This window comes from Nelumbo lutea, chromosome 3 (genome assembly GCF_056320005.1).
Source record: "Nelumbo lutea isolate HS-2025 chromosome 3, American lotus-T2T, whole genome shotgun sequence".
NCBI classification, from domain to species: domain Eukaryota; kingdom Viridiplantae; phylum Streptophyta; class Magnoliopsida; order Proteales; family Nelumbonaceae; genus Nelumbo; species Nelumbo lutea.
The window spans coordinates 13,359,077-13,431,165 of NC_142686.1; the positions used below are offsets into that span (position 1 = coordinate 13,359,077).

General features: G+C 35.8%; 4 protein-coding genes across 6 annotated transcripts; 3 read left to right on the top strand and 1 right to left on the bottom strand.

The window, feature by feature from the left end:
* Positions 1 to 12,364: 12,364 nt before the first annotated feature.
* LOC148863042 (uncharacterized) lies at positions 12,365 to 14,775 on the top strand. Its single transcript, XM_088980553.1, has one exon. The coding sequence runs from the start codon at positions 13,605 to 13,607 to the stop codon at positions 14,574 to 14,576; it is 972 nt and encodes a 323-aa protein (XP_088836679.1). The 5' UTR covers positions 12,365 to 13,604; the 3' UTR covers positions 14,577 to 14,775.
* Positions 14,776 to 30,307: 15,532 nt separating this feature from the next.
* LOC148863043 (protein NRT1/ PTR FAMILY 2.13-like) lies at positions 30,308 to 36,356 on the bottom strand. The gene is made up of 4 exons (XM_088977089.1): positions 35,763 to 36,356; positions 35,474 to 35,691; positions 34,410 to 34,981; positions 30,308 to 31,351 (listed from the first exon to the last, which is right to left on the bottom strand). The coding sequence occupies exons 1-4, from the start codon at positions 35,947 to 35,949 to the stop codon at positions 30,448 to 30,450; spliced, it is 1,881 nt and encodes a 626-aa protein (XP_088833215.1). The 5' UTR covers positions 35,950 to 36,356; the 3' UTR covers positions 30,308 to 30,447.
* A 20,875-nt stretch (positions 36,357 to 57,231) lies between these two features.
* LOC148863044 (protein PTST homolog 2, chloroplastic-like) lies at positions 57,232 to 62,074 on the top strand. Of its 2 annotated transcripts, none has more exons than XM_088975057.1 (8): positions 57,232 to 58,061; positions 58,156 to 58,322; positions 59,183 to 59,377; positions 59,474 to 59,658; positions 60,243 to 60,388; positions 60,488 to 60,635; positions 61,597 to 61,665; positions 61,763 to 62,074. In XM_088975057.1, exons 1-8 carry the CDS (start codon positions 57,403 to 57,405, stop codon positions 61,856 to 61,858), a joined length of 1,665 nt encoding a protein of 554 aa, XP_088831183.1. In that variant the 5' UTR covers positions 57,232 to 57,402; the 3' UTR covers positions 61,859 to 62,074. The 2 variants fall into 2 exon arrangements, with proteins under 2 accessions (XP_088831183.1, XP_088831184.1); XM_088975058.1 differs by having other exon boundaries at positions 57,249 to 58,005.
* A 4,264-nt stretch (positions 62,075 to 66,338) lies between these two features.
* LOC148863045 (LRR receptor-like serine/threonine-protein kinase FEI 1) lies at positions 66,339 to 71,337 on the top strand. Of its 2 annotated transcripts, none has more exons than XM_088981478.1 (13): positions 66,339 to 66,741; positions 66,860 to 66,995; positions 67,109 to 67,180; positions 67,302 to 67,373; positions 67,504 to 67,575; positions 67,749 to 67,820; positions 67,953 to 68,024; positions 69,073 to 69,179; positions 69,293 to 69,472; positions 69,552 to 69,884; positions 70,018 to 70,272; positions 70,529 to 70,662; positions 70,950 to 71,337. In XM_088981478.1, exons 1-13 carry the CDS (start codon positions 66,660 to 66,662, stop codon positions 71,172 to 71,174), a joined length of 1,812 nt encoding a protein of 603 aa, XP_088837604.1. In that variant the 5' UTR covers positions 66,339 to 66,659; the 3' UTR covers positions 71,175 to 71,337. The 2 variants fall into 2 exon arrangements, with proteins under 2 accessions (XP_088837604.1, XP_088837605.1); XM_088981479.1 differs by having other exon boundaries at positions 66,368 to 66,741; positions 69,299 to 69,472.
* The last annotated feature ends 752 nt before the right edge of the window (positions 71,338 to 72,089 follow it).

The window sequence follows — 72,089 nt, forward strand, 5'->3', positions numbered from 1 at the left end:
CCCTTGTCAGGTCGGGTATGATTACCCTTGCATTTGTCAATTCAGCCGTTGTCCTTTCTGTTGGGACAGAACCGTCACTGCCTAACCATCTCTCTAACTGGAGATGGCGGTGTCAGTGGCGGTGGCAGGTGGCCGTTTAGAGTGCGGCCGCCAAGCGTCAGACCCCAAGTCAGTCAGGTGCGGCGCCCTCGGGCACGGACTTCCTCAGTGTCAGGCATGGTACGAGTTGTTTGGTTTTGGCGCCCAAAAGGTGATGCGGAGTGGTGAACGAGGCGAAGTCTTGAGTTCGGAGGTATCTATAGGGCAAGTCAGTTCGGCGAGGTGTATCCCAAACTGTTACAAGGCAGGACAGTTCGGCGAGGTGTATCCCGAACTGTTACAAGGCAGGACAGTTTGGCGAGGTGTACCCTGAATTGTTACAAGGCAGGCCAGTTCGGTGAGGTATATCCCGAGCTGTTACAAGGTTGGCCAGTTCGGCGAGGTATATCCCGAACTGTTACAAGGTTGGCCAGTTCGGTGAGGTATATCCCGAGCTGTTACAAGGTTGGCCAGTTCAGCGAGGTATATCCCGAACTGAAGGTTGGCCATTTCGGATTACTAGGATTTTTGAATTTTTCTTTTACTAAAATACCTCCCCTTTTAAATATGGTCCCTTTATTGTGAGCGTAAAAAATGTAAATTGTATACTATTATTCAATGCATTCAATTCCCTTATTAATCTCACATTTAAGGTATTAACTCCCACTCACCTTCATTGAATTATATATTTAAAGCATTTTTATTTATTCTCATCACTAAATTCCACTAATTAAATCTATACATAATAAATTAATAATTCCAATAAAACAAAAACTTATACTTTTAAAATCTACATGAAAAAAAATAATGTTTTCATCTAGGTGGTGGTAAGAAATTAAACCATTTTGGGTCAAATGGACCAACTCATGTTGCCACAATTAAATAATAAAAAATTCAAAAAATATAGAAATTAAAGAAAAAATTAGGTACATTTTTAATGTCATATATTTGACATATTAAAGTATTAAACAATAATAATTATGATAAATAAGAAATATTTTTATTATTTATGGAAATGGAATATAAAATTTAAAACCAATTACAAATAAAACTATTTTCCTATTCTCTTCTCTCTCATTAAATCTCATATCTAAGTTATATTCTCTCATAAAATCCTATTAAAATTTCTAGAATTTTTCTTGACTAAAATACCCTTTTTTAAAATATGGTATTAACTCACATTTAAAGTATTAACTCCCATTCATCCTCATTGAATCATATATTTAAAGCATTTTTATTTATACTTATCACTAAATTCCACTAATTATATAAAAATAATTGTTAAAATAAAATTTATTTTTATTTATGATGGAAATAGAATACAGAATTTAATAATAATAATAGTAATAATAATTTTTATTATAATTTAAAATTTTCACGTGAAGTCAGAATTTTTTGTGTATATTTACTTTTATTTTATACATACATACAAATGTACATATAGTATATTTATTTATACTATTAAAAATACCAATGAGAGCGTAGAACTTTATTAAACTACCCCTATTTTTGAATTAAGTCCCTTTTTAATTCTAAGAGCTAATAATGTAATATCATTTATAATTTTCACCTTATTTAATTCACTCTCATTATGTCTTGTATTTAAGGTATTAACTCACATTCTCTCACACTAAATCTTGTATTTGAAGTATTTTTTATTTAATAATTCTAATAGTTCAACTTTATCAAATACAAGAATAATTTTTAACAATATGAAACCCATGTTTTTAATGGGTAAAATACTAAAATGTCCCTTGAAGTTTCTAACCATTGCTGAAAACCTCTCCTGAAGTTTGATAATTGCAATCACCTCTCTTGAACTTTAACATAGTTGCAAGTATAACCTTCTCTTATAATCCTCTAACAGGAGGCATGAAAATGTCCAAAATAACCATGTAGTTACTTTAACTAAAATGTTTATTTTCCAAGCTTCCCCTTCATATCAATCAATACCCCAAACCCTTCCAATCTTTTCTGAAATTGATTTTTTTTTAAATTTTCCTTTCATATGAATCCCTCAAAGGTAAAGTTGCAATTTTAAACTTTTTTTTTGTTGTTGTTTAAAGTTTGTATTATTTGTTATGCAAAAACTAGTCTCAAGTATAACTACATGGGTATTTTGGACATTTGTGTGCCTCTTGTTAGAGGATTCTAAAGAGAGGGGGGGGGTCTACTTGCAACTGTATTAGAAAATTCAAGGGAGGCGATTGAAGTCACCAAAACTTCAAGGGAGACTTCCGCAACGGTTAGAAACTTCAAGGGAGGTTTTAGTAATTTACCTTTTCTTCAAATTAACAAAAAAAATGAAATCATTCTTCCATCCGAATGGTGGGTAAGACAATTAAACAAAAACAAGTGTCATACATAATAATTATTTTTATACACATGGAAATATAAAAATGTAATGTGAATTTAGTCCATTTTTAATTGCAAGGGTAAAAAGTGTAATTTGAACTATTATTTTTCACCTCATTCAAATCCCTCTCATTAAGTCATATATTTGAGGTACTAATTAACTTCCATTCTCTCTCACTAAATGATATATTTAAGATATTTTTCACCAATAAATTATGTTATTAGATCTATATCCAATACTTTTAACAATACAAATCACTTTTTTTTTTCAAAATTGAACAAAAAAATGAAATTGTCCTTTTATTTAGGTGGTGGTTAAGGTTAGCCATCTGGGTCAAATAGGTCAATCCATGATGTCATAATTAAATAATAAAAATTAAAGAAATATAAGAACACAAAAAATACAAAATATTTGTAGAAAATAGTTAAAACATCTATAATATAGAATTATTTTTTACACATAAAAATATATACAAAATTTAAAATAATTTGGATGTATATTACTATCTTCGTCATCTAAAATTGCAACGTACAAATATACTAGTATATGAAAAATTGAAAATTGGTTGGTTGGCTGGGGGTTTCATGTGTGCTTTTTCAAAATTTCCTGCTATAAGATCCAAGGTTTCCGGCTAGTTCGTATTTTGCAATTACAAATGGTTTGTATCAATACTTTTATCTTTTCTCACTCAATCACTCACTAATTGATACTTTTATAATGATTTTTCATTATCTTGTAACTTGCTCCTGAACTTTACTTTAAGGCTCAGTTTAGAAGGAATACAAATGTAAATTTGTAGAGTACAAATACATATAAAATAATACAAAATATAAGGTTTTACACTCTACAAATATAAAGATACAAATATGCACGGTACGTGCAAAACCTTGTGTATAAATGCAATGGTTTTCATAGTCTAAAATCCACACAAATATAAAGATACAAATATGCACCGTACGTGCAAAACCTTGTATACAATGTTTTAAACTTAGTATTTGCACTCTTCCCAAAGTGAGTTAAACGTTGATTCAGTGTAATTTCCTTTCTTTTCCTTTTTTTTTCATATTTGTTAGGACACATAGTTTGTGAATGCTCTTACAACGCTCAATTAAGATGTAATTTCATCTGGCATATGAAAGAAAGGTCAAGTCATTTTAACATGTATTGTTTCATGGGAAGGGCTGTCAAATTGGATTACATTTTGATTTTTTCCTTTTTTTTGTTGACCTTTATTTTTATTTTTTATCTTGTTTCCACTTTTCATGGATAGCCGTGAAACTCATAAAAAATTTAAGTATTAACCGTGAAGTAGTAAAAGAGTAGGGTTTTGCCATATACCGAGTGCTTGTTTACTATGTTAATCGAATGTCCTTGTCCCTTAAAGGTTGTGTTTGATTGTAGTGCAATTTTATTTGTACTCATACAAATGCATAGGAGTACAAATATTGTAAAAAAGAAAAATGCAAATCTTTGCTTAATTTGGTTTTGGATTTTACTTTATTCTATTTCATTTCATGTTTTAATTTACTTCATTTGTAATGTAATCAAATAGAATAAAATAAAATTTACATTCAAATCATTTGCAGTGTTATAGTTTTGCATCAATACAAATTTATTTGCATTGCAACTAAACACAACATAAACATGAGATCAACTGATTTTTTTTTTATTATTATTTCAAACCTAATGTATTGACATTTCATTGGAATTGCAGGCAACTATGGTTGCAGATATGCTCTTTGGAGCAGAATGCTTCTTAAAGTGGTAGATAAAAAAAAAAAAAAGCCTACGGTTGCCTATGTCCGGAGAAACCGAGAACATGTCCAAAAAGAGTAGGGAAAATGTAGGGAAACCTATATAAGATTTATAAAGGTTTCTTTCCTTTCCCTACTTTTTTCTTCAAACCAAACATAACCTTAAAGTTTTAATCTGGAAAATAATTATGGGAAGGGGACACCATTACCATAAAAATTGTTACTAACCCAAATCTTATTTAGCATAAAGCGAGAACGATCATGGATTTGTGTTAGAGTTCAAAACGTCTATAGTTCAATATCTATTGGCTAAAATTTTGTCTGAGAAAAAATGTATCAGTAGGTGCTAGGTGGGGTCTACCTGCAAGACAGTGGATGTTCTTGGGAGGGAGGAGGAAAGAAAGAAAAAGGTGAACTTAAGGAGGGCTTTAATGGATGCTGAATTCTGTTAGACAGTCTTGTATGCCCTTAGCTTCAATCGGATTTGATGTACTTTTGTTATTTAGTGGAAATAAATTAAAGTGCATGTTTGATTCATGTTGTTTGGTATAATTTTGTGTAAGACCCTAAAACCGGACACTTATAGAAACTTGTGTTAGTTTTAAATGTTTACAGCCATTGGATAAGTTTGGGGAGATTTATCCTGCCAATGCTGATACTGATATGCCACCAAGTGTTGGGATGACTTGTTTCGGCCATCAGGGTAAGACCCAAGGCACATGCAATATGGGATTGCTTGAACCCTTGAACCGGACCAGATTTTTAGTATTGCCCTAGACCTTGGAGACAGATGGGCAAAACTGGAAAGTTACACCTGACCCCTAGACTCGATTATGACACATTACTAGGTGTCAGATCGGGCTGTCTTTGATGTGTCAATCAGTGAGATCCTTAGTGGGGGTCGAAACCTTGACATGTTGGGGCAATCTGAGAATTCATCTGAGTGAGTGGTCATAGTGACAGGACCATCCCCTTTGTCGGACAATGGTAATGATCGGGAATGCACTCTCTTTGATGGAAACCAAACTGCCGGCAATTGATTTCAATCGTTGGAATTAAAACCTTTTGCAAATCTTTTGAAACCGTACATATACATACATACATACATACATATATATATATATATATATATGTATGTATGTATGTATATGTACGGTTTCAAAAGATTTGCAAAAGGTTTTAATTCCCGGAATCCATGTGAGTAGAGAGTGCGGCACTGTTCCTTGCAGCCGAGGGAGAGGTCTTCTCTTGTCGGGCAGTGCTTGATCATTAAGGGCTGAGAGGTTAAGTGTAAGACCATTTAGGATAATACCTGATGGGCTAATCTTGCACCTGCCCACAGTCCCTGGGTTTTTATAAGATGGCTTGGCCCAGGGACCACTTAATGCAAGTGTTGGGCCCATAGGGTCCATGTGATGGGCTCAAGGGGGTCACTGAGTCTTTTAGTGAATTCGGCTGGGCCTTGTAATAAAGGCTGGGCCGAACCCATGTGGCTGGTGTGTAGATCAATGCTTGGGTCCCACGCCATACAAAGAAGTCCAACTAGGCAGCAGGTTGGAAACTAGTTAAACACTGAACACTTAATGGGCCAAAAGCCCATTTCGAATTGGGCTGATATGATCACCAGTTCATAGGGCGAATATGAGATTAGTATTAGTAAAAGGATTGGGTCTTTGACCTTATTCACTCTAAGAGCAAATTCAAATTAGATTTGAATCAGATAACCTCCTGATAAGATCAGGAGTTAACTAACTTAATCTACAGATAGGATTAAGTTAACCCCTCTATCCAAATACTGATTTGGATTGGGATAACTCCCAAAATATTGGGAGGTTTTCTTAATCAAGAAGAAAGAGGAGAAAACCCTAGCAGAAATATCAGATTTCGAACTAGGGGTTTTGAGTAAGCAAGAAACACATCCTGCAATTTGAGATTTGATCCCTCACAGACTCCAAAGAGAAGAGACAATTCTGCCCTCTTTGTCCCTGGACTTCTCCTCCTTCAGCCGCCGCCATTCCCTGTTGGAAGATTGGATCTTTGCAGCAACAGGAAGTCAAGAAATCAGTTCTTGACAATAGTCTTACAAGAAAGACAAAAGGATTCGGTGTTCAAAGTTTCTAGAGGATTCTTGTGAAGAATCCAGTGTGTAGGACGCACCCTGCTGGTTCCGTTCCATCCACAACTGTGTCATCTTCAGCAGGAGCGGATCTTGGTTACTTCTTTGGGCGTGAACACCAACTTTAGGAGATATTATTTCTCCGGATCAAGTATAATCCTTCCTGTTTTCTTTTGGTTTAGATCTGGTTTGTTTATGGTTCAAGTATGATCATTGAATAATGTAATTCTAAATTTAGGGAATATGATTCCTAATTGGAAGAAGGTAGGAAATTTTTTTGAAATCCGCCCTCTATTTCGCACCCTTCTTGGCGTCCATCAGATGGATCCTACCATTCTTTCAAATTCTTCAACATGAACTTAAAGAGGGCTTTAAGGTTGGAGTGGAGGTGCGCCGTGGGGATTTTGAAAATTAGATATGCTAATCGTGGTGAGAATTCTTCAACGTGTTTCTTTTGCTTTTCTAACATGCAAGTTTGGGCTTGCATTCATGATGGAATTGGAAGTGTGCTGCGTCACTTCAAAGCATTCTTCATAGGACCTAAATCTATGTATTTATACTATTTATCCATCAATTCAAAACTTATTATATATAAGAGCATAAACTTTAAAATCTCTAGAGACTTTGTTTAAAACGAGCTTTTAAAAACCGATTCAGAACCATAACCGTTATGGCCACCAGTTTTTGGGTCAGTGGTTTGATCATCCGGTTTGAATGTGATGAACCATGAAGATGCGGAGATGGATGGCTGATACTTAGGCGTTCCAAACCTGCATACAAAGAGAAAAGTGTAGATGCCACACAATATGGGATCTGAGGCACTTATCTCTCAAACAAAGTGTAAGAGAGAACTGCTTAATCTGATTAAAGCTGGAGCAGCTGAGAGGATCTTCTCCTGTCTCAATCTCAGTAATGAGCTTATATCATGTATATGAAGCAATTGCGAGTGACCCCTTATATAGCTTGCTTCTCCGACGTTAAGTTCCCTGTTATTAGGAACAAACAATAATCAATTGAGATAAGTGCTCTTCAACAATAAAATTCATGCTCCATCAGATTTGAAACAAGTGTCTCATGTTGACCGAGGATCTAACCACTTGGTCATTCAGTCTAGAATAGGTCAAACGGATATCCATTGACCTGGTAAGTGTTGAAACTAGGATCTATAATAATCCAATAACATTGGTATCCCTATGCATAAAACATTTTCAAGTAAACAATCAAATAAATTTCTTTTTATAAAAAAAATAAATAGATAATAATTTGAGAAAAAAGAAGTGAATGATTGTGTGTGAAAGTGTTGCATAGAGATAACCATAAAATAATCATCTTCCATCAACATGTGGCTTGTCACATGGCCATTGGATATTCCAACATGTTAAGGATCAAACGAGGGCCTATGGCAATTCTTCCAATAGAATGAATGGCCCATTCTAACTTAAAAAATAATTAAAATAAAAATGACCAAAAACCATTGTTCGGGTCAAATAGATTAACAATTTAATTGCTCGGGTCAATGGATCATTGACGAAGTCAACAATTTTTTGGCCAAAGACTGAATTAAGGGTGAAACAGAACCGGTTGCATGAACAATTCCCATGCCAAATGGTCCAATCATCCGGGTCAAAGATGGTTCAAAAATACTGGTTTAAACCGCCCCAAATTGAAATCGAATCATCTATGTTAAGAACCCAGATTACCAAGCAGTAGCAAGTTAAAAACCAGAACATAAGCAATCCTATATCAAGGGGATTCTGAATGGAGACAAAGCCCCTATCCCTCTTTCTGTTCTTTCAAATTCCAAACTTTGTGGCATGAATTAGGGCGGTCTAATCCCTCTTTAGAGGGTACTAAGAGCAGCCCTTCGGAGATTTGACCACTTTTCCATCTCCCCAACCAGTTGTGACTGTTATGCCTCACTATTACTCAGAGATCCGACAATTGCCACCGAGCCTACCGCCTTATTACTGTGTCAAAGACAATTACATACCATTGGGTTTACTCTTTCTCCACGATATCCACTTGAATCTAGGGGTGCCGATTGGACTGGGTTTGGTTCAATCCAATCCGGTTTAATATGAGTCCATTCCAATTCAATGAATAATTTGGATTATTTGGATTAGTCCAATTCAATGTTCAGACCATTCAATTTGTTTAAATTCATTTTAATTTATATTGGTTTCAATTCAAATTCGGTTCATTGACACTTATATTCTTATCTTATATCAATGGATTAGATATTGACTTAATCCAGCCAAATCTAATATAAATTTATTATGAACGGATTAGGTCCAGTCTAATCTAATAAATATTTTGGACCGAAATAGTTCAATCCATTATATCTTTTTGGTCCATTCAATCCTTTCAATCCAAAACCAGCCCATTGACACCCTTGAATCAATGCGGCATTATGTACACATGGTGGAACACGTGACAAGTTCCCATAAGCTGGGAGTTTGATTCGTCAACGGTAATGATATAGCTGAATATGAATGTGATCGCCTTTGTTGAGTTTTGGACAGGTACGTAGGCAGTGATTCCTTCTTCAGGAATAGATGAATTGGAGAGGTGGACAAAGGACTCCAAACTTATGCATGAATCTGGGCGGTTTTATGATACCAAAATCGATTCATTAGTTTCCGGTTCAATCGGTTAATCTACTAATTTTGATCGAGTTTTGAGCAAATCCGGTTATTGAGGTATGACTGAACAGATTAGAGTCCCGAATTACGGTTCAACTGGTCAGTCTGTTCCTCTTCCCCCTACCACTTATATACAGCGAAAAAGCTTTGGAATTTTTTTGGAAGGCCGAAAAGATGGTAATGATACTTGATACAAATACAATAATAACCGAGCTCCTTATTTTCTCTCCAATTACTTTTTGTAATGTAATAGAGTAGAGATCGGGAATTTAAAATTATGTTTGGTTTGAAGGAAAAGGTAGGAAAAGAAAGGAAAAGGTAAGAAATTCCCTTTCTTTCCCTACCTTTTCCTTCAAACCAAACATAGCCTAAAGGAAAAGCAATAATACAAGTTGATTTTGCTTTCCTTTTCCGTTGATTTGCTGTTAAGAGATGCCCGTGACCGTGACCTACCTTTTGTTTTGAAGCTTGCATTATTGTTCTGGAGATGCGGATGCCCCCAAATAAGAATAAGGCGAGTGCACATGAAGATAATGGACACATTGCTTTATTTTGCATGGCTAGTTGATTTTGTTTTATAAAGGGCCACTCTGTGAACCAGGAAAAAACAAGACTTCCATTTTCTCTCAAGTGGGTGGTTTTAGGGATATCAATGGTTGGGATTTAAACAGTAAAATTGGCCTGACCCTAGTACCCTACCCTATATAGTCGGATTAGGGTAAGGTTTATTCGGAGTATAGGGTCCAGTTATGGTTTTGATTTTTAACCCAAATTGTGTGAGTTTTCCCCATGGTTTCAAAACCAGATTGGGCTGGATGGTCGGACCGGAAAAATCAGAAACCGGTCAGGTGATCAGTTTCATTTTTCTCAAAAACCACTGATTTTGGTCAGCAAACCTCTGATCAGGGCAGTTAACTGTCCCAATAATTTTGACTGTTTTTTTATTTTTTGTCAGAATGAGTTGATCATTTGGTTCGAATGATCGGACCATTCGACCTGGGAACCAAAGCCCTAACCGGTTCATTCTCTGGATCAGTTTTAAAAACCTTGAGTTTTTCTGACCTACTTTGCTGGGTCATGATACCCGTACATATATATATATATATATAGGGTATTTTTGCAATTTTGTATAATTCCTGATTTCACACCCTTAAAGCTTAGGATTTATTTTCATATTTGTTTTGATTTTTTTTTTTCTAATAGAGAAAGTAATATCTTTAAATCCATCACCCAAATTCCAACTTAAACTGGTTTTCAAAATGTATAATATAAGATACACTAGAAAGATTGCGGATCAGGTAAAATTCGGGTAAAACACATTGGAAGATCGGATTAGGGTGAAGGTAAACCAGTATTGAACCTTTGAGTCAGGTTTTATATAGGCAGTGGTGGTTATAATTGTCCCCATTGATATTTAAAATAATAGGGAGTCAAATGAAATTTAACTTCTTAAATAAGTTCTTTTCTTCATGAACGCATAAGAGGTGAAACAAGAAGTATGCCTCCACTGATTAAAGGTCCTACATCCGCCACTGGTCACAGGCACCATTTTAGTCACATTATCCATTGCCTAAAGTCTTTAGCACCGAAAGAACTTCTCAATATAAGATATGGACCAAGAGGACCACAGCTCCAATTATAATAAAGGCAACCCTGGACCAAGAGCTGTCCCACTCCCTCACCCCAGGCTGGTTATATTAGCAAATTTTGCCGATCAGTGAAGCAAAATCATGTGAAAGGGCCTCCACTCTCAGTCTAGGAGAACCACCCTATTTCTCACAACTGAGAACCGTGCTGAGTATGTGAGTTGTAAGTACCATTTTCTGAATTGGTGCTTATTTTTTAATATTGATATATATTATTTAATGCTCAAGATGATGTTACATCATCACACGGTTGGCAGCAATGCACTGTTTTCTCATAAAATATTGAATTTAGTGTTGCTACAGACCACACTTTCTTGATTTTCAAGAGGTGATTTAAAGTAACATTTTTTTCCCTAAAAGAATGATATCAAATAAAAAGACATTATTTGAAGCACCATTTTCATTCAAAGTTAGCAATGCACCATTTGAAGGCTATGTTTGATTTGAAGGAAAAGGTAGGAAAAGAAAAGGAAAGGAAAGGAAAAGTATAAAAACCTATACAAAATTTGTGAAGGTTTCATTATCTTTCCCTTTCCCTTTCCCTACTTTTTCCTTCAAACCAAACATAGTTTCAATGACTCATTTTCTCAGAAAAATGGCGTCCATGCCAAACACCCACATATTAATTCAGCGCTACATGTGTTCCCAGTTGATTCTTCCTTCAGGGTCAATTGGAGTTTTGGAAATGGTGTTGTGGGAATGAAATAATTAGGATAATTCTACGTTGACACTTGACAGTCAATGGGAAAATTCCGAACGATTCTGGCTGTCTCACCGAACAAAAAAAAGAGAGTTGATTCCAAAGGAAGTGTACTTCGGATCTGACGGCTTTCCTGACTTGCCAGTTGCCAAGTTTCGTTTTGTGTATCAAATAAAAATAGAGTTTTTCAGCACCGTCCAAATGTTTGACCACGTTAATCCAATTTCCCACGATGGGACCCATTGAGTGGCGCTCCAGAGAGGACGGTTGATACAACAAATATGATGGTCGTGTAAAACCAACTTCCCATGTGGTGGTCCACCTACTCAATGGTACTGATGGCCGTGGGTCATGTTTCCATGATACCGGGGTTCAATTGTTCGGTAAGACAAATATAGCACATCATGAGCAGATGAGCTCACACACCAGCTCACACAGAGAAAGACAAGAGGTCATGGTCTAGGCGATCGAGATCTAGCTTGCGCGTTGTGCGTATTCTAGCAAATCCAGTCTGTACTCGGCATATGTGAATTGTGATTGGGACCTCGATAGTCGATACCCCGTCTCCCATCTTTTCCTTGTTACGTAGCCGTCGGATGAATTGGGGTGGAACCCAATTCGGTCGTCTGGCCCTCCAAAAGGAATCTTAAACGGTTGGACAGTTCACGTCGTGAAACTGGAAAGATGATGAGGTTGGATGGGGTGCATCAGGCTTATTTTTAGCACAGGACCCAGTTTTCTCAGTTGGTGGAATTACAGAACAATGAGCTGTCATGTGTTTTACTGAATTAAATAAAGGAGAATGAAATGTAAATTTCTTTCCGTTTTTGGAATGTCAGCTCAGCATAGTGCCCTTGATCCACCACTCTTTTTCGGAAATTCCATTGGTATCCCCTTTCACACTTCGATCTGCTTCACTGAACCAGTCAACCAGCTGACCAAGCCCCAAGGCGAGACTGCGAGAGTTGGATCAATGGATACATCTATTATATTAATCAAAAGAAGAGGGCATTTTTGTCAACGTAGAAAAAACTGTGGGGTTTATCTTTTCTTTGCCTTGACTCAGAGGGGTTTTCAGCTGATCAGTGTTTAGTAGTGAATATTTCTTTCCTCGTTTTCTTTCCCTTTTTCTTTTTCTTTTTTTCTTTTTCTTTATTTTCTTTGTTCCTTGGATTTATGGCTTCTGAGTCTCACTCAGTCCCTCACTGTATCATCTTTGATATCTCCTTCTGTAGTTTCAGCCTGAGATGATTCGATCTCTTCATTGTTTCATCGGCGAGATTTTCGGCAGAAGGGATTAACAGAAGGCATTCGGTTTTGAATTATTTGATCTCTTCATTTACTTCATTATTATTGTCCTTCCGGTCGGAATTGATGAAAATGCAGAGAAATTGGCGTTTTGAGCGTTTTGGATGGAAAGATTTCAGTTCTAAGAAGCGGTAGAATGGTGTTAAACGCCTGGCAAATGAACATATACCGGGGAATGGTCATCTTTTGGAAACTGTTAGGGTTTTCTGCACGTTCCGGTGTGTTATTTGGCGGATTTTGTTCGAGAAATCTTATCATGCAAGGTTGAATTTCTGGTGGAATATCAAATATCAGGGGACGTAGGAGTTCGCCTTCTTCTCAGCTGAGTTCTTCGGAATTTGGATCACTCCATCTTGAGCAAAGCTGAATAATGTCGCCATTGCTAGAGATTTAAGACTTACTTAGACCCTTTTACCTGCTTTCCACTGAAATCTGTTTATTGCATCACGAAGATCAGGTATTTTATGTGTCTGCGTTTCTTCTCTGCTGCGGAAGATCTGCCACTGAAACTGGGAGAAACTTCAGAAAATAAGTTTGGCGTTTCGACCGTTTGAAGAATCTTGCATTGGTTGGATATCCTTTAAGAATCTTTGCATTATTCGAGCTGGAGAGAAATGCTGAATAGTCACGATTCTGGTTTCCTTTGAATGATGATGGTTGTGTGATCCGCTTCTGTTTTATCTGTAAGTCTCTTTTACAAGATTCTCAAGGAAAGAAGTTCTAAGGCGCAAGATTGTAACGGCTTCGAAGCTTCAAAGCTGCTTTATATTATACCTTGTCAGAACCCTTTGCTTTACTTAGTACCCGTTGGTGTCATTTAACTGAGTTTCTTTAACATAATCCAATATCCTTTGTTTCGTTTGAAGTACAAGAAGTGTGATTTACAAGCTTCTTAAGATCTACTGCTCGTCTGGAAAATCTTTGCTTCATTCGGTAACCGTTGGGGATCTGTTTTAAGAAGTTTGGTAGTTTTAGCTAGGTTAGCTCAGTATTAGGAAGCATTGATGGGGCTTCTTCGAAGTCTCTCAATGCTTCTCCCCTTATTGCTTTGGATCATGTGGATGTCGGTTGTTAGAGCTCAGTTGCCTGTGGATAAGGAAAGGGCTGCACGTTCATTGGATGCACTTCTGCAAGACTACGCTTACCGTGCTTTCCCCTCGGTTCATCTACGAACAGGCAAACTATATGATGGGGAGCTCCCCTCGAATTTAACCGGGATTAAGATTTCAGCAATGCGGCTCAGGAGTGGTAGCTTAAGAACTAGAGGTGTTAGCCGCTTCAAAGAATTTGAGATCCCAACCGAAGTTGCTGTGCAACCTTACGTGGAAAGGCTTGTTCTGGTTTACCACAACCTGGGCAATTGGTCTTTGGTCTACTATCCACTACCTGGCTACACTTATCTAGCTCCAGTGGTGGGTCTCCTTGCTTACGATGCATTGAATTTATCAGCAACAAATTTACCCACATTGGATATAACAGCATTAGATGATCCCATCTCAATTAATTTTTCGGAAGTGAAATCAGCACCAAGTGGATACACTGCAAAATGTATTTGGTTCAACTTGCAAGGTTTGACAGAGTTCAGCAATGTTACATCAAATAACATCTGCTCTACGAAGAAACAGGGCCATTTCTCCATTGTGGTTGAATATACTGCTCCACCTTCTCCAGCACCAGAGTCTCCTCCAACTGGTGGAGGGCCAAATGAGGGGCCAGGAAAGAGAGGTAATGGGAAGGACAAGTCAAAGGTGTGGAAGATAGTAGGATCTGCTCTTGGTGGATTTGCATTGTTGGTATTGTTGGCTTTATTGGTGTTGTGGGTTCGGAGGTACAAGCACCGGAAGAGGATGGATCGGATGGAGAAGGCTGCTGAAGCAGGTGAAGCCTTGCAAATGGCCTCAATTGGGAACACAAGAGCACCAGTAGCCATGGGGACAAGGACACAACCAGTCCTGGAGAACGAATATGTGCCTTAAATTTTGTCCATTTGTACAAGCAATATCTATTATTCATGTTCAGTTCAATTCATGTGTTTAGATATTTTTATCACCCATTCTTTCTGTTATTTCTTCCCTGTTCTCTCCCTTTTCTTTAATTTTTTTTTTTTTTTATTTCAATGTATGCCTCCTACTTGTTGCATAGAGTAATACCTAATTCTTGTTATGAGTTATCTAATATGTTGATGTTGATTTGCTTAAAATTGAATGCATGAACATCAAAGTGATGGATAAACTGTTTGATCATAGCTGGCCAATCTTACTTATAGTTGATTATTGATGTTATATTCTTCTAGATGGATACCATTCTGTAAGTTCAATATTGTAGGGAATCCTACATAGTCTACTACTACAGACTGTGTATAAATGAGCTGGGCTAGGGCTCAACTCAAACTTTCATTCATCGCCCAATGATGAGAACAAGGTACAGAGTGCAATAGGTAATGAATATCAATTTGAATCAGCAATTGGCTTGGCTTAATGTCAGCATCAAATTTTGTTGATCAGTCAAAGTTTGTTGTTCGAATGCTTGCTACTTGACCAATTTATCTTATTATAACATAAGATAATGGATAATACTTTAGTTCCACTTAAATATTCTGCTTTAGGGGGTAGCTCATAAGATAATGACTTTTCTTATATGAGGTTTCTGTCTCCTGCTTTCCTTTTTCTTTGCTGACTTTATTTGAAAGCTTTAAATGCCTGATTGAATGCATTATTGTCCTGTTGATCTGATCCAATCATTTTTTTTTTGAAAAAGATGGTAACTTTATTAATGAAATAGAGGGTACATAAGATGATGTACACAGAAATTACAACTCATATGTTAAGTAGGGAGAAAGCTATCACTAAACAGGAAATCCCTGTGAACACCAGCTTTTGCTAGACCATCTGCATCAGAGTTTAGCTCCCTAGGGGTCCAACCCAACTGTGCATTTAAGTTTAATATGATCTGATCCAATCATATTATGGTACTTGTGTCTACATGCCTGGTGGGGCTGTAGTGGATATATTTCTTGTGCTTCAACAAGGTTGGTTGGTTTTGAAAACCTACCTCCGTCCAAGACTTGCCTGAAAACTTGTTTCGACTTTTATGGTCTTTGAAAAAAAGAAGAGGACTAATAGGGCCTTTCATGTGCTGTGGGGAAGAGTGTTGTCTCTCTGAATCTTTGGGTTTTAGCCCCATAAGAGTTCAAATGAATCTCCCTGAACCTGAATGGCATTGGAAGAAACCTCAATACATTTTTAAATTCTTGCATGGCAGATGGAAGACCAATTCATAACCGCACTCCTCCCCATCTTCTAATGCTGGATTTTTTGTCAAGCTTTTTTTTTTTTTGTGGAAGCTAGTAAAGCAATTATCTTTCTACTCCTAAAGCTGTGAGTATCCTGTGAAATCATTTGGCTTAGAGAAGAATCTCTCTACAATAGCAAATCATAATCTATAAAGTGACTCAGTAAGCACCATAAGATGGAGCCAAATTTCAGTAAGTAGCTCTTGGAGACTGGTTAGTTTTTTGAGTGTGATTATAGAAACTATTGTCTTCCTATAAGCTAGTACTAAGGAGATTTCCAGGACTTTGAATGTAACTGCTGATGGACTTGCTGGAGCTGAATTATAGCCGTCTTTTTTTGGGTCTAGCATTGTATATCTTCTTCTGCGTGCCTTTTGCAACACTCTTCATGGTTACCTTTTCTCGAAAAAAATCAAAGTACATGGTTGGAGGATTTCAATCTCCTCCAACATTCATATGGCAATTGACAAGATGGCCAGTTTTCTTAGGCTTTGTCATTATTAGAAAAGTGATATAAGCTTAACAAACTGGCACTGATATGAAATTTAGTCCAATACAGGTAGAGAAGGTTGTGACATCAAATGTATTGGTGCTTGTGGCATAGAGAACCATTGAGCATTTAAATGATTTAATTCTTTATCATAAATTCTGCTATGAATGATCAATTTGAGCCCCAATTTCACTGTGTGGCAGGTGTCCAAGACTCAAAGTAAAACTCAGTTACTCTCTCATGTATGTATATTGTATCATTCCTCATGTTTAATGGAACACCTATCACACAGTAGATGGTTAGTGAAAGAAGTGCATGAAATCTGGACTCTATCAATTATTTACAAATCTCCAATCTTTTGTCTTCTATGTATATATTCTTTGTCAGTACCCAAAATTAGGTCTATATCTATATTCATTCGAGCTCAGCTCAGCAGAAAAATATCAGGCTTGAGTTTGGACTTGAGCTTGATTCGAGCTAGAGACATGAGCTCAAATTCGGCCCAACTCAAAAGCTCATATGTTTGAGCTTGATAGTGAGCCAAGCTTCATATTAAAAAATAAAAATAAATTATACATGTAAAAAATTCTTTATTATTATGTTATGTATAAAATTAGGAATACTATATTGAATATAAGCTCGATTAGGCTGGCGAGCCTCATGAGCTGAGCTTCATTAGGCTCTAGCTTGGCTTGAAGCCCGGTTTAACCCATGCCAAATAGAGCTTTTCGCAAATTGAGTTTGAATAGCTTGTGAAAAGCTTAGTTTTTGTCCACCCCTACCATTTTTTGATCAGCAAATATCTATATTTATACATTTATGAAAATGTATAAACTCTCTTAATACATTCTTCATCTTTTTCCATGCTTATGATTTCTCATACATAAATTGCCCTTTCTTTCTTCCCCTCAGCCCCCTCACACATATACTACCCTAATTCTCTCTCTCTCTCTCAATGTATTCTACTATTCTATGATTCTTGCGTATTATTCTCTAGTTAATCTTAGTTTTATTCTCCACCTTTATTCTCCACCTTTAAAATCGCTGATTTTAAAATCTTAGTTTCACTAGTTAATCTTATTTTTATTCTTCACCCTTATTTATTTATTTTGCTCCTTATTTTTTGTATGTTGCCTAATGCTTTGCTTTTTATTCATCTCCAAAAATATTCTTGAACTACATCACCAGAAGAGAGCCAAAATTGGACCTTGCTCACTTACCTTCATTCAAAGCTAGCAATGCACGGATTCTAAGTAGACCCTAAATGTGGTTACTATTTAAATCTAAATGGAAGGCCCTTTAGAATAAACTTACTGTCATAGCTAACGTCTTTGTCTGGGTAAATATTCATAAGCATTTCAAATTGGTTTCTTCAGTATCTGCATTGAGACATACATGTCACACACAACATAGCCAAACTTTGCATTCTGGTATTCCTATTGTCTTCCTATTATCATTTTTATGATGGAAGTTTCTGAACTCAATAAGTGGAAGAGTTTGAATAAGTGTCTGCTCAAAAAAGGTGGACAAGTTGCAACAGAAACCACCATATATTACTAAATGTCATCAGGCCAGAGCAAAATGAGATGTGTGGAGCTGCGCTGATGAAGATTATGGTGGATATGCATGCAAATGAGGTTATCCTCAGAAACCAAATATCTTGGAATATGTTTTACTTGGAATTGGTTGGAAAATGTTTAAATGTTGTTTTGGTTTTCATTATTGTATCCATATTTTCGAATTTAGCTGAAAATGATCATTATCTTGTAGAGCTGATGGCGTAAGAGTCATAGTGCTGCCATGTTCATTTTTAAGCTGGATAAGTGTCGAGATGACATATGATGCAATCACTGTTATACTTTGAACTTTGGATATGATGGAACAGTTGATAATGCTGTAAATCTCACATCTGAAACTTCTATTGATATAAATTTAAGTTGACATGTACATAGTTAATTTCTATAGTTACTAATTAGAAAATATATTTCCATTGATATATTTGATAATATGCTTGTATACTTAGGCATATAACACATTTAATAATGAGAAAGGGGCATAATCATGCTTATAACTACTCTGCAAGCCTGACAAATATCATCATCCTTATCTTGTTGAGCTTTAGAGCAATTTTCTCTGTTTGGAAAATATTATGTTTCATATTCCAAAGAAAAGGGGAAGAATAATGTGGCGTTGTGTGAGAGCTGCTGTTGTTTGGACTATCTGGAAGAAAGGAATTCTAGAATATTTTCAGGGAAGGAGAGGAACAAGGAAACCATTCAGGAGGTGATTTGCTCCAGGGTATTCCATTGGCTTAAATCAGTGGATCTCTTCAACAATGTCTCAGTAGATGATTTGTCAAGAAAATGGAAAGAAATTGCCTTTTCAGCCCCAGTGCAAGAGGTATCAGTTCCAGCTTGGTCTCCTCCTCCAAGTGGATTTTACAAAATGGACTTTGATGGAAGCAGCATTCGCAACCCAGGGCCTTTGGGTATTGGGGATGCGTTAAGGGATGGGAAAGGGAAAATAAATGCTTTGTTCTCAGGCCCAATTGAAGAGGGTGACTCTCTCAGAGCTGAGATTTTGGCAGCTTTAGAAGGTGTTCAAAGAGCTAAGGACTTAAACTTGAGGAAGCTGATCATGGAAGAAGATTCTAAGCTGGTGGTAGATTGGCTGAAGGGAGACAAAACCGACCTGTGGATGTACAGCAATGAGAAGAAAAAAAATTCAAATGACTGACAAAAGACATGGAAGTTAAAGTAGCTTGGGTTAAGAGATGTGCAAACTCATTTGCTGATGGGTTAGCAAAGCAAGGGGTACATAGGGAGAACTTGTTTTGGGCTCAACTGTAATTTTTCTGCAATGTTTCTTGTTTGGGGGAGATAAGAGAGGTTCTCTCCCACCTTTTTTTCTAATTAATGAAATCCTTTGTTATTGATAAAAAAAAGGATATTATGTTTCACTGAGATGCATGACTTAAAATGGTAGGTTCAAATTTTGGATTTCAAATAGGCTAAGTACTATCTGTCAATTTTAACTCATTCCTGTTAAAGCTTACTCGTTTTTCTTGTATTTTCTCCACGTACAATTACTATTTATTTTGTATTATTTTTTCTCGTCCATGTTGTTCAGTGTCCCTTTCTGAATTATGTCCTGTCCCATCTAATGTACTTGGTTTAATGATTTGCTATATAGTTGCATAATGGGAATTCAATGTTCTTGGTTGGAATAGATAAGGTCCTACTAGCCTTATGTTGGCACTGCAAATTAATTGATCAGCTATTACAATGGCAATAACAATTTATTTTTTTATTCCAGAATTTTACTGTTAAATCTAAACAATCTGCATTTACTTAGATGGAAATGCAGAGATGGATGGATTGAAACAATATAGATGTTGTAGATAATGATTGATCAAAACCCATAAATGTTCTATTAAATTTGAAGAGTTCTTTATATCAAATATGTATTAAATATTTCAAGTGTTAATTGACATATACTAATTTTCTATTTACGTTTGCAAAACAAAGAAGCATATGCAAAATGTTTGATTTACTTCAGATTTTTTGCTTTTCATGTTGAAAAGGCCAACTATCTTCTCCCATTCAATTTATTTCTCATTTTAAATAGTGGATAAATTTGTGCAGAAGCCGATATTCCTCTCTGCAGTCAAATTCACCATTTCAAAGGTTAGGCCAATTTTGTTATTTTTCTTGTATCTACTTATCTTATCCTTTGTTGGTGAAGTTAATCTTTATGTGGCAATTGCTTTTGATATAATTGACAAAAGGTTGGCAGGGTGGAAGAGTAGATATTTATCTCTTGGTGATTTGATTACTTTGATTAAGATGTTTTAGCTACTTTACCAATCTACTATCTTAAAAGCCCATTAGTCAATGTTGGTCCCAGCTATCCATGGTCTTGGGAGGAGTAGACTGGATACGGTCATAACCTTTGCCATCTTTTTTGCACGGAGTGGCAGTTCTCAGGGTCAAACCTGCATTCTCACACTTGCTAGCTCGAGATTTTACTATTACACCAAGTAAAGGCCCCTACCAATCTACTATCTATTTTTATTAAAATTTCCAGCAAAAGTGGGTAGATTCTATTGGAATGATTCAAAGCAGTGTTTTTAACAGGCGTGGGAGGCGTGCGCTTGGAGGTGTATGCCAGAGGCGCTGACACCTGTGAGGCGTATGCCTCAGGTGCAAGAGGCATACGCCTCATGCGCTTTTTTCACGAGGCATGCTAGAGGCGTATGCCTCATGCACATCTTATATAAAAAGACAAAAAAGAAAAAAGAAAAAAAAAGGAAAGGAAAGGAAAAGAAAGGGAAGGGAAAGAAAAAGAAAGAGAAGAAAAAAAGAGAAAAAGAAAGAAAAGGAAAGGAAAGGGAAGGGAAGAAAAGATAAGGGGAAAGACCCCCCCTTTCAACTAATGTTATGCATCTTTATTCTTCTTAATATAAAAGATTCTTATTAAAAATAAAGAAAAGGTGAGATCCCCCCTTCTTCTTCATCCTCCTCCTTTTAAGGAGGTTTACGCCAATTGCATTCTGAACTACGCCTCAAGCCTCTAGGTAGTGGAACGCCTCGCATCATGCCTCCGTGTTTTAAAACATTGATCCAAAGTGATTCTTTTGTAGAATGACAGTTGGGAGAGGAGGAAGTTTAATTTAGTTTAATGGGATAAGTTGTGCAGGACAAAAAGGTATAGAGGGTTGGGTTTTAGAAGAATTAGAATATTGAATAAAGCATCACTTGGAAAATGGATGTGGAGGTTTGGGGTAGAAACAGAAACTCTTCAGAGGATTATTGCTTGTTTAGTATAGGGTTGTTAATTTAAATTGGGATTCTAGAGAGATTTGATCCTCATGGAGTGAGTTTTTAGAAGGATATTATGCTCTTTCATCATGTATTTTTGGACTTCACAAAGTTATAAGGTGGGGGAGGGTTTGAAAATCCATATATGGAAATGAGTTGAATAATAATGATATCACTATTAATTAATATTTCGAGTTTAGAAATGGAAAGATGACTTGGTTCCAAAGAGGATCATTGTTGAAAAGACAGATTGATAGTGCATTTTTCTGTTTAGAAAAAGTTGAAGACAAGAACATTTCTCCAGGAACTTCGGATAAAAGACAGTATAAGGAATGGAAAAAATGGACATTTTACTGTAAAATCCTTTTATAAATTGATACACAATCAGGTGGAAGATTCTAACCTTAGAGGTATTTGGAGTAATCCAGTTCCTCCTAGGCTGCATTCTTACCATGAACCCTCCAAAGAGGAGAGTCATTTATTTGACAAGTTTATGCTACACGTGTAATTGTAATGAAAAAGATGCTAGACACTTGCTTCTCTTGTGCAGGATCCAATTTTCTATGGGCTGTTTTTTTTTTTTTTTTCTCTTAAGTCATTAATGTTGGCAGCTGGAGCATCCTCAAGATATTTTCTTCCTGGTCTTTTCTTCAAGGAAGCAAGTAGGCAAAGATATTATGGAGTTGTGCCTTTTGCAATTTGTTGGGGTACAGGGGAAGGAAGAATAGAAGAATATTTGATGTAAAACAGAAAAATAGAAGAATATTCTGGAGTTGTGCCTTTTATATGGACATAGGGAACATGATTTGGATTGGATTTTAGTTCATTGAGAATTTATGAACGTGCTGAGATCTTATTTAGGCTCGATCTTTTGGTCTACTATGGAATTATCGGAACTCATAAGTTTTTATTTAGTGTTTGAATTGTTTCATTTTATCTGTTTTCTGTTGTTTCATTGATGCATGTTGTTCTGTGGAGCAGCATCTCATCACCTTTTATTACATTGTACTATTTTTTTTTAATAACGTTTTATCCTACAGTTAATCTCAACCAGGTTTGTTGCTTGTGAATTATGGATATTTTGTTTTCCTTTTTTGCTTCATGTAGGAGTTAATTGGTGCTTGGGCTAGAATCAGAGGATTTGAATTGTTCTGAAATCTATTAGCGAGAGAGTTTAATCTCTTCAAGTTTATTTGTTTCAGTATTCTATAGTTAATTTTGAGAACATGGTCCAATGAGTTGTCTCATAGGAGGTTTCTTGCATAATTTGGCCATTTAAGATAAATATTCTAATATTACATGAGAGGTTTATGAAATATCGATATTATTTTTTTCTTTGTTTTGTTCTGTTTTTATTTATTTTATTTTATTTATTTATTTATTTTTTTTGGGGTGAAGGCAATGGTTCGACTATTTATTAAGTTTACACATGTTTTTTCACTGAAATGGTTTGTTAGTAGATATATGTAGAAAGAAATTCTTCATTTGAACCGATATATCTAATATATGTAAAGGTTAAAATCATTGTTTAGACTTAAGGCTATGAATTATGATGTCAGTTCCCATAATCAAGGGTTGCTAAAGAAAGCAGCTGTCAAGAATTAATCTGCCATCCATCTTGCTTTGGGAAATTTGGGTTGTAGTTGTGTAAGTCGGGTTGGCACAAGTTAACAGTTTACATTAGATTTGGGCTCTTGGCTTCCACACGAATTAGGATCTGCTCCTCACACAGGGCGCTTCACACCGACCTTACATGCACATCTCACCATATATGCACTGGGAATATCTCCTGTGAGTAATGATGTATAAGTAGGAGAAATATTCCCAATGCATGGTGGGATGTGCATGTGAGGTGCCCTGTGTGAGGAGCAGATCCTGTCTCCTTCCACAGCCCCACTAAAATAAATACATACTGATTGAAGCTTAATCAGCATAACGTCATGGTGGAGTGTGATAACAGAACACACACCACAGCATCATTTCCTTTTTATCGGAGACTAAAGAATTCCTTTTTTTTTTTTTCCCTCCATTTGTATTGGTTTCTTTAATGAGAAAATTAGATGTTTTTTTTAACTAATTAATTTGGTGCTTTTGTTAACTAAAGATTGTTAAAAACTTAACTTGAATTTGAAACTTAAAAGTTATTTAAAACAATGATAATATCTCTCAAAGTATTCATTTCCTAGACCTAGAATTAATGCTATCCTCTCGAATAGAGATGGTTGGTTTATTTATTTTTGGACAAAATAATATCAAGCTTATGAAGACATTCAAAAAGATTGGGTGCAATAATTTCAAAAGGAAATGATTTGAGAACACCCCACTTTTTTACAAAGGGAGTAGACACCTGATCATTAGTCATAGAGTATATGTTTTGAAAGGTCAAATTCTTACAAAAAGGCAAATGATTCCTATAACATTGCTGTTCATCATTATAAATACGACCCCTTTTACTTATTAAAAACAACATGTGCATAAGCCATATACTATGCATGCATTTGTGCTATACATACAATTTCCAAACTCAGTAGACGGGCTTACGTAATTAATACTTAATAGTGGGAATGCTATAAAATTTTAAACAAATTATATATATTTTTTATTTGACTTTTCTTTTATTATTTTACTGGAAGGAGTACAAATACGAACATGTAGATTGCAAAGCCTTGTATTTTGTATTATTTTGAATGTATTTACACTTTACATAATTATATATATTTGTATTTGTACTCCTTCCAAACACCAAACTGAACAAGATTAGTAGAAACATAGATCCATCAACTGCCAACTCCAACCATCAAAGTATTAATATAACAAGTTACCATTCATTTATTGAGTTTCATGCGGGTCATAAAAGTTAAAATCCAAATACCGTATATCATATTTAATTATTTATAATTATGATTAATTTGTGTACATGTACATAAAATGTACTCTTGTATAAATTAAAACAAAGGAATAGAATAATATCCATATATAGCATATTTATTTTAGGAAAAAAACTATACTTTTATGATATAAGCTTTTCTGGTATCATAGTCCGACTCTTTGTTTTATCCTAAGCAATACATTCTAGAATTGATATATACAGATCTAAACTGTTAATCCGGCATCAAATGAAAATGAATAAAAAGGAACAAAAAAAAAAAAAAGAACAAAAGCAATAAAATGAAAATGAAAATGAATAAAAAGGTTTGTTGGAAAAAGAAGTAATATTATTATTATTATGTGAACGTGAAAGGTGTTAAATGTGCAAGGACTACGGGTGATGATTTGCTGCTAAAATACTCTTAGCAGGCGCAACTTGGCGGCCTGGCCCAGGCGCCGATCTGGCGACCTACGAGACGTGTTCACCAACAAATTCGACATGCATATCCTAACACTCCCACGATCCTTGGAAGTTGGCCCACGTGCTGAACGATCTAGAGGGTGGTCAACGTGCATGGCGGTTACCTCTAGGAATTTTGAACCACTTAGACGACCTCGCAGAAATCTCGGATATGGTGCATGAAGACCATGCCAAACAATGCCTATATAATGGCACAAACCCCAAGGGCAAGGGGAGAGAGCAAGCAAATTAGCAAGCATATTCTAGCTCTCATATTTTATGATTTTTAGCTCGTAGTCTACTATGAGAGTACTGACTTAAGCATTGGAGTGACCTCGTCCGGGTTAAACACCCTGGGTCCTCTGACATTTGGTTCCTTGCAGGACTCTAAAGAGCAAGGAAGCTCGTCACCTAACCTACCCAGCTCGCCACCAGGCAGCTCGGTGCCAGGTAGTCCGCCACCAGGTAGCTCACCACTAAGTAGCTCATCAAGGTAGCTCACCGCAAGACAGTTTGCCACCAGGTAGCTCACCACCAAGTAGCTCATCAATGTAGCTTACCACAAGGCAGTTCGCCACCAGGTAGCTCACCACTAAGCAGTTCGCTAGGTAGTTTGCCACCAAGCAGTTCGCCACTAGGTAGTTCGCCACCAGACAGCTCGCCACTAGGGAGTTCCACTTCAGCCTCTAAGTCACAGGCCACTTGGAATGAGACGAACAGATGAGATACTTAACCAAAAAAATAATACGTGACCAGAAGCGATTACATCAGGTATAAATACAAATAATGTATAATACGAATGCATTCAGAATATAAAAGCAAGTCTCCATAGCATTTAATTAACAACATGGCATCGACAAGACTAATAAGTAATTCCATCCTTATCCTTGTTACTTTGCAAAAAGACTAGAAACGAAATTTGCACTAGCGGAGGGAAAAACAAAATAAATGCGCAAAATGTATTCTTCCCAACCTGACAAAGTGAACATGTGATATTAATTATTTGATATTCAGCCTTCAAATTTATAAAACCCCTTTACATGCAGCCTCCACAACAATAATCTAAACCTACTTGGTCTTAATGTCTTCCTTAATTATGTATATAAAACAAAATAATTTAAACCTCGAGGTAATATTTTAATTTCTAAATTAGGTTAAATCTCAAGGTTGGGAAGAAGGTTTCTTTTTCTCCATTATGTAATATAATTTTGTACGTTTAATGAACACGTAAAAAAAATGGACACCTGTCACTTAAAATATCCTCAGCCTATCGTTGAACAAGGGCAGCCTTCAAGTGCTCATTCAACATAATTAAGATTTCCTACGTAGAGAGCTCCTATCACCGAACCCTACCCATACACCAAACCCTTCCTCCATCAGCGGCGATAGAGCTCCGACAATTCATTAACGGTGACAAAAAAGACCTCTGGCGGCGACGTATTCTTCTTCTTCGACTAGTAACTCCGGTGGTAGGGTCGGCGATCATTCTTCTTCTTCTCCTCTTCTTCTTGCTTGAGTCCGACCATTGTGTTTGCAAGATCTGCAATCAGGGATTTAGAGAGACCAGAACCTTTAGATGCACTTGGACCTGCAAAAGGTGCCGTGGAAGCTACTCAAGAGGCAGACACCAGAGGTTCGAAAGAGAGTGTTTGTTTGCCCATAACCCAGCTGTTTGCACCATGATCCTTGCCACATTAACGCTCAAATAGACGTTAACATTGACCTGGTCGACGTGCCATTTTCTCATTCGCAGGTTCATGCATCCAGTGCACCCACGGGTTTATAGAACGTGGACTCCACTCTACCCGCCTTGAATTGCAGTCACACATCACCATATTGTATTGTAAGATGTGCAGCTGCAATTAGGTGTAAACAAGAAAAATCGAAAAGCCGAACCAAATCGAAAATTCTACTTAATTGAATCAATTGGTTCGGTATTTTAGAAAAATCGAAGGTACTGGTTCAGTTTCAGTTAGCCAATATAAGAAAATGGATAGTTAAGTGAAGCGACCGGTATACATATACTTATATATATTGTATATATTTTATAATATCTTTAATATATATTTATAATATACAATATATTGTTTATTATTTATAATATAATATTTTATATGTATTATATATAATAGTATGATAATCGAAAAACCGATGAACCAAATCGATCAACTAATTAATCAATTGGATTCAGTTTGGTTTCAATTACCATTTTTCTAAAAACTAATACCATCAATTTAGTTAGAAAAAATATCCACAATTCAATTAACCAAACTGTGAATGCATGGTTTTTAAAAACGAACCGATCAGGGGAATGATTGAACTGTTCTAACAAAAAAAAGTTAAAAATTTGAAAAATGATCAAAACCGTTCGAATGGTTCGAATAATTAACCGGCCAATTCAGCAGTTTACTGACCAAAATCAATGGTTTTGAGGGAAAAAAACAGTTTTGGAGGAAAACGAAACTGGTCAGATTCAGCTGACCGGTTCTCGATTTTTTCAGTCCAGTTTTGAAAACAGTGTGCGAATGTACTTTGAGTAGGGTGTGAGTAGAGAAAGTGAATAGGATCGCATTTGTGTGGATGCACCGTGGAGTGTTATGGTTTAACAACGCCAGAGGTAAAAGCTACGTAGTTTTTTCTTTTTCTACCAAAAGGGAATGGTTATATCAAATATTTCCTTTATTAAAAGTGCTTCAGTGATCTTATCAAGCCAAACCCATCATACACAAAATCAAAATCAAAGCAGACAAGTTACCACCCGATCGTAGTTGGTTTTATATTGTTGTTGTAACTATCATAGCGTCATCACTGTATTATTTCAGATTTTTTTTCCCAGATATATAACTATATTTTTTCTTATCCGATCTACACATTAACTCATTTATTGAAATGGAAGCAGCTACTTAATAAGTTTTTTCATGATTCAAATTAGTTTTGATAAACAGATATCCAACCTAACCACATATGTCAGATATGTTGATGTAAACCTAACTACATAAATAGATATCCAACAATTTAACTCGGTTTTAGTAAGGGGCAGGGGAGTCGATTTAACTCGGTTCAATTCACCAAGAAAGCAACAGCGCTGAGCCATTTATTCACCGACTTTCTAATGTCCCACTACAGAAGTTCAAAATTCCCCGAATTTCTTGTATGGTAGTGTTGTTTGTTCACCGTGAAATAGAAATGAATATTTAACACGCAACAGTGATGTTATGTTATCACTTTCTTTCTTTTTTTTTTTTTAATTAGAATTATTTCAGGTTCATGTGGTTCGAATGCTTTATCTGGTAGGTCTGAAAATTGACCTGATCTCCTTTTTTTAACTCGCCTCGAAGATTCTAAGTCAATTTTAGCAAGAGGAGAATTGAATTTTGATTCCACCCACTAAATTGATACTTAATGCAAGGAAGATGATAGATCTGGAATTTGAATTCAATTCACATCAGAATTCATGATGCCATCATACAGTTTGGTTCAGTGTAATTAAGGGAGAAGGTTTTCAATTCAGGAGGAGATATTGTTTATATGGGGATTTGGGGAATTAATAAATGAATTATGAGATGGAGTGGAATGTCAGTAATATCAAAATGTAGACAAAGACAACAAATAATAATAATAATGCCGACAATCCAAATTGAAATACTTTTGGCTGGAAATTCAATTAATGCATACCTCCCCATCAAAGTAAGTATGCTACGTCTTCAACATACAATTTATAACTTTCTCCCATGTTCACACGTTTTTAATCCCTACACGAAATCTGATGATCCAATGAGCAGGGATCCTGTTCGAATCATTTTCACTTCTGTTCCTTATGAAGATAACATGAATGATAAAATAAGACAAGAGATGATGTGGTCTGGTATTATATTAATGGAGAATGGCCACGTGGCTATAAAATTGAACATACAAAACGATTGAATTTAAGGCAAAATCTATAGTGCATCCAACACAGGATTCAGCAGGCAGTGTGAACATATTTAATATACACTCAATAAGTAAATATTCTGACAACTGTATTAAAATTTTGTATCATTTCAAGGTTGAGGATAGTTTATTTTAAGTTATACGACATGTGTTACAAAATGTTTTATACTATGCGTCTACATCATCTGAATTCTGAATTGAGAAGGTACAGTGTATTAAATATGAAAGTGAACTAACGTCTTTACCACGGTTTTCAAAACCGAACCGGTCAGAGGTCCGGTTACCGGGTTGAACGGTCCGACCATTCAAATCGAATGCTTGGATTGTTCCGACAAAAAAATAAAAAACGGTCAAAACCATTTGAACAGTTAACTACTCAGTTCAGCGGTTCGTTGATCAAAACCAATGGTTTTTGGGGGAAATTCGGTTTTTGGGGAAAACGAAACCGGTCACTTGATCGATTCCCGGTTTTTCTAGTCCAACCGTCCAGTCCAGTCTGATTTTGAAAACTATGGTCTTTATTATAATTGATTGAGATCTAAATTTTAACACTCAAATCATGTGTCTAGTCGTCGAGCTCTCAACATTTAAAAAAAAAAAAAAGCGATTAGAAATAAATTCATAAGCATAAGAAAAACAGATAAACTCTGTGATGTCTCAAGTTCGTCAGTCTATCCGTAGCTCAATTTAAACACTGATCATATATATATGTATGTAGGAATTTTAGATCATGATAATGATAGTTATAATGTATAAATTTTTTATAAATTTTATGTATTTTTTATTCTTTTATATTTTATGTTTTTCACTATGAATTGGATGCAGATTGCAAAATCCGAATATGACTATATAAGAAACTCTATAAAAATTTATGTATTTTTTGTTCTTTTATATTTTATGTTTTTCACTATGAATTCTATATTTATTTTTATTTAATTTTTTTTCTACATTTTTGACCAATTTGATTTAGACGGCTGAATTGCTTAGTTTGGGTAAATGATGGTTTTGTTTTTGAGTAAGTTTTAAAATATATGGGTCCATATTGTTAAAGGTATTGGACATAGATCTAATTAGTAGCGTTTATTAGTGAAAAAATAACTTAAATATAGAATTTAATAAGAGAGATTTAGAGTTAATACCTTTAATATAAAAGTTAATAATAGGGGATTAAATGAGGTGAAAAGCATTAATTAATATTACATTTTCAACCTTCATAATTAGAGATGGACTAAATAACAAATGTGAGCATTAGTAATAAAAGTGATGGGATGGGTTAAATGAGGTAAAAAATATTAATTAAAATTACATTTTCAACCTTTCCTACTAATTTCGCTCTACTCCTCTCTCTACTGACCCAATAAAACGATTCCAATTGTCCCTAAGTGCAACATAGTGACGGGATGTTCAAACATTGATAGTTAATACAAAAGAATTTGTATATTGGTGTAAAGAGTGGATAGTGATGGAATATTCAAATATTGATAGTTAACACAAAAGAACTTGAATAACTTTTCTATCGATTGGTGTGGAGAGTGGATAGAGGTAGAGAGATTTTTTTTTTAATCCTTGAAGAAATCTGAAAGGGGCTTTTTGTATATTAATGATCAAGCACATAACAGAAAATTTCTAAGAAGAGACGAAGAAGAAAGAGAATGGTGAAGAAAAAATTCGGGCTTAAATGAAATAGTTATTTTCTAATAATGGGTTAATTAATGTTTTAAAAAATGATATCTTTTAAAAAAGAGTATTTAACAGAGGGGTTAAACTCTTGGTTATTGGGTTAGTAGAGAACGTGGTAGAGGGAAGTTAGTAGGAAATCCAGACATAGTGAAGGGGAGAGAGAGAGAGAAAGAGAGAGATTATAGAGTGACTTCACTACCAATGCACGCACACAAACACAAGTGAGAGAGACACAGACACAAAAGGAAAAAATAAGGGCAATAACCAGTTGGGCTGGTTACGTGAAAGGAGCATAAATAAGACAAATCTAGCTTATCTCTAATTCTCTGTGTGGTTTCTTTTTAGGAGAGTTTGGTTGGACAACAACTTCGACATTGTCGCCTTCAACCTCTGTAATACCCTTGTAGTGGTAATATCTGGCGCATATTAGATAGTAGATGATATTCAAGACTCCCAAAGCTGCTATAACGAAGTAGAAGTAGTCGAGCCTGCCGGCGTTAATGTTGTTGTCCAACCATTTGGGCTGCCCGTGCTTTCCGGTGATGAGGTGAACCATGGTCACCACCAAGCTGTTCAGGTAGTTTGAACCGGCCAAGGTGCAGAAGAACAGGGCGTTAGCCATGCTTCGCATCTGTTCGGGGAATTGTTTGTAATAGAATTCTATCTGGCCGATGTTACTGAAGGCTTCTGCAAATCCCATGAGAACAAGCTGTGGTGCCAACCACAGGACCGAAATGGGTGCCATTCCATCTGGACGGGCACGAGAAATGGCCGAAGACCTCCTCTTCTTCTCCACCAACCCTGCAACTACCATGGATACGGGTGCGAACACCATCCCAATTCCAATTCTCTGCAGAAGTGTTATTCCGCCTTCTTGTTTGGTTACTATTCTGAGTGCAGGGACGAGGACCCGATCATAGAAGGGAAGCCATAACCCAATCGTGATCATCGATATGATCATCAACGATCCAGCTGGAATCTGAAACTTGGGTCCAAGATGCCGGTCCATTTTCAAGGCTTGCACCGTGGTGAACGTCCATTGCTGAGCCATTGCAGTGAAGCAGATGATGCAAGAAGCCCATATCGGGACTACCCGAATCAGGCACTTAACCTCTTCGACTTGTTGGATGCTGCAGAGGCTCCACTGATTTGAACGCGACCCATCGGGTTGCACTTCGCCATGAGCTATTATAGCAGCTTTGTTCAGCACTCTGTGTAAAATCATAAATGAAAATTATTGTACTTAAGCCAGCAGTACTGGCTGTTTACAATAAACAGTGGAGCTATTAGTTCTACTTGAGTACTTGTATTGTGGATGGATGTAAAGCTGTGAAATAAACAAAAAAGATGTATTGAACATCTCTTGAAGAATTCATTAATTGGCCTTATTATCTAATAGCCTAGCTAGTTTGATTGAATGGATGGAAGTTAACACACACAAATTACGGGAGAGGGTTTGCTAACAGAGTCCTTTTAGTGAATTTTCCCAAGGACCAATGAACATTAAAACAAAATGAATTTAATACGTGGTAAATTGGTTTGGAGGTTGGAGCTAAATAAAAAATAAAATAAAACGAAAGGAGTTCACATCTGCTCCCAATAAAAAAATGTTCCCAATGTGTGGCCTGTTGGGAGCATTTTGTTGGTAGCGCATACCTCAGCCTCTCCTTTTGTTCTGCACTAACATTTGCTAATGATTTTTCCAAAAAAAGAGAAAAAAAGGAAATATATAAAAATATAATTGGAATTCCACTTTTCAATTCGGATTAATTAGATGAACCGATGGCTACCAATGATAACACTTCACACTAGCCATAAATGTTTAAGTGAGAAATTGAGTGCTTATGGGTTATATGTATTTTATGATGGATAGGTATAATTAATGCTACCAACAAAACACTCTAACATCCGCCTTGCCAGTTGCCACTTGCTACCATTCATGGGAGATGTTCCCCATGTGCGACTATTATGGCCAATTGGGATAGTGTTTGTGAGGAGTAGCAGATCTGATGTGGAGTGTTATCATCCACAATCCGCTAAACAGCCATTGCTTTCCATCTAATTCCACAATCCGCTACACAATCCCACATTTTATGAGACATGCCACTAAGTTAGTGAAGAGACAAAAGAAACCATTGGTAGAAGTGAAAACATGAGGGCATTTTTGTCTTTAACAACGTACTGTATCGGTCAAAAATAGGATGTGCGCAAAAGCTATCTCTCTCTCTCTCTGCATGATATTGAATTTTAGTTAAACAATTTAGATAATAAATGAATCTAATAAAAACTTTATATAAAATTTCAATCAATAAAAATATAGAAGTTATTTCTATTATTGTTTATTTTGTTAATTAGTGCAATTTGATGCAAATAAACTCTTAGGGGTGGCAATTTTCCTCGTCATTCCCGATGAGTACCCGGGCTTCCAAACCCGATGGGGTCGGGTATGGAGGGTATTTTGGTAGGGTTGGGGTCGGGGATGGAGTGATCCCTGAATCCTCGATCGGGGTTGAGGACGGGGATGGAGAATGCAATCCCCGCCCAACCTGGGGCTGATTAATATATATATATATATATATATTGTATATTATATAATTATTATTCATTTTTTAAAAGATTAAAACTTAAAAAATAATAAAACACTAAAACCCTGGATGGTAAAACACAAAACATTTCGACTTTGAGTCTTTGACAGAGAGAAGAGAGAACTCTGTCTCTGAACCCAAGCTTTGTGCCTTTGTCTTCCTTCGTCTTTGTCACCGATTCGCTGACCGCTATCGCTATCGCCACTCACCCGTCGGACATCAGACAAAGGACAGAGATACTCGAGTGACAGAGAAGAGATACTCAAGGAAGAGTTTCAATTCTTTAATCTTCCTTCAACCTTCGTCTATCGTTGTCGATCGCCGTCGCTGTTGCCCGTCGGACTCTCTCTCTCATCATCGACCTCAACTCTCGCAATGGTTACGGTCCTCTCTCTCTCTCTCTCTCTCTCTCTCTCTCTCTCTTTCTCTCTCTCTTTCTCTCTTTAAGTTTCAATCTCTCTGTCTCAAACTCTCAGTCTTTCTCTTGACTTTGATTGATTTCCATTGTATTCTAGAATCTAGAAAATAAATTCTAATATAGTTCAGAGTTCAGATAAAACCCAAATGAAATGCTCAAGTGCAGTATGAGCCGAACCTTGAAATGCAGTATGAAGCTATGAGCCGAACCCTGCTTGCAGCTATGCCGAAATGGTGGATGAGATGAGGCTTGGAAGCTCTTTCACAATATGATCCAGGATGTATACATACATATCTTGTTGGGGATTTGGGTCTTCGATGGGGAATTCATCCCCGTCGGGGTCAGGGATGGAGTGGGTGATTTGGGGATCAGGGTCGAGGATGGGGAATGTAATCCCTGCCCCGAACCCACCTTGTTGCCATTCCTACTTGTATTTGCAAGAGACTTCATCCCAAAATGATATCACCACGTGAAATACACAACTTTATTGGAGTTCACATCTGCGCCCCACAATGTCCTACAATGTATCTCTGCCGTGTATTGGGAATATCTCCCGATGATATTACCATCATCACCAGACTCAATGCATCACCGAGAGAGGTTCTCAATACAAGGCGGGGATGCGCTGTGGGACGTTGTGGGGCGTTGATCTAAACTCGACTTTTTCTTATTTGTCAAAAATTAAAACCTTGATTGTCTGTATTAAAAATACCACTGTAGGGTGGGGCCATGGCTGATATGGGCTGTGGGATTTAACATGCAGCCAACCTAGTGGACCCCCTATGAGATGGGTCAAGGTTTTTGAAACTGACTTAGACAATGAATCGGTTAGGGGTCCAATTCTCGGGTTGAATGGTCCAATTGTTCGAACTGAACAAATGGCCTCTGACAAAAAAATAAAAAATGATAAAAACTGTTGAACGATTCGAACGGTTCAACTACCCGGATCAATGGTTTGATGACTAAATCAACATTTTTTTAACAAAAATCTGGTTTTGGGGAAAACCTGACTGGTTCCCGGTTTTTCAGTCCGACAGTCCGGCCCGGTCCGGTTTTGAAAACCATGAGATGGGTGGTCTGGATTAGCCACAAGATGATAGATGATAAGAATGGATGAGTTAATATGGAGAAACTCCCTACCAACCTCACTGAGTCACTGGTAAACATTTTTTTTCCAGAAATTATGGTTTACAGACACGACAAAACTTTTTTTTTTTTTCTGTCTTAGTTAATGGAAATTAATGTAAAGCAACTTGGGATGTATACCTGAATTGTTGTGTGAGAGGAAGCTTTGAGATGAGGGTCCCCTTCATGGGTGGGTCATAAAGGGCTCCCGGCTGCTCTTGGCTACCGGGAAGCCTTAGCTTACGCTTCTTGTAAGCTGCGACAAACACCTGGACGACGCCGGAGAAGACGCTCCCCTCCGGTGGGATGTAGACGTAAACCCGCATGCCAAGGAAGAACAGAATGATCGAACAGAACATGAGAATGGTGGGGATGCCGAAACCCCAGGCCCAACTGATGGTGTCTTGGATGTAAACAACGAGAGTTAAAGAGATCATAATAACAATAGTGAAGGTGAAGTAGTACCAATTGAAGAAGCTGTTGATTCCTTTTCTTCCTTCTTCAGTGGTGGAGTCAAATTGGTCGGTGCCAAATGGCATGCTGCATGGCCTGATCCCACCTCCGCCTACAGTTAAAAAACCTAAAGCCAAGTACAGAAAGCCCAGCTGGGCAGCCGTGGGACCGGAGCATTGATTCTGTTGTTGCAGCTCGGTGGAGCAGAGGGCCGGACGCAACGCCGGCACCATCGCCGTTGAAGTTATGGCCACCATTCCCTGTCAATCAATGATCACCATTTTAAAACCATATCACTGAATTCGATCGGAATAAACATATATATATATATATATATATATATATGATGAGTCAAGATTAATTAACGAGATAAAAACTAAAGATTCACGTAATTAAACAGTGAAAAGAGAACCCTCCCTCCTCCTGGCCCCCAACTTTCTACCAGGTTTATATGCATTAGCAGCTCTCATCTAGGACCTGTGATGGCTAAAATGAACTAAAAATATTTTATCAAATTTCCGTGTTAAGCAAAAAAACGGAAGCGATATAAAACTCTTCTGAGATATCTAATAATTAATTCAGTAGGTAATTATAGTCTGAACCTAACGAGCACATGGGTCATTTTTATTCAATACAGAAAATTAATAAATAAATAAAATAAATGGGAGGCTGAATTTCCTGTCAATATTGCTGTTCGGAGAAAGATAATCACAAGAATCAAGAGGTTAAGACACAATCTGGAGATTAAATACCAGCAAAGAGAACAAGGATGCGTAGGCCAAGGTCCGAAACTTGCCGAGGTAGGCGTCAGAGAGGAAGGCTCCAATCAGGGGTGCAAAGTTAACTGTACCGGACCATATGTTCATCACATTTGCAGCAAACACCTCATCCATGTGATACTGTTTCAGCAGGTAGACCGTGAAGTTTGCCAGCAACCCAAATGTCGCTAACCTTTCAAACGTTTCGTTCCCTGCCAATACTCACTTCTGTCAGCCCCATTTGCCAAGAAGACAGACAGACAGACAGACAGAGCTAAAATACCTAAGATGTAAGGCATGGTCTTCCATCCACCATGCTTTCTTTGGGTTGTCCTGGATTCTTCGACTGCTCCGGGTTTCTCGTCCTGTTTGTCCGCCGGTGATGACACTGGTGTCGACGACGATGAAGAAGTGACCGAAAAATATTTCAAGAAGCAGAACCATGACAAAGGGCTGCTTAATTTCCTCATGTTGTCCTCTCGGCTCCTCCACCCACACAGTTGGTAAAGGTCAGTTCGAAGTATTGAGGTGAACAAACCCTCACTGAAAGTCAAGCCTATTAATAACAAATAGAGAGAGAGAGAACCAAGCCTATTAATAACAGATATAGAAAGGGAGAGGGAGAGAGAGCCAAGCCTATTAATAACAAATAGTCCAACGGAGGGAGAGGGAGAGATGATCAAGTGGCTCCCAATGGCCGCTCGACGCAATAGATACAGGTCGAAACATCAAAACTCACAACACAAGAAGACAACTCGGTAAATCAGTCTCCACCAAGAACGAAAGACAGTATCATCCTGAAGGAGCTTACACGTCACTGCTTCGTACTGTTAAAGATAAACCGTCGGTGAAGCAGTTTTTTTCCCAATAAATCCCCAACCCAATTTGGATTGTTTTTTTTAATTTTATATATTTATAATATTATATATATATATATATATATGTTTTAATTTTATATATTATATATTATGGGCGGGCTAGTTTTTAAAACCTAATTTGTATAATTGTATTGCTGGTTTTTGAAAATCCCCAACCCAATTTGGATTGTTTTTTTAATTTTATATATTTATAATATATTATGTATTATAAATAATATATATATATATATATATATATATATATATATATATATATATATATATATCCACTATTAAGTGTGTATATAAATATGTATGAGGTTTATACTTAGTAATTCTAAATGATGATAATAATAGTAATAATTAAATTAAACATATTTATGATATTTTTATTAATCCAATTAAAAAGATTAAATTATAATTATCATTAAATTAGATACATTATTGAAAATTTTGGATACATTATGATCATCTAGAATTGAAAAAATGCTACTGATTTTCTATATTTATTTCTATTATAAAGATTTAGAAGAAATGTTTTAATTATTTTAACTTTTTTATTTAAAAAACTTTTATTTCTATTCATAAAATAGACGCATTTATAATATTTTTATTAATCAAATTAAAAATAATTAAATTGGATACACCATTGAAAATTTTGGGTGCATTATGGTCATCTAGAATTGAAAAAAAAAACAAATGCTACTAATTTTCTATATTTATTTCTATTTTTAAAATGTTCTTACCTAACTAAGACTACATAGGTTGATTAATTTGATTCGGATGATTGAATTGTTGAGCCACCATGGGATAAAAAATGGTTTTTTTGTCATTTTAAAATATATGATTTTATATTATTAAAAATATTGACATAAATCTAATTAGTAGCATTAGTAATGAAAATAACTTAAATAAAAAATTTAATAAGAGACAATGAGAGTTAATACCTTAGTGTGAGACTTAATGAGAGGAGTTTAAATGAGGTAGAAAGTAATAATTAAAGTTACATTTTTGATACTTACAATTAAATATGGATTAAATACACAAATATGGGCATTTTAGTAGCCATTAAAGTTGGCATTAAATCTGTAATAAAAAGACTTTTATACATTTTCTCAAACAAAGAAATGAAGGGTAATTTTAGTCCAAAAAAATGCTTTGCACGTGCCATTTCTAAATGATGATAATGATAGTAATAATGTATCCAATTTTTTTTATTAAATTCAGGTATTTTTTATTTTTTTTTATATTTTTGTTTTTCAATATTAATCGGACGTAGATTGCAAAATCCAAATCCGATTATTTAGGTGTTGTTTCATTGATGTTGTTATCTAAGAAAGCAACGACACATCGGTGCCACATTAGAGAAAGTGGTGTTTTAGAAAATGACTTCTTATTTTGCATCGTTTTTCTAGAAAAAAAACGTTGCTCCAAATCACACCTTGGAAATCAAGAAAGTGTGGTCTAAAGAAATGCCAAATTGAATGGCTTCTCAAAAAACAACCTATTGTTGTCAATAGTGCAATGATGTGGCACCAATGTGGCATCATCTTGGGCATTGGATAATGTAGACTAATGCTGAAAGCGGTTATACAGCATAAGTACGAAACAAAACCAATGTTGTTTTCCCACAAAATTGCCTATGCGGTAGCATTGATGCCAAACAAAAAAACAGCCATTTTTTGAGAGAACGGTGCAACAAACCCTCATGCATACAACACCATTTTCTAATAAAACATCTATGAAGCAACGACATCGATGCCAAACACCTACTTAAACACCTCATATTGGGCTATAATGTTTTGGGTATCATTGACAAGCCTACCTGTTTAGTTGGATTCTTCTTTTTGTAATGACATAATGTTTTATCTTCTTATATCTCTTTTTATTCATTTGTCAAAAAAAAATGTAAGGTTTAAAGAGATGGATTTGAATGATGTGAAAAGTAGTAGTTCAAACTACATTTTGAACCTCGCAATTAAATAGGGATTAAATTCAAAAAATGGGTATTTTAGTCAAAAGAAAGTTTCACAATCTTATTCATATTTTCAATAGTAGTGTAAATATAGAATTATAAATGTTTTCAAATCTTCTATAATTTTATTTTTATTTTTATGTTCTTAATAATAATTCTATTATGTACACTTATTCTTTTGTTTGATATGATAAACAAATGATATTATACATGTGCCCAAATGTTTATTTTTTTTTGTAAAATTTATGTATTTCTTTTTCATTTTTGTGCTTCTATTTTTTTATTATTTAATTATGACATTAAAAGTTAACACATTTGACCCAAAAATTGAACTATCGATCTTCGCCAAATAGGAAAATAATTTCATTTTCGGTTGCTTTTAGATTTTGTATTTCATTTTTCATCAATAAAAATAATTCTTGTTTATTACACTTATTATTTTTAATTTGATTAAATAAAAATATTATAAGTGTGTCTAATTTTTCTAACATTTTTGTAATTTTATATATTTATTCCTATTTAAAAGTTTTATTATCTAATTGTGATTTCATGGGTTAACCTCCCTTGAAATTGCTTAGTCATCACTTAGATAAAGAATGATTTTGTTTTTGAATAAGTAGGGTAAATTGCTGAAACCTCCCTTGAAATTTGATAATTGCAATCACCTCCCCTAAATTCTTTGATATAATTGCAAATAGACTCCGTTTGCTAGAATCCTCTAAAAAGAGGCACAAAATGTCTAGAATACCCAAGCAATGGTCATTAAGGCTGGATTCTACAAAAAAAGCAATACAAATTTTATAAACAACAAAAAATAAAGAATTTAAAGTTGTAGCTTTCCCTATGAAAGATTGATGAGAAGGAAAATTTTGGAAAATAAATCAATTTCAAAAAAGAGATTGGGAGGATTTGGGCGAGTGACTCATATGAGGAGAAAATTTGGAAAATAAACATTTTGGTCAAAAGTAATTGCATGGGCACTTTGTCATTTTCGTGCTTCTATTTGGAAGATTCTAACAAAGGGGATCTACATGCAACTATATCAAAAAGTTCAAGGGAGGTAATTGCAATTACTAAACTTCAGGAGAGGTTTCATCAACAACCAAAAACTTTCTAGGGAGGTTTTAGGGATTTATTGAAGTTTTAAAATATATGGGTTTATAGTGTTAAAAGTATTACAGATAGATCTTATTAGTAGCATTTATTAGTAAAAATTAACTTAAATATAAGATTTAATAAGAGAGAATGATAGTTAATAAATTAAATATGACTTAATGAGAGGGGATTAAATGAAATGAAAAACATTAACTGAAATTTAATTTTCAACCCTCATAATTATAAATGGACTATATACAAAAGTATGGGCATTTTAGTCAACAAAAATTCCACACCCTCATGTGGCAGGTTAAATTAATTACAAGGTCTTTTGGTTAATTAATTGAAAATTGAATTACTCCTTTGGATTTTCAAAAATACCAAATTGAAACTGAACTGATCAACTGAGGCCCGAAAAGATGAAACTTTCTACTTTGATTCTTTAGTCTAGAACCTTTCAGGCCATTCATGGTGGTTTTGATCTTCATCACAGATGTTGAGATCTGTAGATGAAGCAATGAAAATAAAGTATTTGCGTACAACAACAAATGCTTCTCATCTCTACACTTTGCAGCATTTTAGACATTTTTCCACTGGGAGTAGTGTGGGAGTTAGAGTATGTAGATGATTAAAGAAAAGAAAAAAAAAACAAATGAGAGAGAAGTATATGCTCATCACCCACATGAGTTTGTAAAGTTTAAGGTATATTTCGATAATCTTAAAGCAAATGAAGGATAAAAGAGTCGTAGGATTATGCCTTTTTGAAAAACTAAGGGTATATTTAAGTCAATTTATGAAATCTTAGGGTATCTTTAAGTCTTTTACGTTTTTTTTCTTCCTTCTTTGACTAAAACTCATCCTAAAATATCTCCCACTCCTAAAAACCTCTCCTAAACTATCTCAATTAACTCTCTTGTTTCCTTATTAAAACTCTTTCTCTCTCTCTCTCTCTCTCTCCAATCATATTTTCACTAATTGCTCTTACTCGAAACGCATTGGTATAGAACATAATACCAATCAATTGGTACCATATGATTTATATATGTAAGAAAAAGGGACATCGTCTAAAACTCATTATGAATTTTTAACTTTTCTCTTAAAACTCACCACAACTTTTCAAAATGTTTAAAACTCACCATGTCATTAAGTTTTTATTTTCCAAAACTCACATTCCATAAGTGCACCATTAATGCTTCTCAACAGAGGTGTCCACATCAGCATAAATAACAATTTTCATGACCAAATTAGTGAATTACCCTTAAATGGCGAGTTAGACGAAAAATGGTCTTTTCACTTTTCAATTTTCTTGTATTTTTGCATTTTTAATGTTTTTTATAATTATTTTTACATTTTTCTATTTTCTACGATCTATAAATTTTTGTTGTTTTTTCTACAATTTTTATTTTCTGATTTTGTTTTTCAATTTCTATAGTTTCTATAATTTGAAAATATTTTTTATTTTGTTTGAAATTTCTGTTATTTTTTATTTTAAAATAGTAATATATTAACACCCGTTAATTTATTTTGTATATATCTTATATTTTTCTATGAAGGTTAAAATGGTAATATATTAACGCCTGTTAGCTTGTTTAACGTCAAGTTAGTGACATGGTGAATTTTAGACATTTTAAAAAATTGTGGTAAATTTAAGAAAAATGCTGAAAACTCATGATAAATGTTAAACAATTTCCCTAAAAAGAATCAATCGGCACCATACAATGGTATTTTGATTTTTTTTTTCAAAGCCAAGTGGTATTTTGATTGATCAAAAGCTCTTCCCATATGAATCATACCTTTCTATCATTAAGCTTATATATCACATGGCCAAGTGGGGGTGGGAAAAAAGGGACAAGATCGTGACTATATATGTAATATATATCTGCGGTCCATTACGTTGCCAAGTACCATATCAACATGAATGATGAAAATGATGGATAAAAAGAAAAGAAAGTTTTATTTCTGAAATAAGAAATAAGAACAATTAATGAGGACAATAAGAACAACCTAGAACCATTCCCATTAATTATTAATTGTCGCAATCGGGTCTGGGTTTGGAATAGGATGAACCACTCCCATTTCCATTATTAATGAGGCCAATAAGAAGTAAGAACAACCTAGAGCTAAATTAATCATTAAATGTGGCAATCGGGTCTGACATGATCCAATTATACTGGACACCTATAATTAGTAATGATAAGAACAATTTAGAAACTTTATTTTGATAATATAATCTTAATAAAACTGAAAAAAAAATGCTAAAATATTTATACATTGATAAAATATATATTTTTAACGATAATTAATTTGTGTACTATTTACAAAATTTATTCTTTTATACATTAAAATAAAACTGTATTTACAAAAAGAGAAATATTTACATTATTGACTATATAATTGGTTTATGTCTTAATCAATTCAAAATAGTAAAAACCAGTTTCGATCCATTATTAATTGGGACAAAACCACATAAACAATACAAAATAATTGGTTTGGACGGTTCAATTTTGTCTGGTAAACTCAGCCCATTATTAATAGCCCTATCTACTAAGCAATTTCGATATATTGCTACCAACATCAAGATAATGCAGATGTACTACTGATATGGGCTCTGCATAATCCATTTAACCAAAATTGGGTCAAGATTGACCCATTTAAACCTACCCACATTGAACATGACCACTATGTCTTCATGGTTGCATGTAGCTTGACCCAGTACATGATCTGTCTCTTACATGGTTGTGCCTTGCTTGTCCATTAAACAATACCAATATACCATGTTCGATACTAGCTACTTACGGCTAGGCCAATTCATTCACAGTTGACTGACCAACTAAAATGACCAACAAACTTAAAATAAACAATTAATAAATTTATAGTTAAAAAATAAATTGAAATTTTAAAATTTAGAATAAATAAAATTATAATGTTTGTTAATTTAAATTCCATTTAAAAATAATTACATTAATAATCCTATAAAATCAATCAAGAAATTCTAAAGTTAATTAATTGGATTGGAGTTAGATTGCCTATAAAATCAACCAATAAACCTCTAATTCCTCTCTATTCTCGCTTACAATTGCATCTCCAAAAAAATAAACTAATTATTTTCCTCTAAATTATTTCAAATTTCTATTTATTCTCTCCCTTCATTTACACCCTTGATTTACAAGAACTTCTAAATTATCTCCAACTCTCCTTTATTATTATGTCCACTTTCCCATAAAAATATAGCCCTTCTTAGAATTAAGATTTGGTTTAACTAGCACGAGGATAATTGGGTCAATTACCCAACTAATTAATACGGCTATCTATAGTTCTATATGTATGTTGTTTCCATTTCAGGTTAATATTTTACCATTTAGGCCCCGTTCATTTGCCGATATCCCGTAGGGGGTAAGGCGGAGCGGTCAACCGGCTAGGCTAATTGACCATTAATCTGGCATTCTTATGCTACTATAATGGGGGTCCACGATAACCGAATGTTTTCGGAGAGTATCAGCAACCTGGGCAATTGATACCCTCTTGGAGGGTGGGTAAATTGCTTACCCACTCGCTGATAATCCTAATCCCCTCCCACCTTTCTATTTACTATTTACTGGGTAAGTGAAAATGCATGAGAATGCTGGCACCAACCTTACTTCGGAAACTTTTGCTCAGGTAAACTCGCTTACCTAAATAAGTGAAAACAAACAAGGACTTAAAAGACAAATGAGGGTCAACCCAATCACTCGTACAAGTGACCATTTTGACTATTTTTAAAGTATTAAACTACTTAGTTAATTAATGATAACATAATTAAGTCATTAATTACATAAATTTTCAATTAGTTAACTTCTAAAATAAAAAAAAAAAGTTTTTACTCAGTTTATTTCATCAACTTACTTAAGGTCATTACGTTAGCTAAATTAGATTAATTAACCAAGATTAACTAATTAGTTATTAGTTAAATTTGTGTATGCTTAACCAGTATAGGGTTATTTATTCGGTTACTTTTATTTAGTTAACTTACTTTTATTAATTAAGGCAATAAATTATTAATTAAGTTTCTTAATTACATTCATTAACATAGAAAATGATTATATAATTCAAAAGATTAATTAAATTATAAGATAATTACATAATTATTTAACTAATTATAACTTAATTACTAAAGCTTGTTTAATTAGATAACTAATTAATTTAATAATTTAATAAAAATTATAGATAAAAATAATATGAATTAATAACAATTATTTTAATATTTTTTATTAATACAAGTTTTATTTAAAAAGAACGTTAATACAAATTAATACATGTTTATTAATAATAATAAAACAAAAAAAAAGTAAGAAAATTTTAGTTTCAGAATTTGATAACCATTGAAATTACATTTTAAAAAATAAAATGATACTATAAATTTGTTAATAAAATTAAAATATTAACAGAATTACTAGTTTTAAACTTAATTATTATTAATTTAGAATCCCTAATCATTTTAAAAGTAACAAAAATTAATACGAAATAAAAATTTAGTAAAAGTTAAAACAATTTAATAAAAAATAAAACTAATACAAGAATGTCACAATGCTCCTTCTTGGGGTGAAACTTGGGCGGGTTGGGTTAAGTTGAGGGTCAACCCAAGCCCAATCCTAAGTCTCAAATCTTAAGTTCGGCCTTGGCCTAACTCAAGGTTAAGCCTGAATTTACCAACCTAGGCCTAACCTGAACTTAACCTAACATCTTGGGCTGGGTTTGGGTGTATTAAGATCTGTAGCCCAATTTCTTAATAGAATAAATTGATAATATGCAGACATGTATATCATAAAATGTTGGGTGTGCTTAAATTGGGTCAAATCGAGGTCAGACTACCTGAGGCCTCAACCCAAACCCAACCTAAGTTTAAGTTAGGCTTGAAAGTTTTGGCCAAACCCAATTTGAAGCTCAGAAAGTCAAGCCCAACCTATGCAAAAGCTTTGATTGAAAACTTGAAATGTATCGGGCTCAGGTTGAATCCATCGAATATTTACTTTTTTGGTAATACATCTCAACAAAACCTATGCAAAATCTTTGTAAAAGTTGGCATATGCTTTATGACTAGAGTGACAAATGGTTGGGTTGGGTGTGGGTTGAGTACCAATTCACCCATATTGACCCACTAACCCATTTGTCACCCAAGTTAGTGGGTCAGAGTGGGTACTGACCAACCCTAACCCACCCATAAAAATACAATAAATGGAAATATATATATCAACCAAAGATTGGAATAAAAGAAAAATTATAGAAAATAATCACAGAAAATGATAAAACAATACTCGTCTACTCCTCAAAGTATATTTCAACTAAAATGATTTATCACAAAACTAAAAACACATAAAATATACAGAAATAATAAAAAAAAAATCTCAAAAAATTGGCTGTGGTGGTGCCTCTTGGATCAGATGGTCTTGTCTCACTCGCCGACATCATCTTGTTCGCCCCTATTGATCTCCCTTCCTCAGTTCAATCATCGACACCATCTTGCTCGCCCTTGTTTGTCCTCCTTCCTCAGTTCAATCGCCGATATCATATTGCTTGCCCCTGTTTCTCCTTTCTCCATTAAATCGTCGGCATTGAAATTCTCCTTTGTTCCTTCGTCAACATCAATATATTGAAACAAGGTAACATCAATGTTGTTGACTCAAAGCTCGGGGAGAAGGAACACCGAATGAAAGCTTGATACAGCATTTCAAAACCTTCATTGCTGGTGGAGGCGAGAATGGCGGCAAAGGCTTGAGCGAGAAACAATGCATTGAGCAATAAACAACAACTTGAGCGAGCCCTAAATAGTGAGAACGGTGGTGGTGGTGGGAGTGATCGTTGGTGGATTTTCAAAGTATTAAATAGAGAAGAAGAAAACCCAATCTAATAAACAAAGGAGAAGAAGAAAAATTGTCAAAGCAAAAGAAAATTTAACAAGTCTAAAAGTTGAGGGTCAATGGATAACCCACAACCCCACCCTGACCCTAATGGGTCATTCGACCCATATTGATCCATCGTTAAATGAATAGATTGGGTGGATGAAATGGATTGGGGTCAAAATTGTCGGCCCTAATCTATGGCCGTGGTTGCAATGTCCTCTTGCCATCCTAAAATAAAAATGTGAACACCCCAGCCTTTGCAATAAATTCAAAACGCGTCTTTTGATGTTTTAAAACATGTGTTGGGTAAAAGTTCACATGTGGTGCTGTGACCGTTGTTGCTAGTTGCAACATCCTCGAGCTATAACATGTTTGGAAAAAGTTCACATGTGGTGCTTTTGACAAGTTTCTTTTGAGAAGATCTTGTAGTTCTGACGGTCAATAGATACATTCAGCTTTTGATATAAGATTTGGGCAATCCGAAAATTGTTTGGTAGATGCGTGTTTTTTCGTGAGAGATTAAAACATGAAAGGTGTGAGAAGCTTCATTTAGAATTTCCCGAAATCAGCCCAAAATGGGTTTTGCATGTCTTTTCGGCACCACGCCTTTTGGCAGCTAAATCTTCTGTGTGCCAAACAAGAATAGACCAATTTTCGGTCTTCCCAATTTATGAACAGCCAAAAGACCACACAAAAAGACGTGCCAAACAATACCTTGGTGTTTCATGATCACAGCGCATCATACATGTTCTTGTTTGGCACCCATGCATTTTACGAATGTTCCCATTCTTGACATAAACCCCCTCAAACCAGAGTATTTTATATAATATAAAATTAACGTTGATAATTAAAACTTAGAAGACAATATTCAAATATTTTAATTTTTTAATTTTTTAATTTTTTTGATAGAGATACCAATGATACATTAATTAAACAAACCAAGAGAACAAACCAAAGTTTAAGGTCTAAGGTCTAATTAAATCTTGGTTGGCCAAACTTTGAATCCACCCTGGTGGTACATTGACAAACAACCCAGATTCTTTTAGACCTTGTTTTGCCATCAAATGGGCTACTTTGTTACAGAATCTGTATACATGAGCAAAATGAATAGAAAGCCCTGCAGTACACATAACTATATCCATGCACAGAAAATTTGAGTCCAAAGCCAAATCAAAGTTCTTTGAATTGAGCGCTTGTACTAGAGACAGGCAGTCTGATTCCACTGTAATAGTTTCTTTCTTGAACTGATTCAGAATTTCCAAACTATTGAGAATTGCCATTGCTTCTGCTTGGATGGGGGAGGAGGCTGTAGTTTTACCAAAAGATGTACTGAGTCCCTTCAAAACAGCACAAAAATTTGAGCACCCCAGGTAAAAATAAAAAACTACCATCAATATTGAGCTTCAGCTATCCTGGATCTGGGACTTTCCAAAACAAAAAGATGGCACTGATCTAGGGTTTCGATGCTGATGAGAAGAATTTTGCAATTCTGCTCGGGAAATCTTTAGCCTCTCTTTCCACATCCTATAAATCATAGTGAGGGTAGTTCTTGGATCTAGGTTAGAACTTTCAAAGACTTTAAAATTTCTACATTTCCAAATATTCCATAATGTTAGAAAAGAAAAGGCAATCATATCATTCTTAGAATCATTTTTTTCATGCACAGATCTAGCCAATTGGATATCCATTGCTTGAAAGAACTAAAACCACTTCCTCCCATATTATTGATAATGTAGTGACAACCAAACAACACTGCTTGAGTATGATTACACTCAAATAAGCAATGGATTAAGGACTCAATTTGTTGATGACAAATTGGACAAATATTATCTGAAGCAAGGTTTCTTTTAAATAGATTTTCTTTTATTGCAACATTTAAACAACATTTCCAAATGAAATTTTTTATGCTTGGATCAATTTTTGCTTTCTAAATATCTGGCCATTGACTTTTTCCCAACCCTCCATTAGAAACATTTATCTCCCTGTTATTGTAGTTCCCACTACTAATGGTATTCAACACAAAGTAACTTGACTTTATTGTGTACTGCCCACTTGGATGAAGAACCCATCTAAGCTTATCTTCCCAAGGACCCACTGTCAAGTTTATACGTAGGATATTTTTTGCTATGGGTTCCCCAAAATTCTCTTCAATTAGTCTAACATTCCATCTCCTCTCATCTTCAATCATAAGATCTCTCACCCAAGTTAGCACATTGTCATTTGGTCTGGGGCCTATGATCTTGAAGGATTTGACCTTTGGAGCAAAGGGTCCTCCTAGAACTTGACTTTTGTTCCTGAATTTACTATCCAACAAGCATTTTTTTTGGAGGACTTCTCTTGCTGCTATAAGGCTCTGCCAACCCCAAGACCCTTGCTTTAGGAGTCTAGCAATTAGGAAATTTTTACCCTTAAGATATCTAGCCTTACTATGTTTAACCCACAGGTTATCCTCCTCTCTACAAATCCTCCAAACTTGCTTTGCTAGTAAAGTTATGTTAAATTTGTAAGGGTCCCTGAACCCCAAACCCCCTACCAACTTTTTTTTACTGAGAACCTCCCAACATACCCAATGAGTTTTCCTTGACTCTTTTGATCCTCCCCACCAAAATCTAGTTTGAATTCTTCTCAATTCATTACAAACTTCCTTGGGGAGCAAGAAGCACGACATGGTATAATTAGGAAATTAAATAAAGTTTTTTTTTTTTATTTACCAATTCTTGTAGGCAATCCCAAATAAATAGAATGGGTAACCACTTTTTTCATTTTAAGGAATCTGGCTAGTATTTTTTGGATTTTTGGATGTAAATTTCTATTGAAAAAAACCTCAGATTTTGAGAAATTTAACTATTGACCAAAGGCTTTTCATAGGACTTGATAGTATCCAAGAGAATTTATCCCTCCCCGAAATCTGCTTTAGTAAATATATAACTATCATCTATAAAAAACAAGTGAGAGACAATTGAACAATTTCTTATGATTGAAATGCCAATTATCTTCTTTTGGGTCACTAACTCTGTAAGTTTAGAAGACAAGGCTTCTATTCAGAAGCCTAATTTTTAAATTGATTCAATGAGCCGATACATAAACAAAGCACAATAAAAATCTTTTCATGTATTTAAGCATTGTTTTAATGTTATTAGTTTGTATCTTTATTTACACACGTGCATGGTACGTTGGAATATTTTAATCTTAGGTTTGCAATTTGGATACTTGTAAAATTCTTCTTGATAAAATGTTTGGTCTGAAATACCCCACGAGAGTGCGGGTCATATAGACACCATTTGACAAAAGGAGAAGGCCTCACCTTAGAGGCAATAGATGTTTCTACAATAATTATTTTTGGCGTTGGTGAAAGGAAGGGCTTTTCAATCATCGAATTGATGTTTGTTGAATTACTTTTTTAAAACCATGGTTTTTAAAACAGAACCGGTCAGGGTTCGGTTACTGGTTCAAATGGTCCAATCGTTTGACCTGAATGGCCAGTTGGTTCTAACAAAAATATGAAAAATTTGAAAATTTATAAAATGATCAAAACCGTTCAAATGGTTAATTAGTCGATTCAGCGGTTTGCTGACCAAAATCAATGGTTTTAGGGGAAAAAATAAATTTAGGGAAAATCGAAACTGGTTAGATGACCAGTGCCCGTTTTTTCAGTCCGACCATCCGGTCCGGTTTTGAAAACCATATTTAAAACCATCATTATTCATAAGGACAATTAAACCATTCGACTTAAGAAATAATAACGTATTCCATTCCATTTCTCACTTTGGCCCATATGTTTCTGAAAATTACCGAATCGGTCAGTGAACTGTTGATTTGAACAGTTGAACAATCAAACCGTCCGACCTGAAAATAAATTTCATGTTAATTTTTGTTTTAATTATTTTTAAAATTTTTAAAAATTAACACATTCAGACTGAACAATAAAATAGACAAAATAATTCTATTTTAGAGTTAATTTTCAAAATCTTGAATTATCTTGATAACCTTTATAACCAATGATATAGTGCATTGAGAATTTAAAAAGAAAAAAGATGACAGCTTTTTGAGTGAGATGCATCTGTCCCAATGAAATATAAAGCTAAAGCAATTTAAACAGCCACTCACCATGCATCTCACCAAAATAACTTATCCTTTTTTATGTGTTCAAAAAAGAAAAAGAAAAGAGGAAAATAGCTTTCCTGATTATTGGTGAAATGGAACAAACGTCCAACACATTGGTGTAAAACAAAATAGCTTATAATATTTGATATTTTTGGGGCTCCCTCCTCCTGCACATCATCAGCATGAGTGCCTATTCTGGTTTCTCATATTGTGAGTTACTTTTCATTTTTCAAAGCTTCTCCAAAACCTCCTTTTTAGTCTATTCACTTTTGTTGTTATTCCAATAAAGTTGACATGCAAGAAGGAGACGTTTCTTGGCTTCTTTCTTTGGGATTCCAAATTAAGCGTCTCCCCACAACTTTTTTGTCTTTCTTCACTTAATGTAATTCCAAAGCCCCCTGTGATAAGGAGAACTTTTCTTGTTTTATTTTTATGTTTTTTCCTCTATTGCTTTTGTGCTTTTATAGGGTTTGCATGAACATATGGAGTTGTTTTGCAAGTTTTTTTGGAAGATTTTATCGAAGTGTTGATAGCTAAAAGATGCATTGAGCTTTTGCACGAAGATTTGAGCAGTCCGAAGCTAAAATTATAATGTGCCCTTCTATTATGAGAATAAAACGAGAAAGATGTGAACCAAAAGCACAAAATGGATTTCTCGTGTCTTTTTGATGTATTGGCTTTTGACGGCTAAATCTGTTATGAACCAAAAGAAGAACCACGGCATGGTCTGCTCGGCTTATAAACAACCGATAGACCATGCAAAAAGACGAGCCAAATGGGGCCTATGTCTGCAAGGAATCTTGTTATATAACCAATCATGTGTGTTATGGGCATGGTTTTTAAAAATGAACCGGTGGCCGAACCGGTCAGGGGTCCAGTTATCGGTTTGAACGGTCTGACCATTCAACCCGAATGGCCGGCCCATTTTGACAAAATAAAAATAAAAATTTTAAAATTTTGAAAAACGGTCAAAACTATTCGAACGGTTCGAACAATTAATCAGCCGGTTTAGCAGTTTGCTAACCAAAATCAACGATTTTGGGGGAAAAGCGGTTTTGGAGGAAAACGAAACTGATCAGGTGGCCGATTCTCGGTTTTTCCAGTCCAACCGTCCGGTCCGGTCCAGTTTTGGAAACAGTGGTTATGGGTTATCTACTGTTGTCTTCTTCTTAAAAAAAAAGGTGGGATGGGTGTTGGGAGGAGCCATCTCCATTCATGCAACCCTTGAAACCGGAAAATATTTAGTTATTTGGAAATGTTGCTTTGCTTGCCACTGCCATGAGTGAGGGGTCTCAATATCTTTTCACCCAAAAATACCTGTTGCTTTGCTTGCCACTGCCCTTCCATTGAGAGGGCTAACCGATCCCCTTGTATCCATAAACCCTCCCGCCCCACCCCCCAACTACAGTGGCAACAGGATTTGGTCCAATTCTCCACTGCAACCATGCAGAAAACTTACCAACTGAACCACCGCCAATAATTGATGATTTAATGCATTAACCATTGTTAATTCGTCCTCTTTGTCTCTAACAGATCAGGAGTCCACGCTCTTCATTGTGAATTTGCATACTGACTAGTCAAGTTCAATGACTAGTCAAGTTCATTGTTTATAGCTGTCCATTTGAACTGAGTAGTCAAGTTCAATGGCTGTTGGTCCCCAACAGCCAAAGTTGTTAGCCTTCATTGACCCCTACACTTCAAGACTTATACTGAAATGTAGGCATATCCCAGTTAAATGTCAAATCTATTGTTAAATTATTGACAACTTAAAATCATCCAACTACTTCGGCCTATATCCTTTTTGGTCTACCCCGACCCCAGTGCAACCATGGCGAAAGCAGATGTGATCCATCTCCTCACTTGAAGTTTACACTATCCACCTGGGGAAAGGGGTGGGGGCCGAATTGCTTACATGTCCAACAGCCTGTGCTTTCTAGAGACCTAGCTTTCCCTGTGTGATTACATTAGTCTCTACTAACTCCGAATTCAGATCTGTGCCCCACAACGTCCCATAAAACATTTTCGCCGTATATCGGGAATATTTCCTGATGATGATATCATCAATTCTATTGTTATTATTGAGAGATATTTCCAATGTACGGACAGGATGTGCTATGGGACGTTGTGGGATGCAGATGTGAACTCGCTAACTCCATACCATGTACAACGGGGCCTAGGAAGGCACCAAGGGAATAACACCTTCACATATGGAGGCACAAGATCAAACCCACATAATCGCAAGCTCTCCATGGTAAGGTTAATGGATCTCACGTACACTCTTGATAATCCCCCACCGTTTAATTTCCTTACAATGTATAATATGTAAAACCAAAAAGAAAACAAAACAAAAAAAATACAGGTCCTCTCCCATTCATCAAACTCTTTCCTCCTGCTCTCTCAAGTCTCAATTGCGCTTCGTCTTGTTTCTTTTATTTTTCTTGTTATGATTTTTTAATCTCACAATAAAAAAATTAAAACATATGTACATATGGGTTTGGTCAAACTATGACACATTGGACAGCTTAAATGATTCAATGGTTTTCTGATGTGGTAAATCTGGATTGTGTAAACTCTGTTTTATAATGAAAGTTTAATTTATCAATCAAAAAAGAATTGACAATTTCGTTGATTTTTCTTGGGATTAAGTGAGAAAACTGAAATTGAAGAAATAGAAAAGACCAACCACCACTTTAAAGTTTTGCAACCTGATGCCCCATTCATGTGATACAATATGCCTAATACCGGGTGTGTCATGTTAAAATTTTAAATTTTAAAAACAATATATTCAAGAAAAAAAAAGAGTATGGCAGAAATGTGTATGTTGTGATGAATGAATTAAAAAAAAAAAACTACAAAAGATATGATTAAAAAGAAAATCATTCAAAACAACCTAATTAGTTTTAACTTAGGAGATAAAATGAGAAAAAATAGACTAAGTTGATTTGATCATATATATGCATAAAACACCACCGACCAACAACAACACTTATAAGAAGAATTAATCTGTTACAATGTTGAAGGGGCTTGCAACCCTCCACTGAAATAAGAATCAAGAATACACTAGCAATTGAAAGAATAAGCAACTTCAGTGATGTTATGAACTTATTCATTTGCTAGAAGCTGCCAATGAATTGAACTTTCTCCAATTTCAATTCAAATCCAATTTATCTATTTCCGGTTATGGATATTTGTTTTAGTCTAAACAAATAGGGGTCTAAGTCGGGCAGGTTCAGCCGAGTTTATGATCAACACAAGACAACCCTAAGAACTGGGCCTAAAGCCCGGGCCTGAGGTCAAGTCTGATCTTCCCAACCCGAGCCCAGCCCGCATTGTAACTTGATGAATTTGGGTTGGGTTGGGTTGGGGTTGGGGTTGGGCCCAAGCTGAGTTTAGATTGGTCAATGAATTCATTCTAAAATTATACATGTATGCATTTATACATCCATCCTGAAAATTAAAAAAAGCCCAAATTCTTAGATACAAATCCAATACAAGGACTGAAAATCCAAGCCCATCCCATATAAAATTTCGGACTGGGTTGGGCCTGCCCAAGTTGCACCCCTGTATACAAATCGAAAGGGATCAGTTGTTATGATCCAGTGAGCAATCAGATCAAATTCAGATATTTTATAATTTTTTTTACGTAAGTCCCCTTTCTATTTATCAATTTGGTTTTACTTTTAATATTTCTTACACTTTTTTTCTTTTAATCCAGGGTTTTAGACCAAATTGTCAAACATCTAACGTGAAACATTCAACCCCAAACATCAATTGCTAGAGGCCGGTTATTGGCTCTTAGATAGGAATCTTTTTGGCAATGTCTAAACTCTAAATATACAAAATCTTCAACGTTGAAATTTTCACTATATATAATCATATTTGAATCGGATATTCGACAAATTTATCGAATTTAGCATTTGATGGATATCTTATCTAATAGAATTTGGATAATACCCCATTTGTATTCAATTTGATCAATTTACAACTTTTATTAGTATATATGTCCCTGTTTCACTGGGGCTTGCAACTTGCAATGGATTGCTGCGACCAGCAGATGTGAACTCAAGTGGAGGAGAGTGTTTGTTGAATACTTGAATTTGTAATCAATTGTTCTACATACTCGTCACAATTGCCAATCAGTGTATAACCGTATACCAAGTTAGTTTTCTCTAGTAAATAAAAGGACACAAGTTTTTTTTTTTTGAAGAAAGTATTGATGAAGGTACTAAGAAAAAAAATCAATAAATAATGTTGTGTTTGGATAAGTTTAATGATGTATGTTTTTAAAACACAAGTTTAATGGTGTTATCATCGGGAGATGTTTCCAGTATACGGCTTAAATGTGCTGTGGGACGTTGTGGGGGGCAATCTTGTGGGGGGCTGATTTGCTCTTCAGTCCAAGTTGGAGAGGAACAAGCTATTGCAATTCTTCGATGTATGCAATAAGAGGCCAGGCCACTGCCCAATCCTATCCTAAAAAGTTCATGCTCTATTCAATAAAGAAGGCAGGTGGCATCTTATTTTCTCAAAGTGGCTCTACCCAATAAAGGGCATAGGTGACTCTACTTTATAAACCACATGTTCAATTCTCATTCTTATCCAAGATGAAATTCTAAAATAGACAAGAATGGGTAACAATAGACAAAATGAGAAAATATTACTATGAACCAAACACTTTTTTTTCCTAAAAATGATTATTATTTTTTTTTTCAGATTGACAAGTGGCCTATGTTGCCTATTTTCATTCTATAAAAAAAACGGTGCTGGTATTTATAAACCGCCAACCTAGGTTTCCAAACTATTGGCATAGATGTTTTGTAAAAGTTCTTCATAAAAGTGTTTTTATAAAAACACTTTCGTAAAAGTGATTTTATACAAATATTTTCGTCAAAGTGCTTTTATAAAAGTACTTCCATCAAAGTGCTTTCGTAAAAAAGTACTTCCGTAAAAATGTCTTTATGAAAGTACTTTTGTAAAAGTGATTTCATAAAAGTACTACTATAAAAGTACTTTTATAAAAATACTTTCACAAAAGTACTTTAGTAAAAGTGCTTTTCATGTAAAAGTGCTTTCATGTATAAGTACTTTTATGAAAATGCTTTCGTAAAAGTATTTTTGTAAAAGTGTTTTCACAAAAGTAAACATCTATGACAATAGTTTTGTAGGCAAATTATCTTTAAAGAATGAAAATGAATAAGATGGGGCATGATTATTTTTCATACTGTAGACTATTCGTTTTTTCTGCTATGGGGCTAATTTTTCATTCTAAAGAATGTAGCCTAAGTAGTTATTCCTACTTTTAAACAAAAGCTTCATTTCTTATACATATCCGTTCAAAAAAAGTACGAACTTCAAATGGTAGTTACCTCCATCTTCAAAAGGATTCGTAGTAGTTACCTCCACTAATAATAAAAATAAAAATAATTTATTTCAAATAATGTAACCATGTAAGAACTATAAAGTGGGTTATTATTTAAAAATAAAACTTGATTTAATCTCTTAAATTAAATAACAAATTTATATACAAAAACATCAAAAAAATAATATCCTAAATTTACAACATAATAAATGGGGTGTCTACAAAATTTATCAAAGTACACAAATAAAAAGATATCAAAATATAGGCCCTCTACTTAGTAGGAGGGATCATTTTGTAGTAAATCCATTATAAGAACCTTGGCAAGAATTAGAAAGTCCGGCATTGCTATATAGTGGTTCTATTATACGAGTAAGCATTTTGTTTCAAACTCTCCTTTTGTCTTTGTTCTCATCAGGGGTGTTCAAATTCGAATGATAAACCAAAAACTAAACCGAACCAAATCGAATAAGCTAATTCGATTCGGTTAATTTGGGTGTTGGTTCAGTTCGGTTTTTGTTTCTTTAAAAATTTGATTTTCGGTTTCGGTTCGATTTGGTTGAGATTTTCAATGAAACTAGTGGTTTTATTTAATTAAGTCTATTAAATATATAATATTTTATTTAAAATTGTATACTTATTAATTAATAATTATTATCTTTTCCAATGGCAAATTCGTAATTCTCCATTGTGCTTTACAACTTTAGGCCTATTTTAGCTTTTAATTAATTATAGTTAATTAATTGTCTAGAGACTCTTAACAACTAAAGTATTAAAACTTAGACTAATTATTAATAATTAGTCATTAAATGTTTGTGAAGAATGAGTGTAGTTGTTTAATAGTTAGTCATTAAATGAGTATAGTTGTGGTTGTATTAATTGTTCATTAAGACCTAACTCATTATTTAAATCAATACTAAAGACTAACAATTAATTGTTCATTAATTATTAAAACCGAACAAAAAACCGAACTGAATTCAGCTAGGATCGGTTCGGTTCTAAACTCAATTCGGTCCGGTTCGATTGGGAGAAATGGTAAAACGGAATAGTCGGTTAGATCATTGGTTCTAACCAAATCAAACCGAACCAATTGATTGTACACCCCTAGTTCTCATGTTTCTCTTGTTTTTGCAATTGTCTGGTTTTTTTCCTTCTTTATTGGTTGATTTAATTTAGTATTTTTGGTCTAGTGTTTATCAATACATCTAATTCATAGAATTCCAACAATTTGATTAATTCCTTTTTACTATCTAAATAAACTACATTATAAAGCAAATATTAAACCCCAAAATTTACTCTCATGGATGGTGATAAATCTAGACCAATGTTTTCAAACCGTCATTGACCCAAACAATCCGATTGTTCAGCCCGAAAACCATCTAGACAACCGTTTTCATTTTACTCCAAATCTAATCCATAGACAAAAACCATTAAATTGATAAACAACTCATTGACCCAGGTTGAACCATTAACTCATTAAACAGTTTTAGCTATTTTTTATTGACCCTATCGGCCAGAACAGTTCTGATTCTGACAATGAACAATGATCTAGACAATGAGTACACCTTGAAACTCAGCAAAACACCAGGTTCTATACATGTTTTCTATACTTTGATTCTATAACTACGCATCATTATACACCACATAGGCATAGACAAAAAAGGTGAAACGTTGTTTCAATTGCAAGAAATGTCAACACAGTCTTTGCTCTCATATAACATGTGGCATTCCATATTATTTGAGTTCACATCTCAGCCCCACAACGCCTCACAGCACATCATGCCGTGTATTGGAACATCTCCCGATGATAGCATAGTTTCGATGATATCATCATCGGAATATGTTTTCAATAAACGGCGGAATGTGTGAGAGTTGTGGAAATACTTAACGCTTACATGACAATGATATGTATATGATGAGCTTGTTTGTTGAAGGATGTATTTTATTTACGAACAAAAAACCTAGACGCCCCACAACCAGCTAGCAGTGATTAACAGAACTACAACTATGGATGCCTTCCTTCCTTCCTTCGGATTCATTCTATTCTTTTCTGTTTGGTTGCGGGAGAGGCAACCAATAAGAATTGAGATTTGAGAAAGAGGAAAGAAGAGTTGGGATCTATTCCCAGTCAAACCCGTTCCACCACGCTTCCAACATAATGTAACACCGCACATCTTACCATAACACTGGAACGGTGGAACCCACTATGTCTGAGATGTACGGTGTCAGATGACATTGGAACGTGGGATTTTGTTAAGAGCAGATCCACTCGGACTAATATCCCCATTGGCTCCTTCGAAAATTTTAAGTTTTAAATTCATATCTTTTATCCACAAAAAAAAGTGCAGGAGCGAGTGTTGCGCTCGATGAGTCGAATGCAGAAAGGGATATTTTCATCCAATCAGAAATACACACGTCAGTTGCTACAGAAATGGTCGTTCCCTCCTTCCTCGCACAAACTAATAACGGAAGTACAAAACACGATCACCGTCTCATTAGTTAATTCAGTCTCGTTGGTTCGTTCGTTCGCTCTCTCTCTCTCTCTCTCTCTCTCTCTCTCTCTCTCTCTCCCCGTCCTCTCCTCATTTTCTTTTTCTGCAGATTGATGTAAAATACATTCACCCCTTTCAGCTTCATCTGCTTCAAGAAATGCGGGAACGATGGCTTCGTTAATTGCAGCTTCGAATCACTTCGTTTTCTCGTTTCCTACGGTTGGGGGCCGCCCGCACTTTCCCTCCCTCGCTTTTGCTTTCTTGATTCATCAAAGAAGACGGCGACCTGCTTCTCTTGGTCTCCTCATCGAAAACCAGAGCGTTTCTTCTGGGGTTTCTTGTTTTGAGAGCATGAGTTTAGCGACTCCCGTTCTTGTCTTTCGGAAGAGCTCTTGTTCTGGTTCAGTTCGGATGTGTAAGAGTTGGGAGGGCGAAGGAGACTCTGCTCTGGAGGATGAGATTTTGAATTTTATGCAGAAATCCGACAACCCTGACGTTTTCCCCTCCAAGAAAGAGCTGATTGACGCCGGCAGGATGGATTTGGTGGAGGCCATCGAGAAACAGGGCGGCTGGCTTACGTATGGTTGGGATGCCGATGACGAGGAAGAGACAGTCCAAAGAGATGCATTTCTAGGTTCAAATTTGGTTTTCGATAAAGAACATGATAATAATTTCGTTCTTGGCGATGATAGACTCTGTCAACGGAGGATTGATAATATTTCTAGTGACGAGAAAAATTCTCTGGGCGACATTGACGTTGGGAGTTCTGAGGTTTCTTCTTCCTCTACTAGCTCTTCTTATCCGGCTTCGTCATCTGATACACCAATGTGAAGCTCATATTTAGTTCTCTGTTTCTTTGTTTTTTCTATAATCTTGGTTTTCTTGGATGATCAACTAACTGGGACGATCTTTTTGATTCAGAAATACGAAGGGGGGAGAGGATGCTGGAATTCACGGTATATTGAACCGATTGGAGAAAGAGAGAAGTCTGTATTTTGGTGTTGGTGCCGAGAAAAAAGATGGTAGCAGTCATTTGTGGAAGAAGGAAGATAGAGATGACTTTCGACGAGAAACCTCAGGAGATATGGGTAAGTTGGATTTATTGATTACAAGAGACAGTATTATATTTCCTTGGATTTGATGGTTGGATAGTATGAACAAACGACTTAAAGGATGTCAATGAGATTCACACCTCTATTTTCACTTGCTCCATTATGAATACTAATGTATGGCATGAGATGTTGTGAAATTGGATTCTATGTTTTTGGGTTTCGAAATTATAATGTTTTGTTCTCCAATAATAAGTTCGTTATGTTGCATGTAGGATCTAAGATAACAAAGTTAGAAGAATTTAAGTCGATGATGACGGCAACAGAACAGTCAAAACATATACACAACCCGGACAGGAATTTAAGTGATTCGGGTTGAAAGCCTGCACCCATGGATGATGACGGCAATAGAAGTTTCCACTAAAGATGCAACGAGAGTGCAACTGATCTCTGACCTTAAAACAGAACAAACTGAACCAAAAATCATAAGGCTGATCCCCTTGTATAGTATGTGGCCTTATTGGCCTTACGCCTCCATGAAGACCCCAACCTCCTAGAACCGGGAATACAAGACATCTAACCTCACACTTCCAGTTCATTTCCAAATGTTTTACTTTTTAACCTCTTTAATTGAAGATAAATGCATCTATTCACTCCTCGATCTTATTGGAAATTGTCAGTCTTTTATGAGTCACTTAAACAGCCTTAGTATGAAAGTGAACATATCATTGGACCTGGTTGTTTACATATCAAATTGTCAATGCATTTTCGTGCACATTAACTCATCATTATATTTTGTAATGTTGAAGGAGAATTTTTCTAGTTAACTATTTATTTGAATTTCTTCTAATCAAGTGGACATTCTGAAACTTAGATCGAAAAGTTCTTAACTTGTAAAGGGACAATTGCTGGCCATGAAAGACGTAGCAGATCATCACTGAGAACCAGTAAAGATTCATTTAGTTATGATGGAGATATACATGTTGAGAACGTATCGTACTCAGACTTCGATGGCATAAGAAACTCACTTAGGCCAGATATGTGGAGAAGGTGGAGCATTCGACGAGCAGGAATTTCAGATGATGAATTTGAAGGTATTCAAATTTGAAGTGGCACATTTAGATTGAATTATATGTTGCTGTTGTACATAAAGAACCATTTCTCATCATTATTTTTCATGTAATGTGAAGCTGGTGAAATTGTGCCGAGTGAAAGTAGAACTGAAAGGATAACGGATTCTATGAACAATGAGATGCTTGCAAGCGAACAGGAAGGGAATGAACAAAATCAGATACTTTTTCGGCTTCTGAAAATGGATTCAGAACTTTCTTCTATACTCCACTTACTGAAGTCAAATGTAGTTGTTTTTCCTAAGGTGGGTGTTCTGATTCTTACGTTCATATAAATTTTTTTTAATCTATCTGCTGTGGATTACTAAGAAATTTAGACTGATCTCCGCTGTTCTTTAGTTATCTCACTCTGATTTTCACTTCCCAAAGTGTAGTAAATTTTATCTTGGAAAAACATGGCAACATGTAGCCTTTAGATTTTATCTGGGTTTCACAAGTACTTGGAACAGAATAATCTACTATTTTTATGGAGGCCTTTATAGGAGGTGTTGTTTTTGTGCTTTTAAACCCAGTTGTACAATAATCATTTTAACTGAAACACATTAAGAGAGTTATATAAGTGTGTCAATGCATTTAATTTAAACATGGGGTGGTGACAGAAGTATAAATTTCAACCTCAACCATTGTTACTCTCTGTGCCTGACTGCCTGTATTGTTGATATGTGTGAGTGGTGTAGCTTTTTTATAAAAGAGAATAGATATCTACCTATCCCCCCCTCCCCCACAAAGCATAGAAAAAGGAAATTGACAAATTTGTAATGATTGTTTTTTAAGAGAGACCAGATTCTAAAGGTAATTTCTTAACATCCTATTAAACATTCTTCCACAGGACAACAAACATTCATCAGAGGATTTACAAATGCTTTATGATGCTTGGGAGTTCCAAGAAACTGAAAATATGAACAGCCAAGCTAAACTGCGATCAATTCGTGCAAAACTGACAATAATGGAAGGCAAGATGGCATTGGCAATTACGTATGCATCTCCCGAATTTTGATCCCTTTCACCTTTATGCTTGCTTTCTCCATTGTCCCTTATTTTTTACCATTGTCCTTGCCTCTAATCTCTTTACAGTGAAGCACAAAAGATGGCCAAGGAGAAACAGAAGAGAATTGATGATGCCCAACATGCTTTATGGCTTCTCCGGACTACTTGTGTTGTGTGGCCCACTTCAGCCTCAGAGGTTCTTTTAGCTGGATCTTTTGATGGATGGTCTAGTCAGGTTTGTTCCCTCACTGAAATAATAGTTCTTTGGTATTTGTTCTAGCTAGAATATATCTCTTTGACGAGATCAACCTTAATGCACCATAGTCAGATATTGGTGTCCTAAACAGGAATATAAGAGTAATAACACTTGTTCAACCTTAGAAGATGATAAAAGTTATTACCTTTCAAACTAGTGGTACTAAAATTTCTGCAGGAAAAAACTGACTTTCAGATTTTAGTAAGCAGAAATATTTCTAAATATACTCCATTTTAGATTCTGTGGATCTTATTCTTAACTTTCCTGGCTGATGGAAATCAATCCATGAATTGTTAGTAGTGCAATGGATGAGAGAGAATGGTTCTTGAGATCCTGCTGGGTCTAATAGCAGGACAATGAAAAGAGCCAGGGCATAACAGCAATACAGCATATAGCTGAAGAAACAAGAGAAGACGGTAAAAAATACAATAAAATCGGGTCTAGTCTCTATATTCCTTGCCTAGGCAAGGATTGAGCAAAGCATATGCAATCTAGGAAGCACTCTGAATGATCTGTTCAAAAGGGTTGCTAGCATCTTTGCCTCCCACTGGGTAAATTATGCAACCTCGAATCTTAATGCTTCAATTGCTATTGTCCTAACTAGAAATAAAACCAAAGTTTGTTTGGTGTTATACTTGTTGAGTTTTCTCCATGAATTGTGCCCCTTTTGTTTTGCAAGATTCCTTTCATGACATGATGGGCTCTATCAGAATCATTAGAATTGTCATATTTCTAGTTTCTCTACAACTAAGTTGGTCTTAACCAACTGAATTGGGTGGTTAAGAGGTAGGGTTGGTTGTTAGGGATTTTAAATCGAACTTGAGTAGTGAACTGACATCCCCACCACTTTCTTTACTCTTCCATTTCCCTTTAAATTCCCCCCTCCACCCACTATTCGTGTGGAGCACTTAAATTTATTCTTTTGCAATGCCATTTGCAGAGAAAGATGAAGAGGTCAAGTAATGGCATATTTTCTTTGTGCTTGAAGTTGTATCCAGGTAGATATGAGGTGGGTTATCATTCCATGCAATCAGTCAATTTGGTAGCAGCATTCTACACTTTTTCCAGTTAGGGGATAATGATAGTAAAAATTGTGGTGTTTACAGATCAAGTTTATTGCGGATGGAGTGTGGATGGTTGATCCCCTGCGACCTATTGTACACAACAATGGCTATGAAAATAATCTTCTGATCGTTACATAAAAAATAATTTCATTTTTTTTTTTGTTAGTAACAGAATTTTCTTTTTTGTAACAATTCATTTGATCCCATGATTCTTTCTTTCTTTTTTATCTGGCAATGTACTTCAAGTTTAAGTTGTCTGTCTATAATGATACTGGTGTCTAAAGACCTTTTTTGTTTCTTTTGTTGATGGATGTCAAGCATGCAATTACCGAGAATGAACATTTACATTGAAAACGCTTGTGATCTCAGTTTTCTCTTTTTCCCAATTTGCTCCCAAGCAACAATGGAGTATGATTAATTCTTTTAAAATAAAACACCTGTATATTTCTTTCCTCAGCGTCCGACTATTCCTGAATGGTAACTTCAAATGCCCCTAAGGCCTAAACAAAAGAACCTTTCCTTGGAAACACTTGGCTTAAGTCTCTTATTGATTTGAAAAAAGAGGATTAAATAAAAGGATAAATTACCTTATAAATTGGTCCACTACCTTATAAATTACCATAAAATTCAAATGAAAGGACAATGAACCTGCTTCTACTTCTACGTCCTCTATGCAGCATCGATCCAACGTAACACCATCATCAATCAGCGTTGTTGGAGATACTCACGACATTCATTACAGCTTTAGGATTTTTTTCTTGGGAGAATGACATTCAGCCCAGATCAGAATTTTATAACCCCAAAGTAATGTGGTTTATATGGGGAGAGGGCTAATCGTGTGTATCCGTACTTGTCCGTTTCGAAGGGATAGCCCATCCCTCAACCCAAGTGCAGACGGAATTTGTGGGGGATGATGTGATCTCCTTTACATACTGACTGGAAATCTCGTTTTACTTGATCAATCCAACAACTCTCTCTGTGGTAAAGCTTTGATTATCCCGTGAATAATTGATACAATAGTCATCAGGCAAAGCTTCTCCGTTGTCACATCATTGTGTAGCCCAGCAGCATCGGATGATGACTTGTCAACAACATATTACCGGTTTATAATAGTAGATACTGATGGGGTGTTCACTTGTTCCAATGGAATGGTCTAACGTATTGAAAACTGCTGTTATGAATTCCAATTCTGCAGCAGGCAGCAGCTTTTATATGATGATGATGATGATTATGAACAACACCTGTCTTTGTCACAGGTTGTTGTGATTCAGGTTGTCCTTTCTCAGACTGATTTTTTTATTGCCAAGTTGTCTTTTCGAGGCTATTTTGTGCGGTTACTGAGTATTGGGTGAGGGTACAACGCCACAAGAGTTCTGTCAAATTCCATTCACCTGTAATAAAATAGAACTGGCCTACGCAAAACACTGGATCTTGTAAAGTTAGATGTTCATGTCCCCCTGGCTTCCATTTTTATATACAGAACCAAGGTCGACCCGGGAAACGCTGTTGCCATGAAAGATTGCCACTGTCGAAGAAGAAAAAGCAAGGTGAAAATACACGACAGGAGTAGTTTTGGTATTTTGTAATTTAGAGTAGCACGTGCCCTCCTATACTGTAGATAACTTAAACTTAGGAAATAGGAGTGTGGAATTGGATTTGTTATGGAATATTTCGATTCCAACTGTTTGGTTGGATGGAATCGGAATCCCATTCCCATTTGTTTCACATTTGAGAGAATGGTCATTCCCTATCTTTTCTTTGGGAACGAAATCTTATTCGTCAAACTTTTTTTTGCTTCAAAGATGGGCTTTGGGGCGGAGATGGGTTTTAGGATTCTACAACCTGTGCGGGTATGGGTAGGATACAATATTAGGCTAAGCTCGACCCTCTCCGATCCACATATTATTGGAAAGCATATAAATTTTATGTATCAAGTGTTGAATTTAATAATATTATGAATTTTATGTGAAAGATAATACATAGCTTATGTGTTTTCTACATGTCTTAATCCAACCCGTCCCTACCCTATGTGGCGAGGGTATGGTCGGGGAGGGTTTTGCATTTTCATGTACGGATAGGATTTGGATTCTCAAATTCCAACCTGTTACAGGTTTTGAGGCAGGTACAAGTTGGGAGGTTTAGGGGCGGGTAGGGTCTAGAATTTACAAAACCCTCCCCGATTCCAAACCCTTTTTCAGTTGTTCCTACAAACCAAACAGGGCCTTAGTGTTACATCTGAAAACTCAAAATACATATCCTATCACTACCCAAATTATAGGTACCTATTCATAATTTACCCTTAAATAAATTTTAAAGTAAATTACAAATACTCACCTTGTACTTGGGGTGTTTTGACACTTAACCCCTAAGCCTTGTTTTCTGAAGAGGACACCTGTACTTTTATATTTCATCACATTGCACTTGTGATTAGTAAAGGTTAACGGTGAAAATAAATATCAATATTTTAAAAAAAAAAGACTCAGAATCAGAACCATTCTAAACATTGGTTTTTGGGTTCACGGTTCAACCGTTTGATTTGAATGAATGGCCCATTTTGACAAAAAAATTTAAAAAATAATTAAAATAAAAAATAGCAAAACTATTGAATGACAGTTCAATCGCCTAGGTCAACAAGTTATTGACCAATTCAACAATTTTTTGCTAGGAATCGAATTTGGGATAAAACCGAACCGATTGCTTGAACGATTCACAGGTCGAACGATCCAACCGTCTAAATCAACAGTAGTGGTTTGAAAACATTGATAAATATACTAAATTACCCCTTTCTGGAGTCTTTGGGCTAATACCAACAAGCCAACAATGACAAAATTTATTAAAATCCCATTCTAAAGCGTAGTGTTTGAAGATCAACTATTCTTTTTTTTTTTTATATATTAAAGATCAACCATTCATTCAAGGACTTGAAGAGAATTTCTTGTTCAACAACATTTTCAATATTCATAGAGTGTGGAAGTATTTTAGACACACTAAGTTCAAAAGAATGGTTAAAAAATAATAATATAAGGGTAGTTTGGGGTTTAAAAAATGCATAAACCTGCACATAACGGTCACATGAGCAGACACCCACGTCCACCCTATACTTAATTCAAGGAATGTTCACAAGGGTAAGATCCAAAATGGCAGAGAGGGAAGTGTTTGTTGCAAAACATAGTTCAGGGGGCTAAAATATCACAACTCTATAGGTATAGGGAGGGATCTATAATTTAAACCCTAATTTTAATTTTAAAGTGGCATCGATATATGGTATTTGAATTCTCATGTTTTCGGTGTGTTAAGAATATTTCTTGTATATATGTGTTAAATTTATAAGGAAATATTTCCTATGGTTGAATTCTCATGTTTTTGGTGTATGTAGAGTTTTTAACCACACATATCGAAGATTATATGGTATTTGAACTTAAATTTTATAACTTAATTAAATCCAAAACAACTATCTGATTTATATAATATTAATGTAACATGTGTAAATAAATATTAATTATATATGAGACATTGTATTTAAATTTATATTTTATGACCCACATCCAAATATACATATGGTTGCCTTTATATGCGGTGTAAAGCCTCATACGTGTATAAATCCATCAATGGAGTTTCACACTGAACGGTTTAAAATCTCTGAACTGTTGAACTTCGTAAAAACACGTAATTATCAATATAAAACACTACTATAAGTGAGGTTTTATACCGATTTACAATATAAAACTCTATCTCACCCAAACCCCGACAAATCTGAATAACTAAATCAGAAATAACATTTTACATCGATCTTGATGTAAACAAATGAAAATTTTTACATGAGGTTTTACAGCACAAATAAATAAACGCCCCTTATATATATTGTGTGATTGTCTATGGGCACGGCCCACGGGAGGGATACTCCATCCCATATATGAGTTCAAATCAGCTCCCAACAACATTCTACAGTACATCCCCGCCATGTATTAGGAATATCTCCCGATGATAATACCTGGAATGATGATCATCATCGCGAGATGTTTCCAATATACAGCCGGGATGTACTGTGGGACGCGAGACGTTGTGGGGACCAATTTTGTGGGAGCTGATTCGGTCTCCCCACATATACAGAATTGACAGATGGTCAATCGTGATTGGCAGACGATACCGTGCTAACAGCTGCTATGAAATTTGAATTGAAATGTGGCCATTGGCCAAGATGCTTGATTGTCTCTCATCCGGATCCAGTGATCATCTTGTCGGATTTCCCTGGTACTTCCTAAGTCCCAACTTTGTAGAAGTGTTCCACAGTGAAGGCATATTGCCAAGTGGCAACACAAACGACACTCTCACAGAAATGAAATGTGGTACACACCGGTACTATTTTTAGATGATATCATGACCTTAGGATTAGCTCAATTAGCATCTTGTTTATTGATTTTGACTCATTAGGTGATCACAGACGTCTGATGTACCGACTTGAGGTGGGTCCCGTCGAGCATGCCTGCTCTCAGCTCCATGTGTACTCGCTGTTTTTTAATGAGCCCGACAAGTCTGTACGGCAGTCCAGTCCCGGGTTGCAGAGGCCACGTTTTCTCGAGTCATTTTGATATCTAGTCGACAACAACGGCTATTTCTTATGGCACGACTTCCTATGCACTCCACTCCACTCTACTCTCTTATACGGTGAGAAGACTCGACCCAACTACAAAAGAAAATAGATAATAATAATGAAACTCTGACAGCAAAGTTTTCCCCTCTCAGTCTCAGTCTCGTGCTTGAACCTTAATTTTTGGAGAACTGTAATTACAGTTCCTACCTGCTTTCTCTCCAGATTACTGTCACTGTTCTCTCACTCTTACCTCTGTTTTCCATCCATTTTCTCTGCCCTCTCTATACTTTGGTCGAAACACCCAGAGAAATCCAGCTAGAAGAAGCCCTGTTGGTTCGGGAAAGCAAAATGGGTTTTCTGGTTTGGTTTATCTTGGCACTTGCAGCAACAACCCTTTTAAGCACCTGTACTCTTGCTTTGAGCGAAGATGGTAGTGTATCAGTTTCTCATTGTTCTTTTCTCTGTTGATTTCCTGCTCCTCTCCCCCCCCCCCCCTCTCGATTGTTTTTCCTATTTGGTATGCTTGATTTTGTTCTTTGTGTTTTAAGGCAAAACATTGTTGGAAATCAAAGGGGCTTTCAACGACAGTCGGAGTTTCCTAAAAAACTGGAGAGCTTCTGATTTCAACCCATGCAACTGGACCGGTATTTCTTGCCATCCTGATGACCAACGAGTCAGTTCAATGTATGTTTCTGTTTCTTCTATACTTGTTTTTCGTCTTCACTTCTATTCCTTTTTTTTATAATTTTTCTTCTGTGTTTGTTTTTCCTCATGATTTCTCTAATGGGGTCATTCAGAAACCTACCCTACATGCAACTTGGAGGAATCCTATCACCAAGCATTGGCAAGCTCAGTAGGTTGCGGAGACTGTAAGCCCTCTAAGCCTCTCTTCCAAAGAGAAGAAAAAGAGGAAAGGAAGAGCTGAAGAAGCCTTAATTCTTCTTTTATTATTTTTATTTATTTACTATTCATTCATCTTTTGCTAATCAGGGCACTTCACCAGAACAGCTTACATGGATCAATTCCTACTGAAATTGTTAACTGTACTGAGCTTAGAGCACTGTAAGATAAGAAAGCTCTTCTTGTTTGATTCCATTAACCAAAAAAAAAGTTGCCTTCTCAGTTTCCTCCTTTACTGAATATTTTACTTGTAACATTCGTGACATAAATTGTTCTGATGTACCATCTACAGATACTTGAGGGCCAATTACCTCCAAGGAAGTATTCCACCAGAACTTGGAAATCTTTCCCATCTCACCATATTGTAAGATAACTAGTTTTCTGTTATTCGAGTTAATGAATTTAGAGGAAATTGTCTTGGTGATAATGTTCTTGGTTATATTCTTGCATTAGTTAGTGTAAACATATTACTCAATGGAGACATCAATTTGATCTTGTGTCTTGGTCCAATATTAATTTATCAAAACATGAATGCAGAGACCTATCTAGCAATTCGCTGAAGGGATCCATACCATCTTCTATTGGCCATCTCACACATTTACGTTTTCTGTAAGTTCAAAGCATGGAACTGGTATCCTGATACTGTTTGGATTATACCGTTTTTATTTCAGTTGTTCACTGGTAGAAGTGTATTAGATAATGTGTCAGAAAAATGTATTTATTGGGTTCTACACATCTCAGGAACTTATCCACCAATTTCTTTTCTGGAGAAATTCCAAATTTTGGAGTACTGGGCACCTTTGGTAAAAAGTCGTAAGTCTTCTATTATCTTCTCTCCTCCATTTTAAATATGCTTAGATAGCTATGAAACTTCCTAAGCATATTGTACGCTAAGTCAAGAAAGGTGATGATCCTAGATGCCTTGGGCTTGGTATTAAGTCATCTGATTTGATCAGTTTTGGTACTTGGAAAATGTCGGGGGCCACTTGTGGATGCATTATACACGCATAACTGTGAATAGTTATTGGATCATCCAATTGATATCTGGTATATGACTAAAAAAAGGAGCTTCTCAAGTCTCATCTCCCAATCCTCATAAGAAGACCTTAGCCATTTGATCATATGCACGTTCTTTGGACGGTGGGGAAATGAAAGTGCACATAAGGCTCAGTTTGGAAGGAGTGCAAATACAAATATGTACAGTACATAGCCTTGTTTACGTATTTCTAAACCAGTATTTGCACTATACATATTTGTATTTGCACTGTACTTGTACTACAGTACAAACTGAGCATAAGCTGCAAATGTATACAGATTTTGGATGGCGATAATAAGTTCATTTAGTTTTTTTAAGATGCCTAGGTGTCTGACATGGATAAATCCATTGCCATGTGGCAGATCAGAACCACTGATATTGAAACTCATCCTTCAATGTTTGGGCCCAATTAGAGGTTGTTACATCATCCAAACCTCGTTAACTTTTTTGTAAAATTTCAGTAGATAGAAATTGTACTGAAAATTATTGTGGAACATGTGGCTAATTGGGTGGGTGGTTGTCTTGTAAATTGGGGGTAGGATTAGGATATTTGGGGCCTGGACTTTCAGATCAATGTTCCTGATCTTCTACATCTGTTTTGGCAATGTTGGACCATTGGTGACTAACCAGTAGGGTACACTCATTTTCCATTGGACAAGTAGGGCTACTGGGCATTTACCATGGTTTTCAGTAGGGGACCCCATTATAAATAATTCATTCTTGTGTGTAATGCCATGTTTTTATTTTTCATCTCTTGCTATGTTTAAGTTCTTTAACATGATTCCCCATTGGATTTATTCTTCCAAGTACCTTCCTTATCCACAGGTTTATTGGAAATTTAGATCTGTGTGGCAAGCAAGTTAAGAAGCCATGTCTAAGTTCATTGGGATTCCCTGCAGTACTACCAAATGCAGATACTGATGAACCACCAGGTATGATGTAGGTAGCACTAAAATGATGTTTTATTTTCATTCCAAAACCACCTAAAAACAAATGAAGTTATTTAAAGACTAATACTGGTTTTAACCATTGGTGATTGGGTTAGCTGCAGTCCCTACTAAACGATTTCCTCATTTCCTCAATGGAATCCTTATTGGTGCCATGTCTGCAATGGGTCTAGCGCTTGTTCTACTACTTGCTTTCCTTTGGATATGTTTACTTTCAAAGAAAGAAAGAGTTGCCAAGAAATATACAGAAGTCAATAAACAAACTGATCAGGATTCAGGTAAGAAATCTGTTTGACATTTCCCTGTTTTCTCTCTTTCCGTCTGCCTATCAATAGCTAATCAATTTCCTACTGGAAGGTACCAAGCTCATCACATTCCATGGGGATCTTCCATATTCCTCTTGTGAAATCATAGAAAAGCTGGAGTCACTTGGTGAAGAAGATGTGCTGGGATCGGGAGGGTTTGGCACTGTATACAAGATGGTGATGAATGATGGTAGCATATTTGCTGTTAAAAGGATTGACCATAGGCGTGAAGGATCTGATAAAATTTTTGAGAGAGAGCTCGAGATCTTGGGTAGCATAAAGCATATTAATCTTGTCAATCTACGTGGCTACTGCAGGCTTCCAACTGTAAAGCTTCTCATATATGATTATGTAACCTTGGGCAGCCTAGATCACTTCCTTCATGGTATGTCCATTCTTTTAACTGAATATAATCATGTCTACTTATAACGTCAAAAGATTTTGAACCACAAATCAGCATAGATAGCAAGTACATTGACGTTCAACATTATTAATTCATTTTTCCATGTTGTCTCTAGAGTATAGGCAAGAAAAGCAACCTCTGAACTGGAATTCTCGGTTAAGAATTGCTCTTGGTTCTGCTCGAGGACTGGCATATTTACACCATGACTGTTGTCCACGGATAGTGCATCGTGACATAAAATCCAGTAACATACTCCTGGATGAAAATCTGGAGCCTCATGTTTCTGACTTTGGCCTTGCTGAACTGTTGGTTGATGAGGATGACCATGTCACCACTGTGGTTGCTGGCACTTTTGGTTATTTAGCACCAGGTATGTTGTTAACTTTCATTTATAATTATTTAACGCATTATATCTTCTAGAATCTTGCACAGCCCCCATTTGGGTTCTGTATTTATTCAACAGGAGAAATCCTATAACAGAATCAAGCTCTCCTTATGTCTAGCCTAACCTAGTTGTTATGTTTTGTTTCCTTAAATATATTGCAAATACCAATTCAAAAATTTTATGTTTGCCACCTTTCAATCTGTCTGTTTTGTTTACATCTTATTTGCTATTTGAAAAACAGAATATCTACAGAGTGGACGAGCAACTGAGAAATCAGACGTTTATAGTTTTGGGGTTCTATTATTAGAGCTTGTTACAGGGAAGAGGCCTACTGACACATCTTTCGTCAAGAGGGGATTAAATATTGTTGGCTGGGTGAGTTCTTGAAACACTGCTTCACTCTATGATTTTTCTTTTTTCCTTTGCTCATTTCCTTTCTACAAAGGGGATGCCAAACCAATTCTGTCCCTCCAGAAAAGAGAGACTAGACTTTCTCTGTCTACTTGCATTGCTTTTATCGCATGACCTTATAGTGTAGGATCTTGGAGCCTTTTCCTTTGTTATCTCACTGCATTTGAAGGGCAGAGGAGATCTGACTCAAAAGTACCTTGGTCTTTTACAAGTCAAAAAATTTAATATGATATATGTTCTGGTATGTTCAGATGAATACTCTTGTCAGAGAAAGACGATTGGAAGATGTTGTGGATGGAAGGTGCAGTGATGCAGATATGGAGACTGTGGAAGTGGTCCTAGATATTGCCGCAAGATGCACTGATGCAAACCCAGATGCTCGCCCATCTATGAGCGAGGTCTTGCAGATACTAGAAGAGGAGGTCATGTCACCTTGCCCAAGTGAATTTTATGAGTCTCATTCAGATTGCTCTTGAAAGAAAACGATAGTGGAATATGGGTGTTGTGCATACAACATAAGCTATATATTAGGTTTTGCCCTTCCCATTTTGATGAATTCTAGAGTCTAGAGCTTCTTCCCCTTCCTTTGGGGCCTGTATATTTGTCTAGTAATTTATGCCATTAAATCTTTCAATCCAAGGATGATGGCACAATTGAAATTTCTGAAGCTTCCTCTGAGTAGATTGCTGCAGAAAAACTAGAGAAACCCATGAGTCAGGAGTAGAAAAAGGACATAAGCTGAAGTAGTAAGAAATGATTTAAGCATATAATTGGACAAGGCTTAAATGATGACGACTACCATAATAAAAGCACTCAGCTTCAGCAATCACCACCCCTCCAAATATGGAAGTGTGGTATCAAACCCACATAATTCCAGGCTCTTTGATGGTAAGGTCAATGGATCTCATGTGTATCTTGCTCTGTCCCCACCCCTTAATTCCCCTCTATGTGCAATATATAATACTGACTAGGGGTAATTCGGTCCTCCCAAGCAAGTGGCAACACGTGGCTCTTAATCAACATCTCAGTACTGAGTCAGCAAACCAATTTGACAGGTTAGCTCGGAGCACCTCCCATGGCCCGATCTCGACCTCGGCAAGGGTGAGATGGTAGAGCCGTAAGGATACTAGCGACCTAGACAATGAGCCAGCTGAGCTGAGGTGAGCTAAGGCAGCCCGCGAGAATGAGCTCGCTAACCATTCCCGTAACCTTGCTATTGAAGGCACCGGTATCGTGACCGGTAGAATAGCTCATCGTACTGTGTGCCAAATTTTACTCAAATGAACTATAACCGCCGTGTGGAACTCACAACTGACGCATTAATATGCCCTATATTGCGAAAACAGTTCCACCAGAAGCTCAGGGTCATTACCAAAGTGCCCTGAGCCCTC

Coding starts and splice junctions, on each gene's coding strand:
- LOC148863042 (XM_088980553.1), top strand. CDS start 13,605: ATGGGGCTTCTTCGAAGTCTCTCAATGCTTCTCCCCTTATTGCTTTGG.
- LOC148863044 (XM_088975057.1), top strand. CDS start 57,403: ATGGCTTCGTTAATTGCAGCTTCGAATCACTTCGTTTTCTCGTTTCCT. Junction 58,323..59,182: donor AGAAACCTCAGGAGATATGG/GTAAGTTGGATT, acceptor TAACTTGTAAAG/GGACAATTGCTGGCCATGAA. Junction 61,666..61,762: donor TGTATCCAGGTAGATATGAG/GTGGGTTATCAT, acceptor TGGTGTTTACAG/ATCAAGTTTATTGCGGATGG.
- LOC148863045 (XM_088981478.1), top strand. CDS start 66,660: ATGGGTTTTCTGGTTTGGTTTATCTTGGCACTTGCAGCAACAACCCTT. Junction 69,180..69,292: donor AGATACTGATGAACCACCAG/GTATGATGTAGG, acceptor TGATTGGGTTAG/CTGCAGTCCCTACTAAACGA. Junction 70,273..70,528: donor TTTTGGTTATTTAGCACCAG/GTATGTTGTTAA, acceptor TTTGAAAAACAG/AATATCTACAGAGTGGACGA.
- LOC148863043 (XM_088977089.1), bottom strand. CDS start 35,949: ATGAGGAAATTAAGCAGCCCTTTGTCATGGTTCTGCTTCTTGAAATAT. Junction 35,692..35,762: donor GACCATGCCTTACATCTTAG/GTATTTTAGCTC, acceptor GAGTATTGGCAG/GGAACGAAACGTTTGAAAGG. Junction 31,352..34,409: donor CCTCTCACACAACAATTCAG/GTATACATCCCA, acceptor GATTTTACACAG/AGTGCTGAACAAAGCTGCTA.